General features: G+C 35.5%; 3 protein-coding genes across 3 annotated transcripts in view; 2 read left to right on the top strand and 1 right to left on the bottom strand.

The window, feature by feature from the left end:
• Positions 1-12,254: 12,254 nt before the first annotated feature.
• Positions 12,255-14,378, bottom strand: LOC111889284 (uncharacterized). Its single transcript, XM_023885419.1, has 5 exons — positions 14,228-14,378; positions 13,770-14,107; positions 13,224-13,664; positions 12,672-13,138; positions 12,255-12,600 (listed from the first exon to the last, which is right to left on the bottom strand). The coding sequence occupies exons 1-5, from the start codon at positions 14,376-14,378 to the stop codon at positions 12,255-12,257; spliced, it is 1,743 nt and encodes a 580-aa protein (XP_023741187.1).
• Positions 14,379-18,232: 3,854 nt separating this feature from the next.
• LOC111889296 (uncharacterized) lies at positions 18,233-26,256 on the top strand. Its single transcript, XM_023885433.3, has 7 exons — positions 18,233-18,640; positions 23,204-23,992; positions 24,145-24,267; positions 24,356-24,508; positions 24,611-24,724; positions 24,834-25,270; positions 25,347-26,256. Exons 1-7 carry the CDS (start codon positions 18,253-18,255, stop codon positions 25,995-25,997), a joined length of 2,655 nt encoding a protein of 884 aa, XP_023741201.2. The 5' UTR covers positions 18,233-18,252; the 3' UTR covers positions 25,998-26,256.
• Positions 26,257-71,658: 45,402 nt separating this feature from the next.
• Positions 71,659-72,089, top strand: part of LOC111889297 (uncharacterized) — a 9,824-nt gene continuing 9,393 nt past the window's right edge. The window contains exon 1 of the mRNA XM_023885434.3: positions 71,659-72,089. This exon is cut by the window's right edge and continues 6,201 nt beyond it. The gene's annotated coding sequence lies outside the window, so the exon portion shown is untranslated.

Below are 72,089 nucleotides of genomic sequence, written 5' to 3'. Positions count from 1 at the left end.
CAAGAACGCATGCAACTCAATTGGTTAAGGCTTTGGTTTTAAGAGGTGGAGATCATGAGTTCAAAACCTCCCCAGCCATATAACATATAACATCACTTCACTATGTATCTTAATAATATGTCCTCATCAATTCATATTGTAATACCCGCTATGTATCTTGTCTACATTCTCCCATTTACCTAGATGTCAATAACTTGCTAAAATTCTCAACTATTATGCTCAAGTACTCATATGGCATTCAACAACTATAATTTTGATTTACACTAATTATTCGATTCATAAAATATGAATTTACAACGGTCTATGTATTATAACTATTCTTTACATACAAAATGATGACCGCATATGTAGATATCAATCATCTAGAGAAGGAAAATAAGTATCATATATATAGATATCAATCATCTAGATAAGGATAAAGTTACTCACCTGAAATATAATACTAGTTGTATGAGATTCCTGATCGCATATGTAGATATCAATCATCTAGAGAAGGAAAATAAGTATCATATATGTAGATATCAATCATCTAGATAAGGATAAAGTTACTCACCTGAAATATACTAGTTGTATGAGATTCCAGGAAGACCGTGACAATCCTCATCCCATCCCATGTGCTGTCAAAAAAACACATAATTCTTGAATATTATAAATTAGGATATAACTATTTCATGTGTTTATCTGGATATTTCCATCTAAAACATAATACTCAATTGAATTATGTAGCTAAACTCATTAAACTTACCATTGTCTTCATAATAGCACCATATTATGAACTTTAATCACTAGATTAGGTTGTAGCAACCGGTCACAGTTACGCTACGTGAACACAATAACGTAAAAGGAGGAAAACGGATACTTCAATTTGTTAACAACTTAACTCTTGTACCATTGTATATCAACATTAATATTCACTTCCTCCCTCCATCATTCATCACGAGAAGCTACTGATCCATATTCGAAAGAAACCGAACAAATGACTCATTTTTTGAATGGTTGGTTTCTACGAAGGCACGTGGCGTCCCAATAGTGGACACATCACATCCATATGTGTACCTCAAGTATTTCTACGTATTTTATTCCTTTCCCACACATCAAAAAGCGAACCACATTAACGTGTCACGTCTATTATATAAACATGTCACGTCTCTTATATAAACGTGTTGCGTTTCCTATGTGTTACTTACATCAAGCCATGTGTACTCATCGTCGCGTAGTGACATTCATCCGAACATGTCATGTTTTCTAAGTATGTTTCTCTACCATATTTAGAGTATTTTAACAACTTAGTTATCCAATCTCTTTGCCAATGTATCAAATCATCTCACTTGTCTCATCAATATATCTCTCATGATAATATATGAAAAACAATGTCACAATTGAATATGTAAAAGGAACAAACTTATATATATATATATATATATATATATATATATATATATATATATATATATATATATATATATATATATATATATATATAATTCAAACATTTATACATACACCACTTAGCAGGAAAAAGAAAAAAAAAACATTTTTTACCAACATTTTAAAACTAAAGAAAACCTACAATAGTAAACCATTACAAAAAATAAAACTATAAATTAAATACTACTTAACATTGTAAACATTTTTTTCCATTAACATCTTTTACATTAACGACAAAGACTAAATACAATATACAAAGACTAAACGAAATGCTCTAACATATACAAAATACAACAATTATAATTAGGATGCACAAACAAACCGTCTTCTAACCTGTGAAAAAACCCGACTAGTTTTTACTATAACTGTTTATTCAATACCCGGTACAACAATAACCGAATTGACGGTTTTGGATGGTTTTTATAATTTTAGAAGACCATCGTTTTTTATTTTTTCTTTTGTGATCATTTAAGTTTGTACTAGCCGTCAACTTCATGAATGACACAACCAACACCCATAAGAGTTCATTTTCTCAAAGTACAAGTAATGGTACCACCTAACAACCATGTTCAAAATACCCGAAACTGAAAAACCAAACCTAAAAACCGATGAACCGTACGTACTAATTTTCAGGTTAACTGAAGCTACTATTTTGACCTTATTTTTTTATTATATTTTTTTCCGGTTTGGTTAACTGCCTGGTACGATTTTCGATTATCCGGTTTGGTTACGGTTCATGTTGTTTGACACGAACGGTTAACCGCAAAACCAAATTTTTATTTTTATATTTTAAGATTGTATTAGGTTTAAAGAATCAAGTGAATAATCTGTTTCATTTAACAATTGTCGATTATATATATATATATATATATATATATATATATATATATATATATATATATATATATATATATATATATATATATATATATATATATATATATATATATATTAGGTTTGAAGTTTCAAGTTAATAATGGATTTATTATTAGGAGTTATCAATTTTAATTAACTTATTTCGTTAATTTTTTTTTGAAACGACAAATCTAACCTACTCATAAACTACATATTAAATCCACCTATGTCGTTAATACATAATAGAGTAATAGAGTCTACATCTTCAATTCAATATGTTTTAACCCAAGTAAATGAATATTATGTTATTTTTATATATTTTAGAAAATAAAAATTTTCATCAATTATTATTATTATTTCCCAAACGCCATAGTTAATTGATAATTTATGCCGTTTCAGTATTAAAAAAAACAACTAGTAGACAATAAAAGAAACTGATTTCTTGTATTCATCTAAAATCCAATCAATTGTAGATAAATCATTCGAAAGACTAAAACCCCATCAAGAAATCTAAACTTCTATACAGCAGATATTATTTATTTTTGAAGTGGTATTTAAACTTCAAACTTTATATTTACAATTTTGGTGAAGATTATATCAAAAAATTATCATTATTTTGAAAATTAGTTTTAGAGTTTATTAATTCTAAAATGCATCTCTTCAATTACTAACGGTTAATTGGTCTACCAGAAAACCGAACCGAAAAAAATGGTTAACCACCCTATCAATTCGATCATCCATTCCAATGTGTGAATGCGTTCATCTTTCCATTTGACTGCACAAACAACCCAAATTCTTCCCGATGCAACACATACTTCCTAAACGATCGCTACATCGCCTTAAAATACGAAACACCAAAGTGTAGTGTGTAGGAAGCCCCTTTGTAAAATCATGTCTTCATAGTCTTAAACAAGTAATTATTCGGTTGGAGTAAAATTCACTACAAAAAAACTATTTAACGGTGACATTTATCTGCGCTAAAAATACCACGTGTCGTTGGTAAAAGTAAACAGTTTTAATTTTTTTGGGCTTCGGTTACAACATAACCGGCTTTGATCGAATTTTTGGGCTTCAAAAGCGAAAAAACCAGTCTAACGGTTAAACCTATATACATGTTTTTTTTTTCATACTCAACCCATGTAGCAATATCAATTTTTGCTTTTTAAATTCAATTGACTACACATTTGTCCCAGATCTATATCATTGCTTCTCTTTTTACACCAAATTTCACCTTCGAACACATGAATCACAGTTGAGATTTCCTTCCAAACCATATCGGAGTTAATCTATTTTAGTGGATTAATTTCTATTGAACCACAACTAATCCAATTTTGACTTTTTAGTTTGGGTAAATGGTATAAAAAACACTCTTTTTACATAGAAATTCGATTTTGACACCGTGTTTTTTTTTTGTGTCAGTTTTGAGACTGTGTTTTCTATTTTGTTACAATTCTAACAACTTGACCGGTTAACCAGGTTACATGCTGATGTGGCATGATGACGTGTCAGTTTTGATGACGTGGCATGCTGACATGATATGCTGACGTATCAAAATTGATTTTTTTTCCACAAAAAACACTAAGTTTTCACTTTTTTCGATTTTGACACTAAGTTTAATTTTTTATTTCAATTTTGACACTATGTTTTTTTGTTCCAATCAAACATCATTTATCAAATTTTGTTCAATTTTGTCTATTTTCCATTTGAAACTGTATAAATATATTTTTTTTATTACATTTTAAACCGTATAAACATATTTTTTTCATTTAAAAACCATATTTTTATTTAAATACAAGGTGTTTTTGTTCTTACATTCAAAGCATTAGTTATATCATGAGAATCAAACTAACCATAAGCTTCTAATAAGATGTAAAAATTTGATATGTTGCAAACTTGATATCCGAGTTTTGATCAACTACACACCTCTAAACCTCCAAACACAATTTAATGTTGCATATTTAATATAAAATACAATTTTTATATAACTAATACATATTTATACATAAAAATATTGTTTGAGTGTAAAAAAATGTATCTATACAAAACTATGGTTTTTAAATGAAAAAACATATTTATACGGTTTAAATGTATTAAAAAAAATATTTATACGGTTTCAAATAGAAAATTGTCAACATTGAACAAAATTGGAAAGAATGATGTTCGATTTGGAACAAAAAAACATAGTGTCAAAGTTGAAAGAAAAAATTAAACTTAGTGTCAAAATCGAAAAAAATGAAAACTTAGTGTTTTTTGTGAGAAAAAAAATTCAATTTCGACACGTCAGCATGCCACGTCATCAAAACTGACACGTCATCATGCAACCTGGTTAACCGGTCAAGTGGTCAGAATTGTAACAAATTGTAAAACACAGTGTCAAAATTGACAAAAAAAAACACGGTGTGAAAATCGAATTTCTGTGTAAAAAGAGTGTTTTTTGTGTCATTTACCCTTTTAGTTTCTCCATTCAAAACAACATCGACCCTAGTTTTCTTTAATCCAATTTCACCACTTCGTCTTCAAAACACATATTCATCACCGCCTAACATCAACTATTCAATTCATCAATTCGTCAATTAACACCGGATAACATCGATTCATCAATAATGAAGCACATAAACTCTATGGATACCAATTCAGATTGACTTTAATAAATTATCAAAACATGTGAACTTCACCAAGCACTTTGATTGCTAAAAAATTTCAAATTGCCGTTAGTGATGAGAAATTGCGATTTGAAACCGAACATTGAACTGGAGAGCTCAAATGAATAGAATCAGATGCAAATCAGAGCTCGGTTAAAACAATTTTAACGCTGAAGAACAACATGATTTAATGATGAAATTGAAAATTCAAAGAAATTGGGATTACAATTATGATGAACAAATAGAATAATCTGGATTAAATCAAGAATCGACAAATAATTTTGATAACAAATACGATTCACATGAGGAAAAGCCCTCACTGGAAATTGGAAATTCAAAGAAATTGGGATTACAATTATGATGAACAAATAGAATAATCTGGATTAAATCAAGAATCGACAAATAATTTTGATAACAAATACGATTCAGATGAGGAAAAGCCCTCATTGGTCGTCTTCTTCCGTCTCTAGCAACATGCAGGGCCGGTCCATAAGATTTTCATGCCCCGGACGAAAAAGCTTAATAGTGCCCCAAAATTACAACACCTATTATTATTTTAAATTTATGGTAAATGGCACAAAAAACACTTTGTTTACACAAAAATTCGATTTCGACACCGTGTTTTTTTGTGTCAATTTTGACACTGTGTAATTAATTTTTTGCTAAATGTAACCATATGACTGGTTGCCTTCAGGTAAACCGGTTTGAATTTTGCTGAGTGGGTCTTTTGCTTATGTGGCATACACGTAAGATCCTACATGGCAGTTGAGCCTTTATAAATGATTCCTAACAGCTTCAACCCTTTAGAACCCTAGATCGATCTTCACCTTTTCATCTCAGTTATTCACGAGGATTGTTCAATGGTGTCTTCGTCTCAATCAGGTGGATCAACGAGTGGGGTAAACAAGTCAAACAATGGTCCCTCCAGGACGTGCTACTGTGGAGTAATTGCCCCTTTGAAGATGTCAACGAGTGAGAAGAATCCTGGAAGAAGATACTTTGGGTGCAGGTAATGGCCCGATGAAGTTGAAAACTGTGGCTACTTTGAATGGTATGACGGTGAAGTAAGTCCATGGTATAAGGAACTTCTGTTTGAAGTTATGGCAAAGAAGAAAAAAAGCACTGGACAGGGAAAAGGGAATCCTCATCATGGTGAATTAAGTTTGATGGATCTTGTTAGGGCTATGATTGGTTTGCTTGTTATTTTAGTAGTCATGGTAGGGATTTTGATGTGGATGGTGTACAAGTGTTAAGTAGGAAGAGGTTGTGGTAGGTCTTTAAGTATGAATTAATGCCAATTAAGGTCCAATGTTGACCATTTTTGTGTCTGCATGTATTGATGTACTACTTGTAAGTTTGTATGTTCCAATGTTGACCAATATTGATATATACGGTGAAGTGTATATGTTTGTGATTGTGAATTGGAAGTTTGATGCTAGTGGACCAAACATGTCACACCCCGAAACCGATGGCGGAAATGTTCTGGGGCGGAGGACATCATGTATATCGCAACCAATGTACATAGTAAGCATAGTAAACACAAAACATTACATTACATAGGAAATTTACATTTGTTTGAAAGTAAAGTGTTACAAGTGTTATACATATAAGTATCATATGAACAAAAGCTAAGACGGGTCTTCTATACGCTCTGACTTCCAAAAGATCGTGGGGTACCTGTCTAATGTGGACCTGAGAATACAAGCAGTTTAAAAATCAGCATAAAGCTGGTGAGTTGATAAGCGGTTTGTTTTTCTGAAAATGAACGAGTTTCCTTTGGTTTTCTTTAAAAGTTATGAATCCAAGAAAATCCCATATTTTCTTAAAAGTAAAGTTTAGTTATCCATTAGTTACACGGTCTAGTTAAGAACAGTTCAGTTATCCCAGGAAAAACCCTTATTTTCCTAAAAGTTTGAGTTTGATTATCAAATCCAAATGTAATGTACAAGTATCTACCATACTTAAAATGTTTGTGTGAAGTTTCCTGAAAGCCTGGTTATCCTTGAAATGTATGATAGTTTTACCACGTATATAAAACTATTGAGCAGAAAGTAAACTAATTCTTAAGGTTATTAGCTTACTAAATTCATTATTACCAAAAAGTAAATCTCCGTTATCTAAATTGCGAGTTCCATAACCATACGATAGACTAAAAATGGCAATAAGTAGTCCATCATCAATTTATGACTTTCGTCACCCTTGAACCTTTCGGTTCGGCTGTAGCTAGCAGCCAGGTGCGGGGTAGTCAGCCCCGTATAGATCTATACACTCAGGTCACGCTCTCCCTCCAGGAGATTCTGGTTACGGGGGCGGTCCTCCACTCGCGTATCTCTGTGGAGTGTTACAGAGGATGTGTCTCCAATTATTAAGATTAACGAATTTACAAGTAATAATGCGGAACATCCTGTTTTAAATTCTAATTACAAAGGGCGGTCCTCCACTCGCGTATCTCTGTGGAGTGTTACCGAGGACAAAACAAATGTACTAAACTAATGCTTTTAACAGTAATAAAGTGGAAAATCATGTAAGAAACATATATTATAACAATATATAGTAAGATTTGAAAACTAATTCTGCAAGTCAAACAGTTGGTTAATACGGTTTTGATTGTTAAAAGCATGTGGAATATGAAACATTTCAAATGAAATGATAAGTTTGAGTACAAGATATCCTTGTACTTTTGCTTGTATTCCCCCCCCCCCCCCCCTGAAAACATTGAAAAACGTGGAAAAAGGTGTAGGGTATGAACTCACCAGTTGCAGAATGTGTCGGTTTGGATGCTAAACGTCAGTTCGAGGCTTGAACACATGTGAGGTTCCTATGTAATATGAAAAGATACACATTTGTATATAATGAGGCTTTGTACTACTAATTAGTTGAGGATATACACTTCTAGTCGCGAAAACACTTCATTACAAGTGTTTGGAGTGACCCGGGTGACATCTATGGACGTATATGGCTTGGATATGGAGTTTACTCTTCATAAGAGAGTTTACGGCCTTAATGACCCACTCCCCATGAGTTTACGGCCGTAAACTCATGGTGTGGTGTTCTAGGGTGCTAAATGGCCTTATAACATTTGAGGGTTAATGTTAGGCTTAGTTTTAAGGCATTGGAATGGGTTTTGAACATCATAGGGTCCATTTGAGGAGTTTACAGCCGTAAACTCTTATGTGCCCATTCAAAGTGTGCTTTGGTGTTCCTAGGTCAATCATAAGAGTTTCTAGTCCAATATACAAGTCATAGGATGAAGTTAAGGCATCATTTGACTAAGTTATAGGAGTTTACGGCCCAGGAACCCATCCTTGGGGGGTTTACGGCCGTAAGCTCCTATGGGGGTGGTTTTTATCAAGTTTAAGGCCCCTAACTCGTTCGTGGTTGCTTCTAGACTTTATTCCAAGGCTTATGAGGTGTTTAAGTGGCATTTTAACACCTTAAAATGAGTTTACTACCCAAGAAATGGTGTTTACGGTCCAAGAATGTTCTTGGGCCATAAAATCATGTTTAATCCCTAAATGTTGAGGTTTAGGTGTTCTAAGTCCAGTCCAATATGTCCTTTAGTCGATTTCAAGCTCCAAAAGTGATTTGGGAGGGCTTTTGGGCTCCAAAACCCATCTTATATGTATTCACAGCCCATGAGTGTTCCAGGGCCGTAAACACATGTTTATGGTCCTAAATCATAGATTAAACACGAATTTGAAGGTTGAAGAGATTATACAATGAGTTAGGGTAGTTACCTTGATGATTTTGAGCTTTAATTTGATGATTTTGGACCTAGAGCTTGGATTGGAGGAGAGAGAGTAGAGAGAGAGTGGAAAAGGCTTCAAATGAGGCTCATTCCACTTTATATATGGTTAAAGTTTGGGACACGGTATAATTCTACCCGATACTGATGTTTACCGAGGCTTTTGGTCGTACCCGATTAAATTGTCGTAACCCGATATGGTCGAAACTAAAAATTTTCTAAGTAATAATTTGGGATGTTTTCATGAGTTTCTAATGTTTTTTGATACCAATTAATTCATAATGGAAGTCTCAAAAATAATGACTCAATTTTAAAAACTTAGACGGAAATAATTCGAAAAAGATGAATTTTATGGACGGGAACGGGTTACGACGATGGAGCAAACTTCGGGTTGTCACTAAACTACCCTTTACTTATGTAACAAATCAGTGACCAAAAAATAAAGGACCTAAATACCCTTACCTTATGAAACAATTGGAAGTATGAAAAATTCCAACATTACACATATTTTGACCAAAATGCTATGAAAAATACCAAAAAATAACCAAGTGAATTGGAAGTATGATGCTATATGTTGCTAGTGGACCAAACTACCCTTTACTTATTGAATAAACCAGTAACCAAAAAAGAAAGGACCTAAATACCCTTACCTTATGAAACAATTGGGATTATAAAAGATAAAAATGATTGACCATAAACACTATACCAACATTACACATATTTTTAACCAAAATGCTATGAAAAATACCAAAAAATAACCAAGTGAATTGGAAGTATGACGCTATATGTTGCTAGTGGACCAAACTACCCTTTACTTATTGTACAAACCAGTAACCAAAAAAAGGACCTAAATACCCTTACCTTATGAAACAGTTGGGATTGTAAAATATAAAAATGATTGACCATAAACACTATACAAACACTACCCTTTGCTTATGTAACAAAAATTACCATAAACACCATACCAAGGATAACATTTACAAAAGATAATTGACCATTTTAGCAATATTTACCCACCCCATTTACAAAAAGGGGTAGTAATGTTTGGGTATACCATATACAAAAGATAATTATAGTCAACATGATTACTTAAGGGTCCATTACTTAATACAAAAAAGGATAACATAAACCATGCCCATCAACCCCTAACCTTCTGCACGCTAATCTACTCCAAAGAAACAGGGTCCAACCTACTTCGACCTGGTCCAGCAACCTTCTTTCCAACAACCTTCATTCCAGTATGAATTTTAGTAATTCTCTCTAAAGGCCTCCTTGTTCTCATCAACCTTTGGGATGGTGGCGTGTAACATCTGGATTTCCAGGTATTATATTTTATCATTTTATTTTTGAGAAAAAGAGAGGGACTCGACGAGTTGAGTCGTAGACTCGTCGAGTAGGACCACGACTACTGACTGGATTAATGAACGGACTCGACGAGTCGGAAAGAGTGGACTCGACGAGTCCGTGCCATGGATTGAAACCCTAATTCTCGGGGTCTGTGCCTTATTTAAAGACCTTTAAGAGCTTGAGCGAGTGGATAGAGAGATAAGGCCATATTGATCGATTTTGGTGTGTTCTAGCATATAAGAAGTGGTTCCAAGCAAGAGGAGGTCAAGGGAGCTGTGGATCCAGAGTTTCAAGCCCAGATCTACACTATTGAGGTACCAAATCGAATTCCCTTCTCTGTTTAGGGATTAATATCTATGATCTAGGGTTTTCCATACCCTTTTTTGAGGTTGTTATGTAGATTTCATGGTCCCTTGTGGTGTTGGACTTCAGATCTGGATCCATAGAGGTCCAGAGAGCTTTCCCGAATCCGCTTTATGTTGGTTTAAGGAAGAAAAGAGTCTAGATTGCTATTTTAGAAGCCTTTTGGCCAAAGATAGCCTTGTACACGTTGCATGCGGGTCAAGTTTCGACCTTTACGTGGTTTTTGGTTGTGGGGAAGCCATATCTATAGCTTAGGAAAGCGGATCTGACCTCGGGAGGTCATTTTAGTGTTGGCATGGGAGTAACTCGCCGAGTTCATAAGTGGAATCGACGAGTCAAGTCTGGTTGCCCTGTAATTCGCGACTTGTTATGACCCGTTGAGTGCAGGGTTGACTCAGCGAGTCGAGTGAGGACCAGGGGCAATGAGGACACGCATGTACTCGCCGAGTCACGTGAGTGCACTCGACGAGTCGGGTCAAAGTTTGACCGCTAACTTTTGTTGACTTTTAGGGTTTAGTCAGTGTTTGGACCTATGGGCCATTAGAGGGGTAGAATGGTCTTTTACCCTTCTTAGAGAACTTATAGAGAGGGGTTAGACTAGCCTTTAGAAGTTGTATTAATTAGAGTAATTATTTATGTGATTAGGCGGATGCTAGTGCAGTATTTTAGAGATCGAGGTTTACCGAGTTACCCGAGGTGAGTCTTCTCACTATACTTTACCTAGAGTGGTAATTAGAGTTATGTGACAGAGTATATTGTATGCTATGTGTTATCTATATGATTCTATGCTATATGTGATTCCGATTTTACAGAGTTAGGACCGGAGGGTCCACAAAGTTAGGGCCAGAGGGTCCATTGAGTTATGGGACTGGAGGGTCCCACTGAGACACTTTGACCAGAGGATCATAAAGAGTTATAGCCTCGAGTGGCTAATATGTGTTGTATGTGGTATTTTGGGGAACTCACTAAGCATTTATGCTTACAGTGTTTGGTGTTATGTGTTTCAGGTACCAGTAAGGATTACGGGAAGGCGCCGGCATGATCAGTACACACATGAGGAGTTTTTATACATTATGATCTTGGGTTGTGATATATGGATTGATATGTGAAACAATGAGATTTTATAATTTTTATGAATGAAAATATGTTTTTAAAATGTGAAAAATTGTTTGAAAAATTTTGGGTGTTACAAGTGTCTCAACATTGCCTTCATCCTCTGTTTCTGGTACAATGTCAACTTGAGACACATGTGGAACTTGTTCAACCTCTGGAACTTCTTCAACCTCTGGAACTTCATCATGTATAGTTTCAAGAATAGGTGTAACTTCAGCCAAAACTTCAACATCTAAATCTTGTTCATATAGTACATGATGCACCTCATCCTCTGAGTATCCTAATGCAAGCAACTCTGTAGCATGTACATCCCCCTTCAAATCCTGTACCAACATAACATCTTGCAGCCCTTCATCTTCAAAGTCCTTGCTACTACCTTCATGTATCCCTTTAATAGATTGGGATGCCTTTGCTTTACCCTATTAACAAAACAGTAATTGTGTTAACAATAGTAGACACTAAAGATTTGATAAAAATAGTAAAGCTTACCTTTTTTTGATTGTTACACCTTGCCTGTCCATCCATTTGTCCATCCATTTCCTGAGTGTGTTGACTATTTTGACTATTTTAACTTGTGGATGCTGTTGTTTTTTTCATTGCTACATCCCTAGTCACTGGCCTACCCTTTCTTTTCTTTTCCTTTGGAGGTTGGGGCTTAGTTGGATTCTTGCAGGTTCTTTTGTTATGCCCTTCCTCCCAACAGTTCTGGCATATCTTTGTACCTCCAACAAACTTTATCTTCCTGTACTCTCCATCCTTCTCTATGACATGTTTCCTTCTTCTGGTTTTAGGTCTTCCTGGCATCCTCTTTGCAGGTGGTGGCAGTGGCTTGGCATATGGTGTCCTGGCCCACATTTACTACCATTTAGAGGCCTGATATTGCCTTTATAAGTCTCTACAAACTTCTCTTTGGAAAACCATGAACTGATCAGTGTTTCAGGTTGTTGTTGTGTGTGGTTCATAGCTGCACATGCATGGATACATGGAATCCTAGATATTTCCCATAATCTACAAGTGCAAAATTGTTCTCCTAAGTCCACCTGAAAATACTCAAATCCTAGTCTCACTTCAAATACATTTGTGTCACTAGCTACAACACTCCACAACCTGTAATTCATGCAATACATATTAGTGAATAATCTTAATGAATACTGAATAATGTTAGTCAATAATGTTACCTCATATCTTTAAACAAGTCATCCAGCTTTGTCAATATTGTAGGGAATACATCTCCCCTCCATGTTAAGTGTATTGTAGACATCCTATAAAACCTCTCCATAACATACATTCTAAGCTCCTCCAACATAGTAAGAAGTGGGTTAGTCCTTGCCTCCAGAATTACTGAATTGAAGCTCTCTGATATACCATTTTCTACTGCTTCACATGCTCTACCTTCCTTATAAAATGCTCTGCTCCAACTCTCTGGGTTCCTTTCCATGAGGTGGTCGTAAGCACCCCCATTCATTTCTTTGAGTTCCTCCATTGTCTCAAGAAAAGATGACTCTGTGGTTGACATTGAAGCTGCCCAAAAATGTCTCTTGTAATCAATCCCATTGTACACCTTTTTAAAGTTGACATACACATGTCTGGCACACTGCCTATGCTCAACTAATGGCAACTTCTCCTTTAGAGCCTCTACTAAGCCCTACATTCATACAAAAAACTATAAAGATACAAAAAAAGACTAACCATATATAAAAGAGTAAACAAACAAAAAAGAGTAAACATACCTTATGCTGACCAGAAATAACTGTCAGCCCTTCACCTAACTCTAAGCCAAGGCCTTCCACAAGCAACTTAATAAACCACTCCCAATTGTCCTTGTTTTCAACATCAATCACAACCCAGGCTATTGGATATACCTGGTTGTTCCCATCCCTACCTATTGCAGTGAGTAACTCCCCTTTGCATTGCCCTTTTAGAAAACAACCATCTAGTCCAATGACTCTCTTGCAACCCCTAATCCACCCATCCTTTATAGCCTTAAAACATACATAGAATCTTTTGAAAACATTACTACCATCTTCTTTGATATCAACTCCAACCTTTGCTATAATACCAGGGTTTGATCTAATGATCTCTCCTCCATATTCCCATATACGAGCATAATGCTCTGATAACTTTCCAGTTAAAATCTCATGTGCTTTCTTCTTAGCCCTATAGCATTGTCTCTTAGACACAATGCATAAAAAATTATTCTTTCATCTCCCTGCTTTCATTTTTGGTCTAATACACAATTTTTTCAAGAACTATTTGGCTATCCAGTCAGGATTAACCAATGTGGCATGCTTGTACACCCGAACACAAGTATGCTTATTATTAAGTCCCTTAATTTGAAATGATTTCTCTTTGTTCATCCAAGATGCCCATAACTTGAAGTTACATCTCCTTGTACTAGAAGATTTGGTCACCTCAATTGGATAACCATTGTGAACTGCATAGTTAGTCAGGTAGAACCTTAACTCAGTTTGATTAGCATACTTTTCACCTAAATGTGGTTTCATTTTCTTCCAATGAACAGAAGGGTCATGAACACTATATTTGGTTGGTTTTTGATCAACCTCATCCTCGTCATCTTCACTTTCATTATCAGACTGACCTTCTTCTCTAATGACTTCATCATCAACATTTTCCCATTTATTTTAAACAGGAACATTGTAGAAATCATAAAGAAAGGCATCAAAAGGTACCTCCAACTATGGAAAAGTGGTGTGTTCATTTGCATCATAGTCACCCAATTCATCATCGACAACAAATGCCCTTTCTGATTCATTATATGATTCTGACTCTAATTCACTTTCTTCAAAATCAGAGTCGTAATATGGCCCCTTTTCCATTTCATCGGACAGTTGTGCTCTCCTTATCTTAGGTCGTGGGTTCCTCATGGTAAGATTTCACCTTTCTTCGTAGTTACAGACGATAGAAACCCTAGTTAATGAGGGTAGAAACTTTTTCTCCTTTTTTTTGTGTAGGATGATAAATGAGGGGGGTGACATGTTAAATTAGGGGAAAAGGGGTGACATGGACGATGCCACGAAGACGTATTTGATGGGTTTTATGCATAAGAAACATTCCTATGTGCTCATACAAACCCTAATGCTTGGATCTAGGTTTCACTATTGAACATGCTTTGATTCCAAAACTTACAAACCCTAATCTAGCATATAAACAACATAACTAACATATAGAATCAGATCTAGATGTTTACCTCTTCAATTGTTGGCTTAGATCTTGTATATCTTCTTTTGAGCCTAGAGTCACAAATGCAACTCCTCTAATGGTTCACAAACCCCACAAGCAAGAAGGCAATAAGAGAGAGGGAGAGGGAGGCTAGAATTCGGCCTAGGGTACTCTTGGAATCAAGTGGTAGCCGAATACAAAATAATTTCACATATATACATAATAACATCCTATTTATACCAAATACAAAAGTTTCACAATCATATATCACATTTACAACAAACATACATACATTCACATACACACAATAACATCCTACTTATAACAAATACATATAATTTCTACCAAATACTAATATACCACATATACATCAAACACACATACATTGGAATATATATATATACCAAATTCACATATATTCAAATAAATACGGAATATACAATCTAATTTTCACATATGACAATTTTCACATAATTTCACATATAAATACAACTTGAAGCTATAGAACTAATTGCAATTCAATAACCACAAACAAAAAATTGAATAACTTGCTTCTAATCCAAAACAACACCACCAAAAACAAGAATATGAACAATTTATTATCATTCAATCACTACATAAAGCTACAAATCGAAATTCATACAAAATAAAAATGAAATCATCAAAAAAACTTACCTTTCTTCAAGAAATAGAGGTAGAAATTGATTCCAAAGCTTTAACCACACCTAGAGACACTTGCTTGGAACAATGTGGGGAGAAATTTGCTTGGAAGAAGCAGATTGAAGAGGAAATCGACGAGATGGTGAAGGAAATTGGAAGCAAACAGAAAGGAAAATGAAGAAGGGAGGTTACCTGCGTGCGTTTTTTTTTATCTGCGACAGGCAATAGCGGCGACACCAGGGGCTTTACTGGCGACAATGAGTAATAGCGGCGACAAACTGGAGGGAAGGGTACCGCGTCATTTTTAGCGGACTATTAGTGGCGACTTTTTTTAACCTTTAGCGGCGACATCTGTGTCGCCGGTATTGGGTTAGACAGGATAAGACACCACACCTGTTGGATTGGATATCTCATCGAACGGTTGAGATGCAATAGAGGGGGAAAGTGCGGATTTGGGTGACAACCCTTTAGCGACGACACTATTACCGGCGACAAGGGGCTTTACCGGCGACTTTAGATAAAGTCGCCGGTAAAGCCTCTTGTCGCCGGTAATAGTGTCGTCGCTAAAGAGTATATTTCTTGTAGTGTATTTTGATTCCAAATGTTTAGTTTATACATGCTACCATTAGACAAACCATGTCCATAAACTATTTTGATTCCAAATGTTTAGTTTATACATGCTGCATTATAGGAAATAACTAACTATGATCAATGGATGCGATCATGACAGATTCTAGAAAAAGTTAGTTTTTTCTATACCAAATTAAATTAACTGTTTCCTTCAAATCTCCTAACAAAACTTAAAACGTTCACAAGTTCATCTAAAAATAGTAAAAGTATTTATAATTTCAGAAAGTGAGAAAACATATATCAGAAATCATAATATTTACCTCGGTAAAGCATCAAGATATTCAAGAATTTGCTTAACGTATGCTGACTTGCTGCTTACTACCGGCAAAACAATGATCGACAAATATTGTGTCTACAGTTGAGCAATACTACCAAAACTTATTTATAATACTAAATTCATAAGTGAAATCAAAAATAAAAAAGAAGAAGAATTCAGAACTTGAATAAAAAATAAGAGAACTCGGATTTTAAATCAAACCTCGATAATAAAGGAGGCTCCTCGATCAAGGTGGGTTGGAAGTCTGGAACGTTGCATTTACCAATAGATTCAATAATATCGCATGCTTATACATTGAAGCGACGTTGCATTTACCTATACATCGGCCCTCATAGATCACTATGGATTTATTTTCCCTACTGCATATAAAATTTTCCCAAATAAAATATGAACCTACAAAAGACCTAGAAAATCTGATGCCCCTCAGCCCACTGTTGCCCTGGCCATGGCCCAGCTCGCCCATCCCTTGGGCCGGCCCTGACACCACGTCACAACAAACCCACATCGGATGTCACGCATGGGTTAGCCTTCCATACCAGTTAGCCTTAAGGATCATTCATAACATTTATTTTTCATGAATCGTATAAAAAGTGAGCTAATATATAAATGATTAAATATCAATTAAGTCTAACAAATTATTCTTTCAAATTGGTTACTAATAAGCACTTTTTTGTTGCATAGTTGGTGATTCAAATTCGATAGTATCTTTACGTTTATGAAATTTTCAGGTAGAACTAATTTTGGTAACTAATAACTGTAATCTTCTTCTTTTTTTTTTTTTGAATTTTAATTTTTTTAATATTGTTTCATTTTTGCAAGTGTAAAACCCGTATATTACACGGGTTGATTAAAGAAAATAAAATATTAAAATTTAAATAATAAGTATTTTTTAAAAAAAAATTTTAAAATAAGAAATGAATAAACATATTAATTGCAATTTATTATAATAATTATTATATTTGATACTTTGTATATATAAGTATAAGATTATTTGGTTTTTTAATTTTAAAAATTAAAAAAACCATAAATTGATATGTGAATATTATTTATTTAAAAAATATTAAAAAATGACAAGTGTCAAAACTCATTAGAGATTGACATATGACAAAATTATCTTTATTTATTACTAGTTGTGAGACCCATATATTATACGGGTTGATTAAAACAAAATGTTAAGTACGAATGATTAAATAGAAATTTTATTTGAATTTGAAATTGAAATAAGTGAAAATTATGAGAAAAAAAAACATGCAAAAAATAAATAAATTAAAATTATGTGTTTAGTGTGTACTAAACGGGTTAATTATAACAAAATGTTAAACATAAAAGTTTAAACTGTAAATTTATTTGAAATTCAATTTGAAATTTAAAATTTGAAATTAATAGTCATTATGTAGGTTTAATTTATGAAAAGTAAATTAATGATATATTGAAAATGAAAATTAAAGTAATGACAAGTGGAAAATAAATATATCTCAAATTATGATAAAATGACATGTGACTAATTTTATGAGAGAATGACATGTGGCAAAGTCATTTTCATTTATTATGGTAGATAGTAAAAATTGTTTTGCTCATGATGTGTATAAATTGGTTAATTATTTTAACAAGGAGATTTTATTTGTATTACAATCATTATTGTTGTAAAATTTAAAATGAAATAACTCCCATATATATGCTTTTCATGCCACCGACATAAAACCCTCCCCATATTGATAAGATTCATAAAGCAAATTAGTGAAAAAAGATAAAGCAGAGAGTTTGCAAGTCACGTATCGAATACATTTATAATTATATAAACCATGAAGAGGCTAACTGGATCTACATCAAACATTGTTTATTCATTTTTAATGCCCTTAGCAAAAGCAAAGTGAATGCGATAAAGCGGAGACTAAACAAGGCAAGTATCGAATAAAAAAGATCAACCTGTTTACACTATATATAAACCATGAGGAAGTTAAATGTGTGTACATCATATTTTATAAATCCATATATACTTATTCTTCATTCAAATGGCAGACTCATCAATCCCTCCTTGTCCTCCACATGCTTTAGCGCAAACACAAGAAGACCTAAAGTACTTATATGCATCAAATACTAATGTTTCTAACTTTGTCTCTGTGAAGCTTTCCAGTGATCGCAATTATCATCTTTGGGAGACACAGATGTTTTGCCTCCTGGAGACTTACAATCTGCATGGCATTGTAGACGCCACATTTATCCATCCAAGAACTTTGAACCCGGAGATCGAGAAACAATATAACAGTCTTGTCAAAGGTTGGATCTTTGGTTCAATCAGTGAAGAGCTACTTGGCACTGTTGTCGATCTTGGTTCAGCAAAAGAGGTTTGGGAGAAGCTGAAATCGTTCTATGATCCAGTTTTGATAATTTCTCATCAAGGTACATATCTAACAAACTAGAATCGATACTTATGACTTTACATTTATAAATTATCTACAACAATTTTGAATATATTATAAATACTCTTAGCCTTATATACATAATGAGTCATTCTACATTCCTACTCATCCAAAGGGCCTGCACCTAACATCTATGGCATTATTACATATAAAAATTATTTACAACACAAGTTGCTCTCTCATGAACTACTATCTAAACGCTTTTAATTTCTTTTGTTTTGCTTCGCGGAAGCCTAATCCATGAACTAAGAAGAAATTGACTAGAAAGATGAAAAAAACAATTATATACTTCTTTATGGATAGAAAATTCTAGAGAACGTGGGAAACAAAAGAAGTGAGACTCTTTTTGCAACTCATCTCCCAGATGCGCATCTATATACTGTATGTGGTTAATTTAGAATCTTTTCCTTATTCATAGAAACAGTCCCTCAGCTTATGGTTAATACACCATTTAACTACACTATCCTCCTTGGCATTTAAACAAAGTCCAACCAGATGTCTAATACTAGAAATTCACACACAACTACACAAGTATAGCCAAAAAACACCTTGTCCTCCTCGAACTTGAAAACGTGGACAAGCAATCCTTACTAAATGCCTTTCAAGTTGGACTAGTGTTTTTCACACTCAAATGAATGTCAATAAGCCAACCCTAATCTTCCTTCATATCTACTACATACTAAATTTAGAATCTTTGTACTCTTGCTGTGACAAACGCTCCAACTGAACTATGGATTCACGAACTCGGTACACACATTCCTTCCTTCCATGATCCATAAACTATTTTTCTTCACTAAGATAACAAGGAAGACACTTTATTTTCACATCTAAAACCTTCATGTTACATCAAACAAACATGGTAAGAAACAACCAATAAAGAACAAAACCATTTCGTTCCACCTTGAGGTAAAGCCTCATAAATGAACCTGACCAATAAAGAACATCACACTACAATGAAATGAACCTGACCAATAAAGAACACAACCATTTCGTTCCACCTTGAGGCAAAGCCTCAGAAACTTCCCATGTTAAAAAAAGTACTGTTAGTATGTTCGCATATATGGTTTAGGCGCAAGGCCCTTAGGGTTTAGGTTAGGTCAAAGGAAACTTATGTATATTTATCTATATGAGGTTTAACTCTCACTATTAATCAAAAAATGTCATTATCTTACATGATATCAGAGCTCTAGGTGGAAACCCTACTGCAGACCACAACTCGCGATTGCTGCCCTCTACCTCCGACGACCTTCTCTATTAGTCGTCAAAGGTGCCTTGATTTGGTTCAAGTTTTTTTTTCCATTTCATCTTTCTCCTCCTAAATAGTAATACAACCATCGGCCCCAAACCAACTCCCCTTCCTTGGCTTCTCTTACTGCCTCCGATCCTTTTATCTCCTCGTCAGATGACCCTTACTTCTCTGCCTCATCCTGGGATGGCCCCTCTCCATGACTGTACTCTTCCGATGTTGTTGCTGCATCCCTCCTTTGACATCTTCTTTGTCGGGAAGCCTCTGATTTGCAGTCACCGATATTGCCGACATAGGTTCTGTCCACTGCAGCCCAAACTCTCTTTCTTTTTCGCTGCCTTTCTCCGGACTCATCGACCATCGGATACATGAACGTCGTCACCACCATCAACTATCTTCTTCTTCTACAACATAACCGCCTTTGGCCACCGATTTTACTCTGTTCTTCTTCGACGAGTAGCCGCTGTTAGCTGCCATCGTTAGAGCTCTGCCACCGTCACCTCCGTTTCCGCTGTCTACATCTATCCTTATTATGTTTTTTTCTTTTTTCTATTTCTCCGGTTTAATCATCTCCACCTGATCAAACTGTAGGGGATATTGGTATGTTAGCATCAAGGGTTTAGGCCCAAGGCCCTGCCCTTAGGCTTTAGGTTAGGATAAGGGCGCCATATGTATCCCTATTTATATGAGGTTTAACCCTCATTATTAATGAAGAAAGTCATTATCTTAAAAGAACAAATCTACCTTTCCCATGGTTAGGGAAAATACCATGATTTGGGACTAACTACCTTTCCAATGGCTACAAAAAAAGCCCACGGTTGGGGATCGGGTTTTCCATGATTGTGTAAAACTTCCCATGGTTTTCGGAATGGAAATGCCATGTTTCTTCTTTCATAGACATCTCAGGTGTGTAGGAAGAATACCTACAGTTGTTGGAATGTAATTCAGAACCCCATAAATAAAACTCATAGCTATGTGTCTTCCATCTTACTTCGTTCGTCTCATAGGCTGCTTATCATGCTCATAATAACTCACCTCTTGGACAAACACCGATGCTGATACCCTTTTATACCATCAACATATCCAAAAATGCCTCTTTCTTTGCTAGAGATTCCAACTTTTCTTCATTAGCATGGAAATAGGCAATACAATTAATAAATTTAAGACCTACATAATTGGTCGATTTCATGACCAAACCTCAAAGGGATTCTTACACTCGATAGTCTTCATCGATGACCAATCCCACAAAATAATAGATTGTGTTGACCACCCTAGTCCATAATGCTAACCAACCCGATGCTTAAGAGGAAACGCCTATCATTTTCAAAAGATATTAGGTCTATGCTCACAAAAACAAGTTTTATTTAAGAGTGTATTGACCATGTTTTGTCTTGTAATGTTGTTTTCCATATAAAGTTCTTCAAACTCATTTGAGTAAAATTCCATCATGTTTTCGATTAGTTGTAGCCACTTGGCTAACCTGTTTGATTTTCTACAAAAATCTTCCAACCTTCAAATTTCTCAAAGACTATATCCACAGTTTTCATCAAGAAAACCAACTATACTCTATAATAGAGAGAAATACCTTTCACATCCTAAATATGGCTTATGGGAGGGACTCCACTTGTCCAAATGTAAATTATAAGGGTTCCCCTAACCCGTGAAAGAATTTAGTGAAAACAAGCCTATTTTTCTAACAGTACACGTAATGTTCACAAACTCCAACTTCACTACTTTCTTGTTCTTCGGAACATGTCTTACCTATGTGAGTGTTCTTACAATTTCACCATGAATCTGGATGTTGATTGACTTGATGCTAGTCTTCTTACATTAATCTTTAGTTTCCATGAATACGTTACGTGCATAAATTCTTTTATATGTAACAAACCATGCCCGATTTAGTTATACATGAAAGGAACACCAAAAATTGAGTACTGATTTGAAGATTGTAATCCACAATCGTAAGATGATAATTGTTTCTTAAATTGAGGTCATCGGTTACCACATTCATATAGAACATAATTCCTTTATTCTTAGGACAATCCTATTTCCAATGCTCATTCCTGCTATACTTGTGACAACCATCTCGCGGTTGGACTTTTTATCAGGATATCTTGATCTACCCCTCATTTGCTTTTTTTTTCTGCTCCCAATTTTGACACATATACGATTTGAACTTCACCACATAAGACACAACTATTTGATCTATACCAAACAATGTTGGCGATTTTAGTGTTATCGGACATTTTATGTAATAGGAACTTACATGTGAGCTAAGAGGCTTATTGTTTGTACTCTATATTATATGTTTGGTGAATGCAGAATGCATGCTTATATAAGATCGAATTATAAATCGGTACGACCAAAAGATGGTGGTCTTAGGGAAATTTGAATTAGTTTCAGTATGGAAAAGCAAATTTTAGTGGGTGAATATGGTAATATTGAAAAATCTTGTCAGTTTTGTAAACCATTGATTATTCCATTAAATTTGAGATTCTCGTAACTAATTTGGAAGATAACAACCCTAATCTGTCATGTATATGTACGACCTCTCTTTTGAGCCGTAGATAGAATCCTTCTCCAGAATTATATGGCGATTTGGCTTGTGTTTCTTTGCCTACATACACAAGTGCCCTTTTAGATTATCCTGAACAGGATCTCCTATAACCAAAGCATAGTGTGAAGTTACACAATCCATCAGGAATCCGTTTCTCCACCATCACCCTAATATTCTAATATCCCCCAACAAACAACACCCAATTCCTTGTGCCTCAACTCTTGAGAACGTAAACATGGTCTCCCCTCATCTAATGTAACACTGTCTTGGTCAAATGCAAATAAGTTTACTAAGATCTCAAATGAAGGTGGCAATTAATGATAGTAGAAGGGTGATGTTCATGTCCCTGTCATTTTTGTAATTCATTTAAAATAAAAAAAAATCTATTATGATTAAATTAAGCTCATGTTCCTTTATTTTAAGAGAAAACAAGTATTGCTTATAAACTTGTTTGCCAAACATGCCTAATTCATATCTAAATGGACCTTTTCTTCTGTTTTGTAACCATACCAAAATGGTAGCGAGCAATAATATACAACATAAGACTCCAAGTGAGTAATCATGCGAAGGATATAGATTATATTTAAGGATCATAGATGTTTCTTTATATCATGTAATCCATTAGTTTAGTAAGTTTACTTTTTTACTCTTTATGTAACGTTTTTATAACGAATTTCTAAAAAAGGTTGTTAATTAATTATGTCATTTAACTGAAATTTCAAAATGGCATACACATTCAGCTAAAGACATAGATAGAGTTCCAACAGAAAGAGAAACAGGAGAAGCAGATATTGTTTCAGCAGAAACAGAAGCTCAAAACAAAGATAGGGTTCCAACAGAAACAACAAAAGATATAGATATGGATTCACTAGAAACAGAAACAGACGACAAAGACAATGTTCCAATTGAGACAAAAATAGAAGAAAAAGAAACACTTCGAACAGAAACAAAACCTCAAGACGACATAATTTTAACAGATATACAAATAAAAGTTGAAGACTCAAAAACCGAAGGCAAAAACAAGATCACACGCAACAAGGAGTTGCTTAAGGCTATTGTGCAAGGGAGATGGTGGGAAGTAGAATCAACACTAAAAGAAGATAAAGCCGCAGCCACAGAGGCAATAAACAGTGATGGCAACACCGTGCTTCATATAGCCGTTGGAATAGGTCGTAATTTTCTCGTCAGTGAAATATTATCTTTAATCAAACACGGAAAATTACTTAAAATGATAAATTTAGATGGAAGCACTGCCCTTCACATTGCAGCAATCGTTGGCAACACAGAAGCAGCAATGATCTTGATTAAAAATGACAGACGTTTGTTGGAAATTCCAGACCATAAAGGTGAAATACCTTTGGAGAAAGCGTATGAAAATATGCATCTTGACACCATCGAATATTTGTTGAAAGCTATGGATGATGATGGAAAACCCAAGAAACAATCTTCTACTTTAGAGGATTCTGTTAACCCTGGTGTGAAAGTAGGCGTTAACCTTCTTGTTAATGCTGTTTCTGCAAAGCAGTATGGTGCGTACCCAATATATATATATATATATATATATATATATATATATATATATATATATATATATATATATATATATATATATACACCAGAAATACGATGATCCAAAGACTTACATCTTTAAATGCTCACAGTTTTTCAAATATGCTTGCAGATTTAGCAACAAAGTTAGTCAAAAAGTTTCCAAAATTTGCTGTGGAAAATGATAATGTACTGCTGGCAATAGCTAAAACTTTTCCCATGGGGCTGGACTACTGGGAAACACTTATATATCCAAGTAAGTTTCTAATATACTAGAGATATATATTTAATATATAGTCTCTTTGTTATTATTTTTTTTTTATGGTTTTAGTTTCCTCTTTCAGTTAAGGATGATATCTTCGAAAGGATAGTAAGGAGAAGTTGGGAATTTGTTGAAAAATTAGAAGATTACTATGAAGCTGTAACGGAACTCATACATGATATACCTGATGACATAATTCTTATTATACCACTCGTACTACTTTTCATCTTTGGAGGTGAGCTATTTATAACCCGTAGATACAGTTTAAGAAATAATCATATATTTGAACTTGAAAAGTGTATCGTATGTTTCTAATAAAAGTTTTGTGATTGTACAGGTCCAGTATTGATGTTTATTTTGATCTATCGATTCATTTGCCTCCTCATATTGATAGTTTATTTCCCATTCTTTATGTTTTATTTCCTCTTGTGGAACGTTGCTACAAAAGTAGGTAAGAGAATATGGAGTTAATCCAATGCCAGTTGAGTTTTAGATATAAATCTAATATGTTTGTTTACTCGATATGCTTCTGAAATAAGTTTATATATATTAACTTGCAGTTGCACCCATTAAGCATATCCATAAGAAAAAGAAGGAATGGGAAGAAGGAAAAGAAGTTCTAAAATTAGTATGTGATGAAATAGACAAGTTTGAGTTACCTGATGCTCATCCTCGCTATTACACAAACCCGATTCTTGAGGCTGCACGTCAAAATGCTTATGAGGTTGTTGCTGAGATTTTAATGAGATCCCCTGAAGCAATTCGGTATAAAGATAAAAATGGGTATGACATCATACAGTTAGCAGTAATACACCGTTCAGAAAAAATCTACAACCTTATCGATATCCTTGGGGAGCGTAGGAGTGTTTATAGAATGATCGAAGATTCTTCTAAGAATAATATGTTGCACTTGGTTGGAAGATTAGCTCCTTCGCATAAACTAAAGCTGAGAACTGGTGCAGCATTACAACTACAAAGAGAGCTTCAATGGCGTGAGGTACATCCTTTAATGAATTGTAGGATTTTCTTTCTTGTTGTATGGTGCATAAACCAACTGAATTAATTCTACACAGGAAGTACAGAAGCTCGTGTTTCCATCATACATTACCAGAGAAAATATTTTTATGGAGACACCTGATATGGTGTTCACAAAGGAACATGCCAACTTGGTAAAGGAGGGGGAAAAGTGGATGAAAGCCGTAGCAGAATCATGCAGCATCACTGCAGCACTAATTACAACAATTGTATTTGCAGCAGCAATTACCGTACCAGGTGGAAACGATCAAACTATAGGCACACCGTTGTTTACAGGCAAGATTCCGTTCGCGATCTTTGCTTTATCAGACGCCATCTCACTATTTGCATCAAGTACATCATTATTAATGTTCTTGTCCATTCTCACTGGACGTTTTTCCGAGCAAGATTTTCTAGTCAGTTTGCCAAGACGATTGATTATTGGTCTTTGTACCTTGATGTTGTCTACAACTACTATGATGGTGGCCTTTGGTGCGACCTTGTATCTGGTATTTTGTCATGGAGAAGCATGGAATATTGCTTTAATATGTGTATTAGCTTCTGTTCCAGTTGCTTCGTTTGGTACTCTTCAAATTCCCCTCATAGTAGATCTGTTTCGGTCGACATACGTACGCACATTTGGAAAGCCAAGCAACCACAATAACATTAGATTTAATCCGGACCACATTCGTTTATTTTTTGGTAAGTGAAATGAATATGCATCTTCAAACCAACAAAGATATAGAGGGGGTTCAAGTGAAATCAAAGCATAATATCGTGTCGAACCTCACATAGGAGACCCAAGATGACTAAAGCCATTCCATTGATGAAATCCTCATAAGGATGAAAAATAAAGTTGTGAAACATGTAAATTTCGATTTGTAACTCTATTATGTTGGTACTTTGGGGTTCATAATAGTTGTAACTTAATTAAGCGGAGGGTGCAATGTATTTAAATGTTTAAAGAAACTAAGTGTGTGTCTGGTAATGAGAAATAGAATTGAAGTAGAGTATGAAAATGGCGAGAGATAATACGGTAGAGAAAGGGAATTGATTTGAGTCTTTGGTACAACTAAGAATTAACCATAAGAATGTACATGAAGATCAATTCTCTTGTTTGATTGGAGTATTCAATGAAATAAAAATGAATTTTTACCATGTTTATATTTCTCAAAAACAATCTATAATATATGTGTTATAATGTATGCATATGTATATTTCTATATATTGTGTATTTGTTTATATATGTATATGTATGATGCATATATATGTTTATTTATATGCACAAAAGAATGTATGTGTGTATAATGTTATGATTTAATTAGGCAAGCCTCAAAATTACAATGCTATGTTTATAAAAAACAAGAATGTATGTGTGTGTAATGTTATGACTTAATTTGGATTCCTAATTTAAATAGAAATCTTTATTCCTAGGTAATGTGTATTTGTAACAGAAAGTGTATCTATATATGTTATAATTTTTCAGGAAATGATGTCAATATGGTTTTTGTTTTTGTACACCATAGTTGTTGTTATGGGTTGTGGACATAAGGGTGATGGAGCTAAGGACACTACTAGAAAAACAACCTTTTACGACGCTCATTGCGCGTCGTAAAACGCTCAGACGACGCGCAAATGCGCGTCAAGGAAGGCCCTGTCATAAAGAGAGACGACGCGCATTTACGACGCGCGTTTACGACGCGTATTTACGACGCGCGGTTATGACACACATTGCGTATCAAGGAATGCCCTGTCATAAAGGAAGACGACACGCATTTGCGTGTCGTAACCTTACGACGCGCGTGTTTATGATACACAATGCGTATCAAGGAAGCCCTGCCAAGAAAAGCCATGTCATAAATGAAGACGACACACATTTTTGCTTATCGTAATTTTAATTTTTTTTTAAAAAAAAATTATTTATAGATTTACTGATTTTCAAATTAAATTTGCATTTTATGTCTCATAATAGAGAATAAAATATCATATACAAAAGATACTATACATTGCACAAAAGTTAATGTAATACAAATAATCATTCCAATAGTAGACAAATGTAACATTTCAACATTTTTTATATAATTAACTAAATTATTAGCCAAATTTCCTAAAATACCAACATACTTTTCTATGAAGAGCATTAACACTATTTTTTCCATCAAAAACTTCAAAACCTGCATAATTAAATTAATGTGTAATCAGCTACAAAAATTTGTGTGAGCATATGGATAATTCTCTATAAACACCACATAGAGGTATATAAGTGAAGTCAGAAGTCAGAACTGTAAGTAAGGCTAAAGATGCAGCAACTCACCTTGAAAAAGTTGACTGATAACACTCTGGAACCGTTCTTGCATCATTAGAAGAGGAGCAGGGGAAAAATAGGAATTGAGGACAAAATGATGTCGTTCCTGTTTCAGGGAAAATACCACCAGTTGGACTGATAAGGTAACAGAAGGTCCGTAAATATGAATTTTTAAAACAAAAAATGATTAGTTTTTAACATTTTTTATAGAAGTCCACACGTGTCGATTTTGTCTCCAATCACCATGTAATAATTGCTACTTATATGGTGCATTAAGATACAAAAATTGATTTCTTTTCTATAGGACTTTAGAAATGTTATAGAAAAGTTGTATTCAACTACAAATCATTCTAAAAGTTCGTATCACAAGAATGATTAGAAACAAATGTGTCATATTGTGAGATATTTTTATCCAATTTTGTTATGTTTTCTGGTTAATAATTTAGTGTGTCAAATCTTTCAGGTATTTATACATATATGCATTAAGAAGACCGAAAGAAACATAAAAAAATCTTAATGTTATAATGTATTACCCACCATATACTACACCATGTACCATTGATTGAAATTTACTTGTAAGAAACTACCCTGAAGCAGCAATCTGCAAATACAAACATTTAATAACATAAATAGAATAGAGATTCTTCATTTTACTAAATTTATAAAATATATATTCTTTGTACATCTCCTTCGAGTTTACAATATTAGCACAAAGCTCTCCCATCAACATACAAGCAAAATTACCATGAAACCAATCAGTTATTTCGTTTGTTACTAACATACAACAAACTAGTGATAATAAAATAAGTAAACAAACAAAATAAGATATAACTACAAAGATGGTACTAGTTATATGAAAATGCCAAAACTACCCTTAATCAATCAAGGGTGAAAAGGTAATTTTACCTCCTCATCTCTTTCACCCATCAACTACAGTACATCAGAGCGCCTTTGTCTTAATGCTTCTAGTTCTGCTTTTAGGCCAGACAACATACACTTTTGACCATAATTTTTCACACTGCACCAAAATAAGCATATGAGATGAAAGGGTAATATAGACATTTATCATCCAAAATGTATAACATAATGAAAAAAAAGGAAACTCTACCTCCTCTGTCAATTTAACCAACGCCTCAGCAAGAGAGTCGTGAATGGATTCCATGGATGCCTGAATGCTATAAATTAATACAAAACCCTTGATTTCATTGTTGTCCTTATTTTTCACCAATCTTACCTGTATGCATGAAAAGAGAATTTGTAAAAAACTCTAATGAAACTTATTACCCAACAATATTGACTAGGATCAAAATCAGTAGTATGAAGAACGAAAAATTATTTTGATCAACCGCAAACCAAACAAGAGGATTCAGTGCAAAGATTTCATTTAATGAGATGAGAAAATTTATTAAATGAAAAGAATATCATATTGAAGGGTATCACAAACTTGCTCGTTATAAATCTCAATTATTTGAACAGGGACATCATATTGAAGGGTATCCTTCCTTTGTTCAGCAATAAAAAACAGAGACATTATAAATATTTTGCATGAGATACAATCTTGTATAATTTATGAAATGAGAAAGCTAGTTCAAATAAAAATCTGACCTGATAAGCTAGTTCTCTGCAACAAATCTCACCCAAGACACAAAGAGTAAGACATGGGTGAAAATTAACATTTTCAAATTGTTGGAGGGTTACAAATGAAAATCTGACATGATAAGCTAGTTCTCTGGTGTGGCAAAGGACAAGTGCATCAACTTGACCTGCTACAGGATCGATTTATTGTAGTGTAGAGAGAACGAAAACATCAGTTTTCCCCATTCCAGACTTGGCTTGATAGATGACATCCATTCCTAAGATAGCATGTGGTATGCACATGAATGGCCGCCTTGACACAAAAACATGTAATCAATATGGTTATAATTTTTTTTATATAATCTATATAGATACAAGCTTACCTTTATGATGGTTATTAGGACATGAATTGCCACCTTGACACAAAGAAATAGCTTTCAAGTCCCTCCACAAACTGTAATCTAGTTAACAGAGAATCATTGATGCATCCTGGTGCACCTGATACACATATGATATACCTAAACATTAGCTTGCTCAAAAGTATTTAATATCTACTACTCCCTCATGTGAAAAAATTAAAAGATGTAAATATGAGACAGATGCAAAAAACACACATACTTGGTTTCAGGGATAATCTATTCTTGGGTTTCTTAACCACACATAAAAATATTCTTTAACATCATTTATGCAAAACAACAGTTAATAAAAATGGTTCATGCCTTGGAAAGGGGTTGCGATGGTTATCCACTTATTCACATACTTTCCAGGAGAAACAACATGATTGTGAGTCCTAATTTGCCTCAAATTAAAGAGAAACAAAGAGACAATAAGTACCTCTTCAGCACCATTGGTTATTTTTGATCCAACAACAAGTGATAACATCTGCAAGCCCCTAAAATGAAACCTAAATCATAACGATCCTCTGTAAAAAAAGATAGAAAGAGATATAGTAGATATATAATTGAAACCCTCCCCGACTAGAAAAATTACCTCTCCATGCCCTAAAATGATTGAAAATGATAGTGAAGCGAGTACTCTATGACTACATTCAAAATCATCACGGAAGATTGAGGTATCCATAAAATATGAAACGGAAAGGTCATTTTTTACAGAAAACTCGCAAATCAGATGACGAATCTAACAAACACAGGAAGGAGAAGTGTGGTGAACCAGAGAGAAGACGAAGGGTGGTGGGTGCCTGGGTGGTTGTCGAGCAGTATGGGGTAGAGAGAGAGAGAGAGAGAGAGAGACTTGTAGATTAAGACCATGGCGGATGAGGTATTTTATCAAACACGTTGCGTGCATCATCGATTCTTCCCCAGTTACTGTATAAGTCGGTTTCCCGATTTCTATTTCTCTTTCTCCCATTCCAGTCTTCGACTTTCTGTTGCTGTGATAGAGAGTTTCCTTCCGTCGCTGGGATTTGAGTACAGTAGTATTGGCATAGGTAGGCGATGTTAGAGGTGGGAGAGGATGGTGGTGGGCAACATGCGAACTGTTTAGAGTTAAAGAGGAAGTGATAGTATGTCCAAAGAGCAGCGGAGAAGGGAAAGTCATCCGTGTTGGTGAAGGATTTTTTGGAAACCGATGAGATGTGAAAAAGAGAGGATTCAGCGGAGGGTGAAGAAGCAGCCGACTGAGGTGGTGGCTCATACGGTGATGGGCTGAGGACGCAAAGTCGGCATCGGATGATGGCTGTCGAGTCAATAGGTGAAGATAATGATTGATCATTATTACGATTTAAGTGAGATATGCAAAGCCTTGGGAGATCTCTGTGAAATCACAGGTTGGGTTTTAGGTTAGAGAGAGAGAAAGGAAGACGAAGACCTAGGTTTCTTTCTTGTTGATTGGAAGCGGAGGGAGTTTTAATTTTTTACATAGGGGGGTTTTTAATTTTTGGGGATTTCATTTCCCGCTCAAAACGCGTGTTTCATTAAAAAATATAAAGCGACATCCTTACATGACACACATTTTACAATAGGCGCCCTCCGTATTTCTTTTTTTTTCTTTTCTAACACTAATTTCAGGGCACGCACAAATACGCGTCCTCTATCTTTCAAATTTGATAAGAGATGACATTTATTTTAGGATGCGTGTTTTTGCGTATCGTAAATCACTGCGCGTCATTAAAGGCTGTTTTTCTAGTAGTGGGACCCACCTTCCCGAGGTGGTAGAGGTGTTGGTCATCATGAGCAGGACCGCAAGTTTTATTATAAAATTTTTATTTACTATTTTTATTCAATTGTTATAAATTAAATACCATTTCTAATAATTTTTAGTTATATTTGTAACTGAGCAATGCAGGAAAGTCCGTGGAAAAGCCAAAAATATTAAGCTTGAAAGAACGCTCTTACAGAATAAGGGTAAATGATTTACATGAATTATGATAGGGATATGACATATGATCCCGTAGGAGAGCCGAAATACATGTTTGCACGAGAAGTTGATGTGGCTAATGGTCGCTTTTGGTAAATGGACTTGGAAAAAAGTTTCCACTATGCTAAAGGAAACAGTAAAACAACATTTAGGGGTAAATTATTTTTATAACAATATTTTATATGGTTAATTATGTCTATATTTTAATTTGTTTGTTTGTTTTTTTTGGAGACAAAGTTTGATTTGGGGTGGATGTCCCGAGATCCAGACATTGCTATGTTGTTAGAGAGTTTTGAGGCAACATTGTTAAAAGGTTATCGAGAGTGTAAAGCTGATACAAAAGAATATTTTTTTGGAAGTCGGAGAGTTTGAGGATATCCTGAGAACATTAGTCACGACCCCCCATAAGATACATATTTTGATAATTGGAGGAAAACAGTTGAGTATTTCCAAACGGACGAACACAAAGCTACTTCAGAAAGGAACAAGAAAGTTTGTGCAATGCAAACAACCGTGAATCGTGGGGGGTCGAGCTCATATAGCAGTAATTGCTATAAGATGGTAACGTATGGTACATGTGATTATTTATTTAAAATCTAATCTAATTTTTAATGTTAAACAAACCTTAAGAGAGTGAAAACGTTTCGCGAGGCTCATACTGATAGGAATGGTGTATTTGTTAGTGTCGAGGCTGAACAACAATACACATGTATTTACATGGATTATGATAGGGATATGACATATGTTCTCGTAGGAATGCCGAAAGACATGTTCGCACGAGAAGTTGATGTGGCGGATGGTCCCTTTTGATAAACGGACTTGGAAAAAGTTTCCACTGTGCTAAAGGAAACAGTAAAACAACATTTAGGGTTATTTAATTATAATTTTATCATCTAATTAAGTGTTTATTTATACTTAATTGTTAATCAATTTTGGGAAATACAAAATCGGTTAGTGGAAGAGCTCTTAGAACAAACGCAAGGGCCAGAAGGTGAAACAGAGTTAACACCCGCTCATGTAACATCCCAATTTCAAGACCAAAATTTACATTTTTAATATACCAATTTAGAAAACATTTATAAGAAAACATCATTAAGTCATATCATTTCATAAAAGCCTAATCTCTTGTCTTAGAATCATATCATAAAAATAGTAACAATGTCAGAGTACAATCCCAAGAAATCTTGTAGTGCGGAAATCCTGCGTGTGTGTGATGTGCTGCTATTGCGTCGGCTCCTTCCCCTTCACTGAAGAGGTACCTGAAACAAAACTGAAAACTGTAAGCACGAAGCTTAGTGAGTTCCCCCATCATACCACATACCATATAATCACATAACATACATATTGTCGGGCAATTCTGGGGTACCCGACCTACCCAGTCTGGTCATTCTGGGGTGCCGACCTACCCATGTCAAGCCATTCTGGGGTGCTCACCTACCCGTGTTAAGCCGTTTTGGGGTGCTGACCTACCCTTCGATCCTAATAGCCGAACCCCGGGGAGTATTTCACCCCGCACCACTACTATCGTATATATCATAACATAAACATACTGTCAGGCATATCTGGGGTGCCTGACCTACCCTTCGGTCCTAACAAATGAACTTGGGGACTAGTTCCCTCATACTACCACTATCACATATAACACAACATGGTAACACATACACATATCATGTAGTAGCAAACCAGACAATTATCACAAAGGCAATCATGTCAACCATAATCAACTACTAGTGGGCCGGCCTTGGTGCCTTAGACCCACTTCTACTAGAAGGTAACTCACCTTAATGTCGTGTAGTGTCTGTACTGTCCTCGGTGTGCAAATCGTTTCTCCTCGACTCCTTAATCCCTACACGACATCTCTCCTAAGTTATCAATTCGTACTTGTAACCCTTACAAGGTTCACTAAAATCCAAGTCAAAGTCAAAGTCCAAACCCTGGTCAAAGTCAACATCTGGTTGACCAGACTCGCCGAGTTGGTCTACCAACTCGTTGAGTCTCCACGTCCGCAGAATGCTACAATCCCGTCCCTATTCGTCGATTCTAGAAAGAGCTCGACGAGTTCACCTTCAACATCACATTGGGCTATCTTCATCCGACTCGCCGAGTTCATCCTTGAACCCGTCGAGTTCATCTTCATCCGTATGAAGGTATTCAGTCGATGACTCGCCAAGTTCTCCTTGAACTCGTCGAGTCTGTCTTCATGTGGTTGGGATATTGCCTTGAACTCGTTGAGTCTGTTCATACACTCGCCGAGTTCCATGATTTCCAGCTCCCTAATGAGCCTAAACAACTAGGGACCTCAAATCTTATCATCTGGTCCATAAATAGAGAGGGTTTGGTGGAAAATATACCCCGAATCGCCAAGTCCCAAGAACGACTCGCCGAGTCCATCTTTGTTCATAAATAAAGAGGGTATGATGGGTCTTAACGCATTAAAATGTAACGCTCTGATTCTCAGGTATTGATTTATATAAGAATATTCTTGATTTCAAGGTCTACTCGACGAGTTAGTTGCCCTACTCGTCGAGTAGCAGCGGATTGGTCCGCTTGTTTTAAGTGACCTACTCGCCGAGTCCAAGAAGGGACTCGACGAGTAGGAGCTGGAGGATGAAACCCTAATTTATGGGGTTTGCACGTTATCAAAGGATCACTTATTCCCCCTAGCCTCTTTTACTTCCTCCCTTGAATTTAGAAACCCTAGTTTGTGCTTTCCCTCTATTTTTGTTTGCTTCTTATCTTGAAAGAAGATTCTTGGAGTAAAGAGCTTGGAGTTCAAGAAGTTTGAAGCAAGGGGTTGTTGTAGATCCGAATTCTTCTCTATCTTGGCATCGTTTTGAAGGTAACAAGTTGTTACCTTGACTCTCCTTTGGTTGGATCTCTTCATTTATGGGTTTAGAGCCCTTTTTGGGGGTTTTGTGGTGGTTCTTCGATTTGGGTCAAGATCTGAGGTTGCAACCTCAGATCTGGACTCCTTTAGCCTCTCTTTTTCATTAAGTTTCAATCTTTGTCAAGCTATGACCTTTCCCTTACCTTAAGCCACTCCTTTAGCTTGTTTTGGATCATTATCATCTTGCATGCACGAGTTTGCAACTTTACGTGATAATCATGCCCTAGGAGCTTAGATCTGTAATATGGAGCCATTACATGGCTTTGAAAGCACCTGTATGTATGAAGGATTGAAGGGACTCGGCGAGTCGCATGGTCGAATCGGCGAGTCTTATGAAGATGGTTCTGGACTCGACGGGTTGGATGTGTTGGGATTTGAGCATTCTACCACTCTTAAGTGTACATGCAACCCTAAATACCTTGGATCTATGTTTTCTCTATTATACATGCAAATATGATATTTCCAACGTATTAATCTTACAACTAGCATGCATTTAACATAAAAATATAAAATACTAGTTAGCACGACATACCTTTTGACGGAGATTGAATTCTTGGTGTATTTGGCCTTAAAGAGCTTAGCCCCAATAGTGTGGAAGCCTCAAATGGAATCACAACACACCATGGACAAAGGATGAACTTGAGAGAGAATTTCATGCACACAAAAGACACCATGAACTCTAAAAAGATACAAGTGGCGATTTTGGGCAATGAAGTATCTATTTATATGTGGGATTTCTAAGGTCATGGATATAACCCAAATCCATACCCATGGGTTTTATGATCCATGGTTCATGTGGCCCAACTCTTTATGTATCCATACATAAACTTGGTCCAACATGGATCATAAGCCCAACACATATAAATGTAACTAATTATCATCATTAGTCCCCATAGATTTAATTAGTCTCTTTCGACCACTAAATTAATTCCAAATTAATTCTTGATCAATACTAATTAAAACATATGATTTCATATTAATATATTATTACTTATAATATATTAATAAACCATAAATAACCTTCTCTCAAAAGTCCATCCTAACAAATTGTCCTGATGATATGCAACCCAAATGGACCATGCTACTCTCGAGTCGAATACATACCAATAATAGTTATGGGCTTAGACACCTAATCCAACAGTCTCCCACTTGGATAAGTCTAAAACTATTATTCAAGTATGACTCCAAGATCCCGACTAGCAATCGTAGCTCTTAAAGCCGCTGTCAAACTCTGAACAAATCAAATGACGTGTCCATTAGATAAGGGATTATATATTCCTCCATTCTAGAAATCATATAGACTGAGACATGGATTATAATCATTCTCTCAGTCCATTTGTTGTTTCCTGATTTCCGATTTATGACGACTGACTAATTGAACAAATCAAATCAGTCCAGGCCCGGCCGAGCACTTATGTTTGTCATCACCAAATCATCGAGGGCCCACAGATATCGCTTTTATCCCGAAGATAAAAGGAATGGATAAACTTCAACTCATATGGGTTGTTCTACTACTTGTTGAATCATACACAAATGCACGTTTTATAACATCGAGTTACCGAATGTGTTTTCGTGCAATCAATGTACAACGAACTCATAGTAACAACTCATATCTCTAGGTTTGAAGAATATAAGATATTATCGCCTCATGATAACTCGTGATAAAATCCATGAAGTGATTCCAATGAGCACGGGTTGAATCCAATACTCAGAACTTATGAGCACTCATGAGTGTTGTAGCCCTTTTTCCAACATCTTAGACCTCTACAAGCCAACCCATGACAATCTTGATTCATATCTACTTCCAACATATGGCCCACTGTGGATGGTTTGAATAACTTAGTCATTCCGGAAGAACAACCTAGTTATTCTGGAAGTCAAAACATGCAAAATGAAACACAAGAATAATTGAATCTAATATGGTATCAAAACCTATGAACATAAATAAAACACCTTTTATTTATCACCATATGATTACACATTATTCATTGTATACTGTTTCAGCTATCAACTTTATTCTTGAATTAAACACTAGTTGTCCCATGCTCCGAGCATGTACATTATGTTTTCTAAACACAAGTCATGACACACGCCAAGTATGCATACTATGTTTGTCTATGATCTTTACTTTGTGAATTAGATCAATTGAACGTAACTCCAATGATCCTCTTTTCACAGCCCCAAATCCTTACTGCAAATGCGAGAATTCCAAATTCATGCCATTTACTAAAATCTGTTAGATTCTGAACTTATATGCATTGATCCTCTTGTAATGATTATGCACACAGTCACAAAGACTTGACAACAAACATTACAGAGCATTCCAAAGGAGATCAACTCCTTGGAAACATCCTTCTTGCATTAAGTTTCCTAATCTTACACAGATTGAATAATTTCTAACTTTAAAACATTTCCATATTCCATTTTGACTATCACTTCTGAACAAGAGTTGCCTCCTTACAGATTATGTCAATATGGTCCTTCCAGAATTATCACTATACTTCCAACTGTCCTTGAGCAACCAATCTTTGGTAAACCTTAGATTGTCCTCGACAATTGTTTAATCCTTTTAGTCATATCCAATTCTAGACCTTTTCCCTTGTTAATGCCCCAGTCATTTGGAAAATTTTAGAAAGGATGAATATAGCACATGTAATCGATCCTATATCCGAAGCATACGGGATACGATTTATGATGTCTCACATAAAGACTAAACCAGTCTTTTGCTATAATATTTCTATTTCAATTTGCCAAGTTCTCATAATTTCAGATTATGAAAAGGGATGCCGTAATCATAATCGAATTTGAGAACGCAAATAATAGACCCATATACATAATTTCCTTATGTTGAGCCATTCCAACATGAAATTCATATATATATATATATATATATATATATATATATATATATATATATATATATATTTATATATCCTTGACTAAATACGATTAAAACCTCAATCTAAGCTTTTAGATTTGAGATGAAGTATAATTTCCTTTCCTTTAGTTATAGCAAAACAACTTTTTCCCAATTGAAACCTTTTGTTTTCTATAATTAACATTGCTAACTTGCAATACTTATCATAATTATCATGCTCCCACTAACATGATGATTATTAGCATAACACTTATGCTCCCACTAGCTTTGACATGTACTCAGAAATTAGCTGGACTTCTAGAAATCAATACTTTATTGACTTTCTTACCAAAGTTCAGATTTCTGATACTAGATTGCTTTGATAAAACTTTATCAATATCATACACCTTATCTTAGATAGCTTACAGGTGTGTCTAAACAATTTTAAGAACTATGAAAAGGGATGCCGTAATCATAGTCTCGATTGTTTAGACCTTTGCCACTTCTCACAAGTCCATGTTAGTGTGCCAGTTAACCACACACGCTCCACTAACGACTTTCAGAATGCAAATATCACAATTGCTATCTAGCTAAAATCTACTTAGTGAAAGGGTTTCCTCACCATCATTTTCATGAATCGGAGAGAAACCTTATGACACTTAGATTTAATGGTGTATGTGTTCTTATCCATGTGAATTGTAAAAACCATAGTCACAATACAGGGATAATGAAAAATCCAAACTCATATGGACTGAACTTCAATCTTAATTTCTTGCCATCTGGCAGTTCAAGGGCCTGCCATTGCTTCCAAGTTTTTATGCAACCAATTGAGAACTCTAAGAACTCATATGCAAAGCCAACTTTAACTAGAATGGGCACATAAATATGTCAACACGATAGGTGATAAACCTCAAGTCTTGTGCTAGTGAAGAAGTTCAGGTATTATTCTTGATTAGTTCTTGAGACTTTCAAGACCTTTAAGACTCCCACTATCCTCTTGACATATAAGACTTTCTTTTCAAATATTCAAGAGATAGTGTGGATTCTAATCAAGACAAACACTTCAAACAATTGGCCTTAGTTGGTCTTTGTTTTATCCAAAACATCACAACTTACCAATTTCAAATGTACAAGAGTAGAAAACTTTTACTCTTACATTTGACAAGTGTTTTAAACCTTCTTTAAGACATGTCACTCAGGTTACAATCTTGGAGTATGACTCTAAGACTTGTATTGGAACGAAGTAGGACTCATCTTCTTGATTTAACCATTCCAACAATTCAAGATTCCTCTTCTTAGTCATAAGAATTCACTAAGGTTTCCTTAGAGAACTAATTGTGATATGGTTTCTTAATCATTAAGATGATCACAAAAACTGATACTAAAGTACTCTCCCATCTTTCCAGATTTGAGAAACTTTTATCCTTCTGCCTAATTTGATTCTTCTTATTCGCTCTGCCATACATTGGTTCTTTTCCAATGTTTCAGAATTTATACTTCAGCTTGTAAGTATAACCATGTTTACTAAACCTTAGTAAATAGTGACGAATAATCTTATCGATCTTTTGTGATGGACTTAACCAGTGCACAAGAATGTGTACTCGATCCCTTAGTCCTTCACTTGACGCACACATCCATGTGAACAAGTAGTTAGTCTTAATTTGTTTCAATGCTTGAAAGTTCTCATTCATCATGCTATACAACTTGCATGATTCCAAGTTTCGGTCCATTTAAAACTTGGGTGATGAGGATCTTTCCTTATTTGGTAAATTTAGACATTACCACAAATGAGAGAATCAAATTCACTTTCCAATATTGCTATCAGTGGAATCTTATAAGCAACAATTTTCCACAAATGCCATTATAAGGATACATAAAATAAATAAAATCAAAATTTCCTTTTATTTTAAAACTTTGTGGAAAAACTTATCTTTACAATCCATATGAAAACTTGTTGTTATCTATTCCTAAGCAATATCTCATAACTCCTAAGAAGTAGCTCAAGAATCCAATCTTCAAACTATGCGATAGAAATCCATCTACACGATCAGATTCAACATATTCTTTTTTTAAGTTCCTTCACTTTTCTTAGATTCTTAAAACATCACCATGTGACCCAGTCACATCATGTATCAAGAATCTCATAATAGAAACTTAGCAAAGTTAGATAGTGGACTTTACCTAAAGTAGAGTCAAACTTATTGACTTTACCATCCTTAGGTAAGTTTGGCAGCTTCGTAACCAAAGCCCCTTCCTTTGGCAATAGAAACATATAGACCCTTAGGTAATAGTACATTATCTCAGACTTAGCCTTTCTCTTTACCATTTGGTCAACCAAATTGACTATGGCCAATCCCTTTTCCATTGGGAAGAGAATGCTTTTCTGGATTTCCTATGTCACTATTGTCCCTGTCCATAAAGTTTTGGGAAGTTGATCTCCTAATAAAATTTCCTTTACTAGTACACCAAATCATTTCTGATTTAGCAGCACCAAGCAAATAGATAAGATCATTAAGGGTCTTGTCGTAGTCTATTTCATAGGAGTCCCAAAGGAATTCACTATGTGACTTAGAAAGTGATTGAACATCCACTTCCTCTAGACTTTGACACCCAACTCTCCCGGTTTGTCAATACGTGACTTCATATCCAAGATGTGATCGCACATAGAACTTGCTTGCCAATAGGGATTGATTGACCTTAAACTTTTCAAGAACTTGTGGGTTAGGGAGAATAATTGGAGGAGGTGAAAGACGTAAAGTTCCAAGAGATTTGGGAAGATCATAGATGTCTGAACTTAGACATCTTTTGGGAGATATTAAAGATAGTTGATCTAAATTCCTTAATATGACACCCAATATGAAATATTAAGGTTAGGACCCAAGAAATTATTTTATAACTTAGAAAAGGGATGCCGTAATCCAAGCTATAAAATATTTGAAGGTAGGTGAATGATGATTCATTGATTTCCACCAAGATAAACGAAATGTATTATTAGGTTTTAATTGGATTTGAAACTCCTAGATTTTTTGAGATTCATTGAAATTTTCAATGGCATGTTTCAATCTCGAGTGTGCCCTTCAGGTTTTGTGACTGAGATGCCGAGGATCACAAAACAAGGTGTGAAGTAACCATGCAAATTACTTGGTACCCTTAAGTGTTTACCCCTCAATCGATGTGTCGGTTAACCACACACGCTCCATCGATACTATAATAAACATTAAGTTATCCTTTGCCTACCTTGTTAAATACGAGTTAGTGTGCCGGTTAACCACACACGCTCCACTAACCGACTTAAACAAGGTGCAAAGTGTAATTTCATGGATTAGAACCTTATTCACATTTTCCTAAGTAACTAAGATTGGGTATTTATAAGAGTTTAGTTACTTAGTAGTTATCATTAATACTTTTAATGAAGGGAGAATTCTAGTTCTTGTCCTACCCGTTCGGCTAACGACCCTCCACCGGTCAAGGAAGCGGTGGGTGAGAGTGGACACCCATTAAACTGCCATTTTATAGGCAGTAACCTTATACCCCCTTATAGACCGGCTTCGTGAATGAGGCCTACTAACGGTAAGACTGACTTTACTCTTATACATACATATATATATATATATATATATATATATATATATATTATTAACTTATAATATTATAAAGTATAAGGATTGAATTTTAACTTTTAAAATTCTAAGGGCTTAACTTGGAATTAAAGTATTCATGGGGAAAACTTTACAAATTCCAAAACTTGAGGGCAAGTTTTGAAACTATTCAAAACTCTTGGATTTTCATAACTTATGAGTTTAATTAAAGTTTTAAAAACTTTAATGAAAAGACTCTTGAACATCCATAACTTGAGGACAAGTTATGAGTTGGTTCCCGGTTATTTTGCATATTATCTAATGTCTTCCTGTTGTATATTCAGTATGGTGGTTACTAGGCGTTTCGTGACTGAATCTGGATCGAGATCAGGGCAGGTTGATCAGGATGCCCTAGTGATGCTGATTATCGGCCAGGGAGAGCCAGTGTTGGCAGAGGATCGGAGAGGGAGATCATCTGTGAAGAGGTGGTAGAGATTGTATGGGGTCAGATTTCGGAGCTGTTTGGGACTATTAAGTCCGCTATGATGGAGCACTTTGATGAAAGATACGCAGCCCTTGCAGAGACGGATGTCGTTGCAGCTGCATCAGCTGTAGCAGCGTCAGGAGGAGGAGTAGGAGCTAGTCGGGGCTTCCAGTACAGGGACTTCGATAACATGAAGCCCCCTACTTTTGATGGGACTGAGGACCCCATCAAGGCCATGAGGTGCGTATATGATGTGGAGGGGTGCTTCTGTTGGATTAATGTCTAAGTCCATAACTATAATTGGTAAGACTTGACCCGACCCGGCATGGTCCATTTGGGTTGCATGGAATCATGCATTTGCATAGACTAAAATGAGAGAAATAACACTTAAGGTTTATTAATATATTATAAGTTCTAATATATTAATAAGATTATTTAAATAGTATTGATCAAGAATTAACCTAGAATTGATTAAGTGATCAAAAGAAGACTAATTAAATATATGGGTTGATGGTGTAAATCATCCATACTTATATAGTGGGCTAATGCTCCATGGATTATCAAGTTGGGCTAAAACCCATAGGATGCTCCATGGATGTTCCATGGGGTATTTGAACCCATGGATCCAAGGAAATGGAAAGCCATGACAATTAGGGTTTACCCTAATTGTGACTAACTATATAATGATCTTATGATTGAAGAAATCGGCCACTAAGTGAAGGAGTGAGGGCAAGCCGATTTTGAAGTGTTCTATTTTCTCTCTAAATTATTCCAAATGCATTTGATGTTGTGTGAACCATTTGAGGATTCACACTTGGGGCACTAGGATCTCAAGCTACATTGAATCAAGCACCAAGAAAGAGGTATGTCAATCTACTAGATTTTATATTATTTATACTTCATAATATGCTAGTTAGGATAAATACCTTGGATATCCATATTTGCATGTATAATAGAGAAAACATAGATCTAAGGTATTTAGGGTTTGTGTGTACACTTAGGAGTGTTAGAATGCTCAAAACCCAACAGTGGTATCAGAGCCTAGGCTTGTTTTCAATTATACTTGATGCAAATTGGCTGAAAATCGAATTTTGGTGTTGTCTGCACAACAGACTCGCCGAGTCCATGAAGGGACTCGACGACTCCAAGTGTAAACTCATCCAACTCGCCGAATTTTTTCATGCACTCGACCAGTTGGACCCCCAAAAAGCATATGTTCGAGTTTTGGTGTTGGAATTGGTCTAGAATCATTACCTTTAACTGTTTTGGACTTATAAAACCTATTTTTTAAATGGTAATGATTATGATAAACAAATTTCAATGCTATAATCAAAGTTTCAAGTTTTATATGTGTTTATGTAATTCTTTAAAAATGTTGATTATGAATGTTCATGCTTATGAGTTTTGGTAGATCATAGGAATTATGTACGAATTGTTTGTTAGTATAATTCTTAATCTCAATGAAATTGTATGAAGTCCATAACTTGTCGTCAAATTATGGATTACCAATAGTTTTATGTTTCTTTGATTTATGAGTTAGTTTAGATTAATGAAAAAAAATTGTGTTTTCGTTGTTTTCAATCCAAATTAATCTAGAGTTAGTTCATAAAATATGTTTTTGTAACTTGTCTTCAAGTTATATGAAAGGTCATATTTATGAATCGTAAAACTCATAAAAGTGTCATAGGTTACATAAAAATGAAGAGTCTTTTTCATTAAATCGTATTATTACTCCATAACTTGTCCTCAAGTTATGGATGTTAAAGAGTCACTTCTTTAAAAGATGTCATTAAAGAATAAGGAGTTACATAAAATGAAGAGTCTTCATTTTAATGCACATTAAACTTATAAGTTATGAATATGAAAGGTTTTGAATAGTTTCAAAACTTGCCCTCAAGTTTTGGAATTTGTAAAGTCACCCCATGTACACTTTAATTCCAAACCCTAGAATTTTAAAAGGTTAAAATTCAAACTTTATGGACTTCATTAAATTAATTAAAGTGTTTAATTAAAAGAGTTAATAATTCCATAAAAGGCATGTCTTAAGTTTAATTAAATTAATAGTATAGTTTAATTAATAGATTAAACCACCAAGTATTTTAAGTGTTTTAAATACACCCTTATACTATTATTATAATTTGTATTATATAGATATGTATAAAATAAAGTCAATCTTACCATTAGTAGGCCTCATTCACGAAGCCGGTTTATAAGGGGGGTATAAGGTTATTGCATATAAAATGGCAGTTTAATGGGTGTCCACTCTCACCCACCGCTTCCTTGACTGGTGGAGAGTCGTTAGCCGAATGGGTAGGAAAGGACTATAATTCTCCCTTCATTAAAAATATAATGATAAATACTAAGTAACTAAACACTTATAAATTCCCAATCTTAGTTACTTAGGAAAATGTGAAAAAGGTGCTAACCCATGGAATTACACTTTGTACCTTACCAAGTCGTTAGTGGAGCGTGTGTGGTTAACCGGCACACAAATAAGAACTACTAAGAGTGGCAAAGGGTAAATTGACTTTATTATAGATCGGTGGAGCGTGTGTGGTTAACCGACACATCGATTAGGTGATAAAGTTAAGGGTACCAAGTCAATTTGCATGGTTATTCACACCTTGTTTGTGATCCTCGGCATCCCAATCACAAACTTGAGAGGGCACAATCGAGATTCAAACATGCCATTGAAAGTTCAATGTATCTCAAAAGATCTAGGAGTTTCAAATCCAATTAAAACTTAATTATATTTCGTTTTTCATGGTGGAAATTGGTAAATCGTCATTTACCTACCTTCAACTATTTTATAACTCAGATTACGACATCCCTTTTCCAGTTATAAACAGGTTGTTTGGTCCTAGCCTTAATATTTCATATTGGGTGTTATATTAAGGACTTTAAATCAACTAACTTGAATTTCTCCCTTATAGATGTCTAGTTTAGACAACTATGGTCTTCCCAAATCTTTAGGAACAAGCTTCCTAATGAAGATGATATCCCAAAAGGCAATCAAGGTGAAAGACTAATCCCTTTATTGAGCACTAATGGGACTAGAAATCATACTTCATTTCCTCCACCTCCTTTAATAATTCTCCTTATCCCACAAGTTTCAAGACTAGAATAGTTCTAAGTCACTCAATTCCTATTGGCAATGAAAGTCTATATGTGCTTACATCTTGGAGATTAAGTCACATATTGACAAGCCGGGAGAGTCGGGTGTCGAAGTCTCAAGGTAGCTGGCTGTTGACTTGGTCCTTATGTCACTCCCTGATGACAGATCACGACATGACCCTTACTGATCTTACATGTTTGCTTGATGATGCTGAATCAACAATGATTTGGAGCATTGGTAAAGCTTATTAGATTGGAAGATCTACTTCCCAAACCCATTTGGACATTGACATTGGTTACATTGGAAGTCCAGAAAAACTTACTCTTCCTAATTGAAAGGGGTCGACCATGGTCAAGTCGTTTGACCTAATGGTAAAGAGAAAGGCTAAGTCTGTGATAGTCTCGTGTACCATTTCCAAAGAGTCCATATGTTTCTTTTTGCCAATAGGAGGGGCATTGGTTGCGAAGCTGCCAAATTTACCTGAAACCTCATAAGGATGGTAAAGTCAAAAGTTTGACTCTACTTCAGGTAAAGTCCGTTATCTAACTCTATTAAGTCTCTTTTGGAGATTCTTAATACATGATGTAATGTAATTACATTTTGATGTTTTTGAAGAATCAAAGGAAGCTTAAAGAAAAGGTGTGCTGATTCTGATCGCATGGTTCGATGACCAGAATTTTGAGCCACTGCATGAGAGTTATGAGATATTGCTTAGGAATAGATAACAACAAAGTTTTCATATGAATTTATATTGTAAGGATAAGTTTTTCCGTAGGTTTTAAAATAAAAAAAAGTTTTGTGCTAAATATATTTTAAGTATCCTTACAAAGGCATTTGTGAAAAATTGTTGTTTATCAAATAAGGAAAGATTCTCATCACCCAAGTTTCAGTTGGATAGAAACTTGGAATCATGCAAGTTGTATTGTGTGATGAATGAGAATTTTCATCTTTGGTAAATTAAGACTAATTCCTTGTTCACTTTCGCATGTGAGTCAAGCGAAGGACTAAAGGATCGAGTACATTAGGTTGTGCACTAGTCAGGTCCACCACAAAGGTTGATAAGATTATTGTTATGATTTACTAAAGTTTAGTAAATATGATTATGCTTGCAAGTTTAAGTGTAATTCTGAAACATTGGAAAAGTTTCAATGTATGGAAGAATGAACAAGAAGAATCAAATAAGGTAGGAAGATAAAAGTTTCTCCAATCTGAAGAGATAGGAGAGTACTTGTGTATCTTGTTTTTGTTAGGTTTTGACCATTCTAACACTCCTATGGTGTACATGCCACCCTATAAACCTTCAATCTATGTTTTATCTATCATACATGTAAATAAGAACTTTCCAAGGCTTTAATCCTATCCAGCATATTATGAAGCTCTTATAATAAAAAGTACTAGTTAGATGACATACCTTTTGATGTAGCTTGATGTCTTCAAGTTTTAAGAGCTTAGTCCCAATAGTGTGGAAGCCTCAAGTGGAATCACAAATTACCAAAACACCTTGGAATAACCTTGAGAATAAGGATACTTTGTTTCTCTCTAGTGAAATCGGCTAGCCCTCTTAGTGTACCCACACTAGTGCTAATTTCACCAACCAAGGACATCTTTATATAGTGTGGAGACTAGGGTTAAACACATGAACTTTCATTTCATATGATCCATGGGTTAAAAACTCCATGGAATATTAATGAAAGTTTAGCCCAACCTAAATGAACTTGGCCCATCACACACACATATCTAAGAGTCCATATTTAATTAGTTCATTTTGATCACTTAATTAATTCTAAATTAATTCTTGATCAATAATAATAAAAATAATATGATTCCATATTAATATATTAGAACTTATAATATATTAATATAATCATAAATATACTATTCTCAAAAGATTATTTGTATAAATTGTGCCGGTGAAGTGCAACCCAAATGGACCATGCCGGGTCGGGTCAAGTACATACCAAATATAGTTATAGACTTAGACATTTATCCAACAGTCTCCCACTTGGATAAGTCTAAAACTATTATTGAGTATGACTTCAAAACCTAACTGGCAATCGTAGCTCATAAAGACGCTGTCGAACTCTGATCTTGTCAACGGACTCTAACCTTTGTCAATGACTTGTCCATTAGATAAGGGATCATATATTCCTCCATTCTAGATATCATACGGACTGAGACATGGATTATGATCATTCTCTCTATCCATTTGTTGTTTCCCAATTTCCGATTTATGATGACTGACTGATTGAGCAAATCAAATCAGTCCTGGCTTGGCCAAACACTCACATGTGTCATCGCTAAATCATCGAGGGGCCCACAAATATCGCTTTTATCCCGAAGGTAAAATGAATGGATAAACTTCGACTCATATGGCTTGTTCTACTACTTGTTGAATCATACACAAAGGAACGTTTTATAACATCGAGTTACCGAATGCGATTTCGTGCAATCAATGTACAACAAACTCATAGTAACAACTCATATCCCTAGGTTTGAAGAATATAAGATATTACCGTCTCATGATCACTCGTGATAAAATTCATGAAGTGATTCAAATGAGCGCGGGTTGAATCCAATACTCAGAACTTATGAGCACTCATTAGTGTTGTAGCACAACTTTGTCCACCAACTTGGACCTCTACAAGCCAACCCATGACAGTCTTGATTCATATCTACTTCTAACATATGACCGACTAAGGATGGTTTGAATAACTTAGTCATCCCGGAAGAATAACCAAGTTATTATGGAAGTCAAAACATGCAAAGTGAAACACAAGAATAAATGAATCTGATATGGTATCAAAACCTATGAATATAAATAAAACACTTTCTATTTATCACCATACTGATTACTCATTATTCATTTTTTTCGGTTTTATCAACTTTATACTTGAATTAAAACACTAGGTGTCCCATGCTCCAAGCATGTACACTATGTTTTCTAAACCATAGCTTTGCCATACGCCAAGTATGAACTCTATGTTTGTCTATGATCCTTACTTTGTGAAATAGATGAATTGAACATAATTTCAATGATTCTTATGTCACACTCATAAATCCTTATTGTAAATGTAAGAATTCCAAATCCCTATCACTTATCAAAATCTGTTTAAATTTTAAACGTATATGCACAGACCCTCTTGTAATGAATATGAACAAAGTCACAAAGACTTGTCAACAGTCATTACACGATATTTCAATGAAGATCAACTTCACAGAAATTAAGTCTCATATTCAAAGTATATTGCTTTGAACATGCTTCTTGCATTAAGGTTTTTTAATCTTACACATATTTATTGACCAACTTCCACCTTCCCATATTCCCATTTTGACTATCACTTAGGAACAAGAGTTGCCTCTTTTCAGACTATGTCAATATGGTCCTTCCAATATTAACAGTATACCTCCAACTGCCCTTGAGAAACCAATCTTTGGAAAACCTTAGATTGTCCTCGACAATTGTTTAATCACTTTAGTCATATCAAATTCTAGACATTTTCCTCTTAATGCCCCAAGGCATTTGGAAAATTCAGAAAGGATGAATATTATAGCACATGTAATCGATCTTGTACCCAAAGTAAATGGGACACGATTCATGATGTTTCACATAAAGACATGGTTCTAGACAAGTCTTTTGCCATAATAATTTTTTTGTTTGCCATATTTACAAAATTTGACTATGAAAAGGGATGCCGTAATCATAATCGAATTTTAAGAACGCAATATATAGACTTTTCTTAAGTTGAACCAATCCAACATGAAATTCATATATATATTCTTGACTAAAGGTGATTAAAATCTCAATATAAGCTCTTTAGAATGATTATAAACTCAATCTAAGCTTTTTAGAATTGAAATGAAGTATAATTTCTTCTCCCTTAATTATAGCAAAACAACTTTTTCAACACCTGCAACCTCACGAATTGAAACTTTTGTTTTCTATAATTAACATTGCTAACTTGCAATTCTTATCATAATTATCATGCTCCCACTAACATGATTATTATTAGCATAACACTTATGGTCCCACTAGCTTTGACATGTATCCAAAAAACAGTTGGACCTCTAGAAGTCAATACTTTATTGACATTCTTACCAAAGTTCAGATTTCTGATACTAGATTGCTTTGATAAGGCTTTATCAAAATTATACACCTTATCTTAGATAGCTCACAGGTGTGTCTAAACAATTTCAGAACTATGAAAAGGGATTCCGTAATCATAGTCTCAATTGTTTAGACCTTTTGCCATTTCTCATAAGTTAATGTTAGTGTGTCGGTTAACCACGCACGCTCCACTAACGACTTTGAGAACTGCAAATATCACAATTGCTATCTACTTAAAATCTACTTAGTGAAAGAATTTCCTCACCATCATTTTCATGAATCGGAGAGAAACCTTATGACACTTAGATTTTATGGTGTATGTGTTCTTATCCATGTGAATTTTTCAAACCATAATCACAAGACTAGGTTAGTGACAAATCTTAACTCATATGGATTGAACTTATGCAATATTAACTTCTTGCCACCTGGCAACTCAAGGGCCTGCCATTGCTTCCAAATAGCTATGCAAACAATTGAGAACATGTAGAACTCAAATGTATAGCCAAATTAACTGGAATGGGCACAGAAATGTCAGCACGACAGGTTATAAACCTCTAGTTGTGTGCTAGTGATGAAATCCAGGTTTTATTCTTGATTACCTCTTGAAACCCTTTCAGGATCTTTTAGACTCCCACTGTCCTCTTGATATATAAGACTATCTTTCCAAATATTCAAGAGATAGCGCGGATTCTTTATCAAGACAAACGCTTCACACAATTGGCCTAAGTTGGTCTTTGTTTTATCCAAAACATCACAGCTTGCCAATTTCAAATGTACAAGAGTAGAAAACTTTCACTCTTACATTTGCCAAGTGTTTTAAACCTTCTTTAAGACATGTCACTCAAGTTACAATCTTAAAGTATAACTCTAAGAAGTGCTTTTGGAACGAAGTATGAATCATCTTCTTGATTTAACCACTTCAACAATTCATAACTCCTCTTCTTAACTATTAGAACGCACTTAGAGGATGAATTGTGATAAGGTCTCAAAATCATTAAGATGATCTTAAAACATGATATAAAAGTACTCTCCCATATTTTTTAGATTTGAGAAACTTTTATCCTTCTGCCTAGTTTGATTCTTCTTTTTCGTTCTGTCATACATTGAAAATTTTCCAATGTCTCAGAATTATACTTAAGCTTGTAAGTATAACCACATTTACTAAACTTTAGTAACTTATGACGAATAGTATTATCGTTCTTTTGTGGTGGACTTGACCAGTGCACAAGAATGTGTACTCGATCCCTTAGTCCTTCACTTGACTCGCATATACATGTGAACATGGAACTAGTCTTAATTTTCCAAAGCGGAAAATTCTCACACATCACACTAAACACCTTGTATGATTCCAAGTTTCTGTCCAATTGAAACTTGGGTGATGCAAATCTTTCCTTATTTGGTTAATTTAGACAGTAGCACAAATGAAAGAATCAAATTCATATTTCCAATATTGCTATAAACATACAAACATCAAGTTTTAATGAATGCCATTGTAAGGAGATAAAAATAAAGTAAAACGCACTTTTATTTATTTTAAAATGAGGAAAAAACATTTTCCTTACAATGTAACTTGAAATGAAAACTATGCTATTACATGTTTCCTAGTAATCTATCATAACTCCTAAGAGCAGCTCAACAATCCGATCTTCAATCAAGCGATAGAAATCCATCTTCGCTGTCAGATTCAACATACTCTTTCTTTAAGTTTCCTTCACTTTTCCTATGATTCTTAAAGCATCAATATATGACCCAGTCACATCATGTAATAAGAATCTCAGAATAGAAACTTAACCGAGTTAGATAGTGGACTTTACCTGAAGTACAGTCAAACTTATTGACTTTACCAGCCTTATGATCTATCAGGTAAATTTGGCAGCTTTGCGACCAATGCCCTTTCCTTTTGTCAATAGAACCATATGTAACCTTTGGGAATGGTACATGGGACAATCTCAGTCTTAGCCTTTCTAGTTACCATTTGGTCAACCGAGTTGACTATGGCCAATCCCTTTCCATTGGGAAGAGAAGGCTTTTACTGGGTATCCAATGCAACCATTATCAATGTCCATTGAAGGTTTGGAAGGTTGATCTACTAATCAAATTTTCTTTACCAAAGCACCAAATCATTTTTGATTCAGCGGTACCAAGCAAAAAGATCATTAAGGGTCATGTCATAGTCTATTTCATAGTAGTCCCAAAGGTAACTCACTATGTGACTTAGAAAGTGATTGAACATCCAACTTTCTTAAGACTTTGACACCCAACTCTCCCGGCTTGTCAATATATGACTTCATCTCCAAGATGTGAGCATACATAGACCTTTCCTGCCAATAGGGCTAGAGTGACCTTGAACTTGTGGGATAGGGAGAATAATTGGAGGAGGTGGAGGAAGTGAAGTTCCAAGAGATTTGGGAAGATCATAGATGTCTGAACTTGACATCTTTTTGGGAGATATTCAAGATAGTTGATTTAAAGTCCTTAATATAACACCCAATATTATATATTAAGGCTAGGACCCAACACAATATTTTATAACTTGGAAGAGGGATGCTGTAATCCAAGCTATAGAATATTTGAAGGTAGGTGAATGACGATTCACCAATCTCCACCATGAAAAATGAAATAAATTATTGGGTTTTTTAATTGGATTTGAAACACCTAGATCTTTTGAGATTCATTGAACTATTCAATGGCATGTTTCAATCTCGAGTGTGCCCTTCAGGTTTTGTGACTGGGATGCCGAGGATCACAAAACAAGGTGTGAAGTAACCATGCAAATCACTTGGTACCCTTAATATTTACCCCTCAATCGATGTTCCTGTTAATCACACACGCTCCACTAATACTATGATAAACATTAAGTTACCCTTTGTCTACCTTGTTAAATCAAGCTAGTATGTCGGTTAACCACACACGCTCCACTAACTGACTTAAGCAAAGTGCAAAGTGTAATTTCATGGTTTAGCACCAAATTCACATTTTCCTAAGTAACTAAGATTGGGTATTAATAAGTGTTTAGTTACTACCCATTCGGCTAACGACCCTCCATTGGTCAAGTAAGCGGTGGGTGAGAGTGGACACCCATTAAACTGCCTTTTTATAGGCAGTAACCTTATACCGCCTTTATAGACCGGCTTCGTGAATGAGACCTGCTAATGGTAAGACGACTTGCTCTTATATATATATATATATATATATATATATATATATATATTATTATTAACTTATAATATTATAAAGTATAAGGGTTAAATTTTAACTTTTAAAATTCTAAGGGCTAAACTTGGAATTAAAGTATTCATAAGAGAAAACCTTTTCAAATTCCAAAACTTGAGGGCAAGTTTTGAAAATATTCAAAACTAATTAATTCCATAACTTATGTGTTTAAAGTAGTTTTAATCCAAAAACTCTTCAAGTTCCATAACTTGAGGACAAGTTATGGAAGACTATAAACTATTAAAAGAATGTGATTCTTCCTTATTCATTACTTATCGAAATCTTTATGAGTTTTATGATTCTTAAATGTGAATTTTCATATAACTTGAGGACAAGTTACAAAAAAACATTTTAGAATCAACTCTTAGATTAATTTGGATTGAAAACAACAATTTCACATAACTTCCTATTAATCTAAGAAATTCATAAGAACAAGATAATTCAAATCAAACTTTTTCATGTAATTAGCATAAACTTTAAACTAATACAAAACATGAATCTATTGACAGTTATCTTTGAAATTGGATTAGCATGAACATTACCACATCAAAAATAGGTTTATAAGTTGAAAAACAGCTTACGATAATGTTCCTAGTCCAATTCTAGCCAAAAAACACGAAGATATGCTGTCTGGAGGCCAAACTCGTCGAGTTCTTCATGGAACTCTTCGAGTTTTCTTCCAGAACTCATCGAGTTTTAGGTCCTGACAGATTCTTGACTTCGAAAAATCTATTTGCATCAAGTATAAGAGAAAGCAAGCCTAGGCTCTGATACCACTGGTGGGTTTTGAGCATTCTAACACTCCTATGGTGTACATGCAACCCTATAAACCTTGGATCCGTGTTTTCTCTATCATACATGCAAATACGAACTTTCCAAGGCTTTAATCCTAACTAGCATATTATGAAGCTCTTATACTACAAATTACTAGTTAGATGGCATACCTTTTGATGTAGCTTGATGTCTTCAAGCTTTAAGAGCTTAGCCCCAATAGTGTGGAAGCATCAAGTGGAATCATAAGTCACCAAAACACCTTGGAATAACCTTGAGAATAAGGATACTTTGGTTCTCTCTAGTGAAATCCGCTAGCCCTCTTAGTGTACCCACACTAGTGTCAATTTCACCAACCAAGGACATCTTTATATAGTGTGGAGAACAGGGTTAAACCCATGACCTTTCATTTCATATGATCCATGGGCTAAACACTCCATGGACTATCCATGAAAGCTTAGCCCAACCTAAATGAACTTGGCCCATCACACACATATATCTAAGAGTCCATATTTAATTAGTTCATTTTGATCACTTAATTAATTCTAAATTAATTCTTGATCAATACTAATTAAATAATATGATTCCATATTAATATATTAGAACTTATAATATATTAATATAATCATAAATATACTATTCTCACAAGATTATCTATATAAACTGTGCCGGTGAAGTGCAACCCAAATGGACCATGCCGGGTCGGGTTAAGTACATAAAAAATATAGTTATGGACTTAGACATTAATCCAACAGTTTTACGATTATCTTAGTGATTATGGAACCATATCACATCTAATCCTCTAAGGACACCTTAGTATATTTGTTGGCTAAGGAGAGGAATCGTGAATTATGGAAATGGTTAAGTCAAAAGATAAACCATTCTTCGTTCCAAAATCAAATCTTAGAGTCATACTCCAAGGTTGAGCCTTTAGTGACTTAATATTTAGAAAGTTCATAACACTTGTCAAATGGAGAGTAAGATGTTTCCTATTCTTGTACATTTGAGATTGGTAAGTTGTGATGTTTTGGATAAAACAAAGACCAACTAAGACCAATTGTGAGAAGTGTTTAACTTGATAAGAATCCGCACTAACTCTTGAATATTTGTTTTGTCAAGGAATGGTTCTTGACAAAGAGAATCTTATATGTCCAGAGGACAGTGGGAGTATTGAGATAGTTTCAAGAACTAATCAAGAGTTTTGTTAATCGCTAGCCCATGACTTGAGGTCTGTAACCTATAGTGTTGAAATATTCTTATTTCTGTGTCTATTCCAGTAAAAGTTGACTATGCTTGTGAGTTCTATGAGTTCTCAATTGTTTGCATAACAACCCGGAAGCAATGGTGGTCATTGTGCTACCAGGTGGCAAGAAATTAAGATTGAACAAGTTCAGTCCATTTGAATTTGGTTTTTTTCACTAACCTTGTCTTGTGATTATGGTTCTGATCACAAATTCACATGGATAGGAACACTTACACCATAAAAATCTACGTGTCATAAGGTTTCTCTCCGAATCTTGAAAATGATGGTGAGGAAACTCTTTCACTAAGTAGATTTTGAGTAGATAACTATTGTGAGAATGACAAAAGGTCTAAACATTATGATTACGTCATCCCTCTTCATAATGGCTTAGACATACAAGTGAGCTGTCTAAGGAAATGTGTATGATTTTGATAAAGTTTCATCAAAGCAATCTTATATTAGAAATCCAAACTTTGGTAAGAAAGTCAATAAAGTATTGATTTCTAGAAGTCCAGTTGATCTCTGGATACATGTCAAAGCTAGTGGGAGCATAAGTGTTATGCTAGTAAGATAGTAATCATTATGCTAATGGGAGCATGATTATTATGTTAAGTGTTGCAACTTACCAATATTAATTATAGAAAACAAAAAGTTTCTATTCGCCTTGAAAAAGTTGTTTTTCTATAATTAAGGGAGAGGATTTTATACTTCATTCTAATTCTACAAGCTTAGATTGAGATTTTAATCTACTTTAGTCAAGGATATATAAGAATGTTATGTTGGAATGGTTCAACATAAGGAAATTCTATATATGTTGCGTTCTCAAAATTCGATTATGATTACGACATACCTCTTCACAGTTCGAATTCTGAGAACATGGCAAATAAAAATTTTATAACATGAATCATGTCCTATATGCTTTGGGTATAGGTTTGGTTACATGTGCTATAATGTTTATCCATTCTAAATTTTCCAAATGCCTAGGACATTAGGAGGGAAAAAGGAATAGAGCTAGACATGACTAAAATGATTAAGCAATTGTCGAGAACAATCTAAGGTTTACCAAAGATTGGTTGCTCAGGGACAGTTGGAAGAATAATGTGAATTTTGGAAGGACCATATTGACATATTCTGAAGGTCGCAACTCTTATTCAGAAATGATAGTCAAAATGGCAATATGGAATTGTTTCCATAGGTGGAAGTTATTCTTTGAATCTGTGCAAGATTAAAGAACTTAATGCAAAGGAGGATGTTCAAAGAAATGTACTTTAAATTTGAGACTTCATTTCCATGGAATTTCTTTCCATTGGAATACTTTGTAATGTATGTTGCCAAGTATTTGTGACTTTTGTGCATGGTCATTATAGGAGAATCAATGCATATAAGTTTAGAATCTAACAGATTACAGTAAATGGCAACAATTTGGTATTCTTACATTTACAAAAGGGATTGGGATTGTGAAATGAGCATCATTGGAGTGATGTTCAATTGATCTATTTCACAAAACAAAGGACCATATGTAAACATAGTGTGCATGCTTGGTGCATGGCATGACTATTGTTTCAATTCAAGTATTAAGTTGATTAATCGAAACATTAATAATGAGTAATCAATATGGTGCTTAGATAAAAGGGTTTTTATTTACACTTAAAGTGTTGAGGCCATACAAGATTAGTATTATTTATATGTTTCACTTTGCATGTTTTGACTTCTAGAATAATTAGAGCATTCTTCCCGAATGATTAAGTTATTCAAACCATCCACAGTCAGTCATATGTTGGAAGTAGATATGAATCAAGACTGTCATGAATTTGGCTTGTATGATTTGTCTAATGTGCATTAGACATAGCAAGAGTTGCTACAACATTCATGAGTGCTCATAAGTTCTGAGTATTGGATTCAACCCACGCTCATTTGAATCACTTCATGGATTTGATTACGAGTGAATCATGAGACGATAATATCTTATATTCTTCAAACCTAGAGATATAAGTTGTTGACTACGAGTTGGTTATACATTGATTGCACGAAAGCGCGTTGGTAACTCGATGTTATAAAACGTGCCTTTGTGTATGATTCAACAAGTAGTCAGTACAAGCATATGAGTCGAAGTTTATCCTTTCCTTTTAGCCACAAAGGGATAAAAGCGATATCTATGGGCCCCTCGATGATTTAGTGATGACAAAATGTAAGTGCTCGACCGGGCCTGGACTGATTTGATTTGTTCAAATTAGTCATAAATCGGAAATCGGAAAACAACAAATGGATAGATAGAATGATTATAATCCATGTCTCAGTCCATATGATATCAAGAATAGAGGAATATATGATCACTTATCTAATGGAAGCGTCATTGATTTGTTCAGAGTTCGACAGCGGCTTTTGAGAGCTACGAATGCTAGTCGGGTTATGAAGTCGTACTTGTAATAATAGTTTTAGACTTATCCAAGTGGGAGACTGCTGGATTAATGTCTAAGTCCATAACTATAATTGGTAAGACTTGACCCGACCCGACATGGTCCATTTGGGTTGCATGGAATCATGCATCTGGATAGACTAAAATGAGAGAAATAACACTTTAGGTTTATTAATATATTATAAGTTCTAATATATTAATAAGATTATTTAATTAGTATTGATCAAGAATTAACCTAGAATTAATTAAGTGATCAAAAGAAGACTAATTAAATATATAGGTTGATTGTGTAAATCATCTATACTTATATAGTGGGCTAATGCTCCATGGATTATCAAGTTGGGCTAAAACCCATAGGATGCTCCATGGGGTATTTGAACCCATGGATCCAAGGAAATGGAAAGCCATGACAATTAGGGTTTACCCTAATTGTGACTAACTATATAATGATCTTATGATTGAAGAAATCGGCCACTAAGTGAAGGAGTGAGGGCAAGCCGATTTTGAAGTGTTCTATTTTCTCTCTAAGTTATTCCAAATGCATTTGATGTTGTGTGAACCATTTGAGGTGTCACACTTGGGGCACTAGGCTCTCAAGCTACATGGAATCAAGAACCAACAAAGAGGTATGTCATTCTACTAGATTTTATATTATTTATACTTCATAATATGCTAGTTAGGATAAATACCTTGGATATTCATATTTACATGTATAATAGAGAAAACATAGATCCATGTTATTTAGGGTTGCATGCACACTTAGGATTGTTAGAATGCTCAAAACCAAACACCTTCTTCACTTGTTCATGCCTTACTGACCAGAAGGTCAAGTGTGCCCTGAACCTGTTGAGGTCTGGGGCCAAGGACTGGTGGAGATTGATAAATGTGCCGTACACTGATGATCAGAGAGCTACTATTACTTGGGAGCAGTTCAGGGATATGTTCCGCACTCGTTATGTTCCACGGGTTGAGCGGGAACGATTGGCTCAGGAGTTTTTGAGTTTGAGATAGGATGGGGAATCGATGATGAAGATCACCCCTATGTTTACCAAGAGGGTGATGTTCTGCCCAGAGTTTGCCTCCGAGCAGGCTCAGATGACTCGTTATCTGAGCATGCTCAAGGCCGATATCAGACAATTTGTGTCTACCCAACGATGTGGTACTCTTCTGGAGTAACATGAGGCCGCGAGGCGGCGTGAGTTGGAGATCGAACTGCAGTTGAAGGAGCAACAACAGGCCCCAGAATAGTCGCAGCCGGCGTTGAAGCGGTCCAAGACCGCCGATACCAGGATTGGGGGATTGCCAGGCCGCACCTGTGGAAAGTGCGGAAAGGCTCATTCAGGGACGTGTCGATCAGGGAGTGGGTGCCACCGATGTGGAAAGTAGGGCCATTTGGCCAGGGATTGCAGACAGTAGACTCCGGCTTCTGGAATCAGGCTTTGTTATCATTGTGAGCAGGTGGGCCATATGAAGGCCCAATGTCCTTTATTAGCCGCCAAGCCGGCGCAAACTCCGACGCCGACCACTTTGAGGATTGCAGATGGGAGGCCAGTTAAGGTAGAGCCTCCGAAGGCTTAGGGGCGTGCATTTCAGCTTACGGCCGAGGAAGCTAAGGCAGCACCAGATGTGGTTGCTGGTATGTTTCAATCCTTTGCCTCATTTATTATATCTGTGTTATGATTATCTTTTGAACCTGTGTTTTGGTACGTTTTTAGTGAATTCATTGCCCGCTTTGTTTCTTTTTTACTCGGCGACGAGTCGGTCCTTCGTATCTCAAACATTTAGTACGGAGTTCAGTGCGCCAGTAGACGAGCTAGAGTGTTCATTGCGAGTCTTTATCGCTAACGAACACGGGGTTTCTGCTTCTTCGGTCTACCGAGGATGCAAAATGGAGATCTTCGGAGTGTCCTTTCCGATAGATTTGATTTCGATTCCCATGAGGGAAGTATGTGTGATTGTGGGGATGGACTGGCTTAGTCGATTTGGTGCGTTGATAGATTGCGAGGGCCAGAGAGTGGTAGTTCAAAAACCAAGTGGGGGAGAACATACTATATATGGCGAGGGCACCCGAGTGGGATTAGGGTTCTGTTCAGCTGCCAGGGCTCGACAATATATTCAGCATGGGTGTGCGGGTTTTCTGGCGTATGTGGTGGATACGTGAGCCAGGGATCAGATTTCAGTTTCAGAGGTTCTTGTAGTCAGGGAGTTTACAGACGTGTTTTCGGAGGAGTTGCTTGGGATACCTCCGTAGAGGCAGGTCTAGTTTCAGATCGACCTAGTGCCTGGTGCGGTCCCTATTGCCAAGGCGCCATACCGGTTGGCACCCCCAGAGATACAGGAGCTTTCGTCACACCTGCAGGAAATGCTTCGCAAGCAATTCATTCGACCTAGCAGTTATCCATGGGGAGCATCGATCCTCATCGTCAGGAAGAAGGACGGTTCGCACCGGATGTGCATTGATTCTAAGGAGTTGAACAAGTTGACGGTGAAGAACCGTTATCCTCTCCTGAGGATAGATGACCTCTTTGATCAGTTGTTGGGTGCACTTGGTTCTCTAAGATTGATTTGAGGTTGGGATATCATCAGGTCAGGGTCAGAGAGGAGGACATGGAGAAGACCGCGTTTCAGACTCGTTATGGTCATTACGAGTTTGTGGAAATGCTGTTTGGGCTCACCAATGTGCCGGCAGTATTTATGGACCTGACGAATTGGGTCTGCAGACCGATGCTTGATCGCTCAGTCATCGTGTTTATTGATGATATCTTGGTATATTCCAAGACCCAAGAGCAGCACGAGGAACACCTCAGGGAGTTATTGGAGGTTCTGAGATGAGAACGGTTGTATGCTAAGTTCTTGAAGTGTGAGTTTTGGTTACGAGAGGTCTAGTTCCTAGGACATCTCGTAAATTAGGAGGGGATTTTCGTCGACCCAGCCAAGATCAAGGCAATCATGCAGTGGGAGGTGCCGAGATCTCCCTTATATATCAAGAGTTTTCTAGGTTTAGTCGGGTACTACCGAAAATTTATTCGAGATTTCTCCAAGATTGAGGTACCCCTCACTCGTCTGACGAGGAAGGGGGTGGATTCCGGTGGGGCCTTGAGTAGCAGAGGGCATTTGAGATCCTCAGTCAGCGTTTATGCGAGGCTCCAGTCTTGACACTCCCATAGGGATTTGAGGATTTTATGGTATTCTATGATGCATCCATCACAGGTTTGGGGGCGGTCCTCATGCATAGAGGTCGAGTGATAGCTTATGCCTCGCGGCAGCTGAAGCCGCACGAGACAAGATATCCTACTCATGATTTAGAGCTGGGAATGGTGGTGTTTGCTCCTAATATATGGACGCATTATCAATATGGGGTTCGTTGTACCATATACACGGATCACAAGAGCTTGAGACACATCATGGATCAGCCGAACCTGAACATGAGGCAGTGCAGGTGGCTGAATGTAGTCAAAGACTACGATTGTGAGATCCTTTACCACCCTGGTAAAGCGAATGTGTTTGAGGATGCTTTGAGCCGCAAGTCAGCTGGGTCTTTCATCCCAGCGACATGTATGAGGATAGCGGTGGATTCCCTGCTCATGAGTTTGATCAGAGATGCCCAGGTGGAGGGAATGTGACCGGAGAACTGGAAGTTGGAAAGTATCAAGGGCGAGAGCGCCCGATTTGTCCGAGATAGTCGGGGATTATTGACCCGATGCGGTCGGGTTTGGGTTCCGATGTCTGGAGGGGTCAGATAGATAGTCATGGAGGAGGCTCATAAGTCTCACTTCTCTATTCACCTGGGGGCCACCAAGATGTACCGAGACCTGAGTTTGAGTTACTAGTGGCCATATATGAAGCGATAAATCGCTTGGTATGTCGAGCGGGCTTGACCTGTAGGATGGTCAAGGCCGAGCATCAGAGGCCGCATGGTATGCTATAGCCTCTAGAGATTCCCAAGTGGAAATGGGAGCAGGTTACGATGGACTTCATTATCAAGCTGCCGAGGACGGCGAAAGGGTTTGATGCCATATGGGTCATCGTAAATCGATTAACCAAGAGTGCCTATTTCTTAGATATATGGGAGAGTTCTTCGGCCGAAAAGTTGGCCGACTTGTATATCCGCGAGGTCGTCGCTCGCCATGGGGTTCCAGTCTCCATTATTTCAGACCGAGATGTTAGATTTACCTCCCGTTTCTGGAAGAAGTTCCACGAGGAACTGGGCACACGGTTACATTTTAGTATAACATTTCATCCGTAGACCGACGGTCAGAGCGAGCGGACCATCCAGACCCTCGAGGATATGTTGAGGGCGTGCGTCATTGACTTCGGTGGGAGCTGGGATTCCCATATACCCCTTTCGGAGTTCGCCTACAACAATAACTATCATTCCAGCATCCGCGCCCCGCCTTTTGAGCTATTGTATGGACGAAGATGTCGCACCCCAGTTTGTTGGGGTGAGGTCGGACACAGGGTGATGGGGCGGATGGAGGTAGTATTGTAAACTACCGAAAAGATCCAGCAGATCAGGCAGAGATTGCAGACCGCCTAAAGCCGGTATAAGAGTTACGTCGACAGATGCCGATCTGAGTTAGAGTTTCAAGTGGGTGATATGGTACTCCAAAAGGTCTCACCCTGGAAGGGTGTGATCCGCTTCAGGAAGACGGGGAAACTGGGTCCCCGTTACATTGGACCATTCATGATCATTGACAGGGTCAGCAAGGTGGCATACAAGTTAGAGCTACCGAAAGAGCTTAGTCGGGTACATAGCACTTTCCATGTTTCGTAGTTGCGAAAGTGCATCATGGACCAACAGGCACTAGTGTCATTGGATGATATCCAGGTTGATGAGCGCCTGAATTACGTGGAGAGGCAGGTGGCCATACTGGAAAGGAAGCTGAAAATTCTGTGGAACAAGGAGATACCTTTGGTGAAGGTGCAGTGGGAGCATCAGAGGGGATCTGAATGGACGTGGGAGCCGCAGGATGAGATGCGGGAGCATTACTCGGAGTTGTTTACCTCAACGGACTTCGAGGACGAAGTCTAGTTCAAGTGGGGGAGAATTGTAACGCCCCGATTCTCAAGTATCGATTTATATAATAATATTCTTGATTTCAAGGTCCACTCGACAAGTTGGTTGCCCTACTCATCGAGTAGCAGCGGGTTGGTCTGCATGTTGTAAGTGACCTACTCGTCGAGTCCAAGAAGGGACTCGATGAGTAGGAGCTGGAGGATGAAACCCTAATTTTTGGGGTTTGCACCCTATTTAAGGATCACTTATTCCCCCCTTAGCCTCTCTTACTACATCCCTCAAATTCAGAAACCCTAACTTGTGCTTTCCCTCTATTTTTGTGTGCTTCTTATCTTGAAGGAAGATTCTTGGAGTAAAGAGCTTGGAGTTCAAGAAGTTTGAAGCAAGGGGTTGTTGTAGATTCGGATTCTTCTCTATCTTAGCATTGTTTTGAAGGTAACAAGTTGTTGCCTTGACTCTCCTTTGGCTAGATCTCTTCATTTATGGGTTTAGATCCCTTTTTGGGGTTTTGTGGTGGTTCTCCGATTTGGGTCAAGATCTGAGGTTGCAACCTCAGATCTAGACTCCTTTAGCCCCTCTTTGTCATAAAGTTTCAGACCTTGTCAAGCTATGACCTTTCCCTTACCTCAAGCCACTCCTTTAGCTTGTTTTGGGTCATTATCATCTTTCATGCATGTAATGTTTGCAACTTTACCTGATAATCATGCCCTAGGAGCTTAGATCCACAATATGGAGCCTTTGTATGGCTTTGAAAGCACCTCTATGGATGAAGGATTGAAGGGACTCGGCGAGTCGCATGGTCGACTAAGCGAGTCATATGAAGATGGTCCTAGACTTGACGGGTTGGATGAACAACTTGACGAGTCCAATGATGATTGTCGTAGACTCGGCGAGTCAGTAGAGTAACTCGGCGAGAGGGCCAGTTATGCAAGGAACTTGGCGAGTGTCTAGTTGCACTCGATGAGTTCAGGTCAACATGGACAGTTGACCTTGGCAGTTGACTTTGACTTCGACCATGGGTTGACTTTTGGGAACTTAAGAACATGGTTTTATGGCGATTATAGGTGGTGGAGTTTTTTGGCAGTGATCCGGGAGTGCGAGCTTATCTCTTGAGTCGACATTTGCAAGGTGAGTTATCCTCACTATACTCAAGGGTCTAAGGTACCAAGGCCAACCCTTTGGATTTTTATCTGGTTATGTTATGCTAGTATGATATGTTAGATCGGTATCCTAAAGGGTAGGATGATATTATATGATATGTTTTATGAGTTGTTAGATCGGTATCCTGGTAGATATGATGGTATTGTGCTATGTGGTATGATCTGCTAGATCAGTGTTGTCTATAGACTATTATGAAATTATCTGTTATATGTGCACATGTTTGTTTAGCGGTTGAGGTTTATCTGCTTTGTGCAGAGGCCAATAGACCGGGGCATTCCAACCTGTTGGTTGAGGGCCTGGGGTATTCCATCCTGAGCATGATTGGACCCATTGTATGTTTGCATTCCAACCTGTTGGTTGAGGGCATGAGGTATTCCAACCTGATGGTTGACTGGACCCATTGTATTCTGTGTTTATGATTATATGTATATTTGTGAGTATGGGTATTTTGGGGGAAACTCACTAAGCTTTCGAGCTTACAGTTTCAGTTTATTGTTACAGGTTCTTCAGGTGATCATGGCAAGGCAAAGGCGTGATCCTACAGCTCCTCATATTTTGCTGTGGATTTCTGGAAAAACTCGGATATAGACTATTTTGGAAACAAGTTTATAATAACTATTGGTTTTTAAATGTTTTTGAAAAGTTTAAATTTGGCTTAAATTTTATGGGTGTTACATAAAACCATAGATCTGGCCTTCTAAGGTCCATTTTATACGTAAAACTACAAACTTGATGTACATGCATGGGGCCTTTGTCTCAAAAGCCATAAAAGAAGGTCTACAAGATGTATGGGGTGTTTATGGCAACAAAGTTGGCACCTTTTTGCCATAAAGACCTCCAATAGTTCCAGATCCGAAGTGCAACTTCAAGCATACCCACAAAATCCGGTTTTAGCTTATCTATACTCATAAAAAGGGGAGAAATAGCTCCAACTCAAAATCTAAGAGATGAATGGTCAAGGTTTCAGCTTTTTACCTTGAATGATCTGAGAATAGAGTAAAACTTATGGATCTCCTTGCTTCTACTTGAACTTCCAAGCTTCCTTCTTCTCCCTCCACTTCAATCACACACAAAAAGGGCACTAAAGGCTTAAGAACACTCAATAGGGGTTTAGGGTTTCAAGCTAGGGTTTCTCTAAGTTGGGAGAGTAATGGAGGCTGGTTTGCGACGAGATAATCAGATAAAGTGTAACATACATGTTTTGAATTCCTGTTTTGCAATAAATAATATTATGAAATATTATGTTATATTGAGTATTGAGTTCTAACAGACGATTTTTACTAGTAACGAAGTAAAACTATGTTTAGAATCACTCAGAAAATATTGGAAGTCTTATGAGATTTCAATCAAAAGGTAAATATTGAAAATTTAACGAAAATATAAAATTTGAAATAAGTAAAATTTTATCATTGAAAGTTGTAAAGAATCTCGTTAGAAACATTTAGGCGAAAACCTCATCGAAATCTGAGTTATAACGAAGAAGTTATGGCCAATCGAAGATTCGCGACAGAACCGACACGACACCGAATGATGTAAAAAGTGAGTTTTTGATAAACTACTTATTAGCTTTGGTGATCTAAATTAGAGTCGTAGTACTCGTTAAACCGAGATTTTTGATAAAAAGAACACCAAAATCTGACTTCGTATGAGGAAGTTATGATTTTTCTAAATTTCAGTATAACAATAGACATCTAAAAACTTGAAATAAAGATCGAGTGAATTTTAGCCGATACAACTTAAACGAGAATCGAAGGTCTCGTCAATAGTAGTACAACGGTAAAAAGACTAAAGAAAATGGACGTCGGATGAAGAAGTTATGAATTTTTAACGGTCTTATCCTGTTCCGGCCTGTTAAATATATAATAATAAAAATAAAGTCAAAATTAGCCGACGGAGTCTAAACCAAAGTTGTAGAGCATAATTTCACCTATGCGTGGATATAAAGAACGTCAAAAACGGAGTTCGTACGCAAAAGATATGAATTTTCGAAGTTTTTATATAAAAATAAATGAAAATTCGAAGCCTTATCCGAGGAAGTACGCCCAGCGTACTTCGGACGCCCAACATTTGCATGTGAGGTCGGAAATTAGCCACGTCCTTCTCTCTTTGCACGAAGCACACGTATCGGATAAGATTGCCATGTCTGAGACCCGGGTTCCGATTAGAGGACACGCCTCGCATGTACGCCCCACGTATGAAGGATACGCCCTGCGTAGATGGCCACCTCGGAGTATGCCCAACGTATCGAGAACTACGCCCAACGTAGTCAGCAACTTCGGTCCCTTATATAAGGATGAGAAGTCAGTCGGTTTTATGTTACATCCTCTCATATTTCACACCCCTTTTCACCCTTTTTATCCACTTTTAACCCCCCCGAAGCCCCGATATCATTCCCGACATGTGAAGCAAGTCCCGGCACTCCGAAGTTCCCGATGAAATTATATTTTCAAGTCGAAACTCTGCCCGCGCAAGGTCCGGTTTTCGATAAAAATCCCTGGTTTCATCACAAAAAGTCGTTTTTAAAGCCGAAGTGCTGCCCAAATTAATATTTTAACCCTAGTTATTTCACGGTGAGTTCAATATATATGAACAATTGTATATTATGTGTTATATGTGCTATGTGCTTTTCCGTGGTTATTATTTTCCGCTATTTTGATAGCAAAGTTATACCTTTGACCATGTGGTTAGTGAAAGGACTTAGATTCACGGTGGTACTGGTATGTAGCCTCTGGCTATGTCGAGCATATCTCGTAAGAGAATGACTTCTATTCTATGGTATTGGCAGAAGGTTAGACAGGGCGTGAAAACTTGAAATCTAACAAAATGTTAATCAGAAAGTAAAAGTATTATGTGCCATTTGGGCTGAAACTTTATTGATGTATATCAAGTATTGAAATTGTTATGTCTCTTTGGTTGAATATCTTTGAATCAAGTTATTGATTGACATGGAAAGCTTATCACATGATTCACATATGTCATTGTTGTTCCTCTTTGCTTCTGTCATATTGAAGTATATATATGACATAACATTATATTGTATCTATTATTGAACTCACTAAGCGTCATCGCTTACGACTCTCAATGTTTAACAATTGCAGGAGACAAATAAGCAGTATAGTTATATACTGTCGGAAGATTTAGAATAGTTTGTAATATTACTTTTGTACTTAGGTTTATGTTTGTATAAAATTACAATATTCTGGGTAGTTATGTAAAATATTAAAACTTAGTCGGTTTGTATCCACTCTTTGTAATCAAACTATCAATGTAAAATATTGTTTTATGAATATGTATGTAGCATGTTTTGGAGTAACAATTGTTTTCAATTATGAAAGTTGGGGTATTCCATAAAGTGTTTAAATAGGGTGCAAACCCTAAACATTAGGGTTTTGTCTAGAAAGCACGTACTCGCCGATTTAGTCTTCCGACTCATCGAGTGGGTCACTTAAACCCTAGATCAAAAGTCGAGTCTACTCGACAAGTTGGGCCTCCAACTCGCCGAGTCCTAGAGTAAATTACAACATTACTTGAATTTAAATACGTACCAGGAACCGGGTGTTACAGCTCAAGAAAGAGCTACTTTTGAGAAAGTATTAGGAGAACGACGTGGCCATATCAGAGGCATCTCGAAAACCTTCTTCTATCCCATCGATTTCACAGCCATCGCAACCACCACCACAACCTTCACAGCCATCATAGGTAAGACAAGACTATTTAATTTCAATAAATGCATCTTGATTTGGTAATTTTTGTTTGTGGTGATTATTTTCTAAAAGCTTTGGTAATTGGTTTTTTGTCCTAAGTGCAACAAATAACAATGTACTTTTTTTTTTTGTCTTAGTTTAAAAATAGCAATGCAATTTGGCATCAATAAATGCATGTTGATCTGGTAATTGTGCTTTTGTCCTAAGTGAAAGATATAACAATGTATTTTTCGTATTTCTTGTATTTTAAGTGCAAGAAATAGCAATGTACTTTGGTATTTCTTGTATTTAAGGTTTTTTAGCACAAATACAGTAAATTATTTAAGTTCAAAGGTTTATGTATCTATATAATGAGCAATAAATGCATGTTGATTTGGTAATTATGTTCGTAATTATGTTTATATTTTAAGTGCAACAGATAGAAATGGACTTTGGTTTTTTGTCTCTAGTTTAAAAATAACAATGTACTTTCGAATCATAAAATACATGTTGATTTGGTAATTTTGGTTTATGGTGAATATTTGCTAACAACTTTGGTAATTGGATTTTTGTCTCAATTGCAAGAAATAGCAATGTACTTTGGTTTCTTGTCTTAGTTTAAAAATAACAACGTACTTTGGCAACTATAAATGCATGTTGATTTGGTAATTGTGATTTTATCCCAAGTGTAAGAAATAACAATATACTTTTGGTATATCATGTATTTAAGTGCAAGAAATAGTAATGTACTTCGGTAGTTTTTGTTTATGTTTGATAATTAACTTATAGGTTTATATATGTTGTTATTTATTATGTAGTTAGAAAATCTACGGGCAATGCTCAACGACCCGACATGTAGGGAGGAGCTTTATATGGTTTTTCAATCGGGGAAAGATCAATAAGGAAATGATGGGAACAAAGATGGTTTGTTAGATAATTAAGTTGTCTTTTGTATGCTACTTGTTAGAATTGTAAAACTATGATTATTTATTTTGGTATCTAATCAGATGTTATTATGTATTTTTTTTTTTTTTTTTTTTTTTTGCATTTAATGTCGTTATGTATCGATTTTTTTTACACAAAAAATCGTTGATTAAAAAAATTAAAAAAAATGAAAAATGTTATTACCGCCGACATTAAGTATTATCGGCGACAAGAGAATTAACGGTGACATTAAGTATTACCAGCGACAATAGCATAGGTGACAATTGTCATTACTAGCGACATTTTGATCGATGGTGACAGAGCAGTAGCGGAGGTTTTTTACTGGATACATGTCACCACTATTACTTTTACCAGCAACATTTTTACTCTTTAGCGACAACTTTTGTCGCTGCTAATTCCTTTTTTCTTGTAGTGTTAAGGTTGAGTTTAGAGGGAGAGAGATGGCGAGCTTACGACTTTCGGTCTATGGCTTCAGGTCTAGATGGGAATAGATGTGTTGGGGGTTTGACTTTGGAAATCTTTGGGGCACTAGTTTTTTTTTTTTTTTTTTTAAATAATATCTTTAATAATTTTATGAAATAATCTTTAACTTTATATATATATATATATATATATATATATATATATATATATATATATATATATATATATATATATATATATATATATATATATATATATATATATATAATCTGGTAAGGGTATAATAGTCATTCCATGTCTATCGGGGATGAAAATCGCAACAAAAAGAAATCATAAGGACGGTCCGAATACAAAAAAAAGGAGACTATACGACAATTTGACTAAACCATAGAGACGATTTTAGTAATTTGTTAAAGTTGTAAAAGTTATAGTTGTAAGTCCACGAAGGGGTTTAATATGCATATGGAATCACAGGCGACTAGCTAATTCACTTTGTACGTCGACGGTCCACCACCCCATTTCTACAAATGGATTCTAAAATGCTGTATTTCAGCAAACTAAATCCAAAACAAGCTCATATTTGTAAAAATAACTCAACGTTTTTCACATGATTTTCTGTAATTAAAGCCATCGCACGAATATCTCTAGCAAGAAGAAAGAGTGATAGAGAGAAAAAAGATAAAGCGGAGAGAACCTAATGCAAGTATGGAATGCGTCAAACATATCTTGGTGTGAAAAATGGCATGTCCCTCTACTTTTGTACTTTTAGTTGTTCTATATTGATGCTGATTAGTGATTACTTTGCGCCACAATAAACATCGCTAACTATTATAATGGTATGTGTCATCTCTTCACCACTTCCAACCACTAAACATATGGAATACTTACCACTATTATTTTTTGATTATTTAAATAATAAAATATATATTTCTTAATTAATTAAAATATAGAGAGAGATAAAGAGAGAAAAAAGATGCTTTTGTATGGTGGTTAATTCTCCCGACCACAAATGGCCACTAAACATCTCTACCACTAACCACATCTAACATATAGGATGATGTTCACAATTGTGGTTCATGGCCACATACGCCACACGAGTCCATTCATGAAGAGAATTCAGCAGTGGCGGACCTATGTAGAGCCTAGCCACGAACAACTATTTCAATTCAGCCCTATAGTGTAATTTTTTTTTCTGTTAATTAGGTGCAACATCTTCGAAATATGAATGTCACTATTTTTTTTTGGTGCCACCACTATTCAAACTGCCATTTCCGATGGCCTTACATGTGGTCGTGTTGTTTAGTATGCTTATCTTACGGGGGTAAAACTTTGAACTCTGTCTCCAATTCCTAGCAGTGGATCTATATATGCTGTGCCGTTGAAAAAACGTAAACAAATCTTATTCATTAGCATATGCACTCAACTGTGTATGTAGGAATATGTCTAGCAAAAAGAAAGTGAAAGTAAAAAAGATAAAGCCGAGACTAATTAATGCACGTATCGAATATAAAATTAAGCCCTATATGCATTATATATATACCATGAAAAAACTCTTCAACATGCAAACCCACACTGCCACACATACCTCTTCTCCATGCATATGGAACGCCCATCAAACCCTCCTCCTCCTCCTCCTTCTTCTTCTTCTTCTTCTTCTTCTTCTTCTTCTTCTTCTTCTTCTTCTTCTTCTTCTTCTTCTTCACCAGACCAGGAGTTCTTATATGCATTAAATGCAAATGTTTCTAACTTCGTTTCTGTGAAGCTTTCCAGTGAAGGCAACTACCATCTATGGGAGAAGCAGATGGAGTGCCTCCTGAAGGCTTACAATCTGCATGGCATTGTATGTGAACCAATTACCCCAGACCTCAATACCCGATTTGACAGTCTTGTCAAAGGTTGGATTTTGGGTTCGATTAGTGAAGAGATACTTGACACTGTTTTCGATCTTGAATCAGCTAAAGAGGTTTGGAACAAACTAAAATCCATCTACTATCCAACTACAATGATTCCTCAAAAAGGTAAACTCGCTGGTTATTCTAAACTCAATATTGAAACATTTTAACAATCAACACTGTTTAATATGAGCTTATAGTTTGATATATAGACTTTTGATAATACAATTTCCACATCATGAACAATTTGCTGCGAATAAACACACTACTAATTCTAAAGCACACTCAAGTAAAACACGTCCATAATTAATGTGCATAACTTTTGATTTTGTAATGCATATCCCTCTTTATTATTAACTACACTCAATTCTATTTTAACTAATTTGTATTAGTTAATTTTTAGATATAAAAATACGTTTCTCCACAAACTCTATTCCTCTTTCTTTTTATTTGTTTGTTTTTTATTTCTCTAATAATTACATGATCATTATTTACATATTTTAAAAAAATAACTAATTGTTATTTTTATTTTTATTAAGTTATTTAAAAATAAACTTAGTATCAAATATGGCCTTTTTAAAAAAAAAATAAGTTAAATGGTATAATTATTAACAAGTGCACAAACAAAAATTTTTAAAAAATAAAGATATTTATCCTATTAAAAATTGTTTTTTTTTTAAAACACTTGTCCAATTTTTTTTGTCGTACAACAATTTATACTCTTTAAAAAAGTTATGTGTGAGGTTAAAGTGAAGGATTTCGATGCATGAAATAGTATTAAAAAAACGTGTTGCAATAAATTTGGATTTAAAATAAATAAATCAAATTTTCTATATAATAATAACGAAGGCGAGAGAGAATAAGAGAAACTGAGAGATTTTTTTTATTGATAATAATAATTTTTTATATTATGGAACTGGCTGTGAGACTCATGTATTAAATGTGTTTATTTAAAAAAAATTAAATATGAAATTTTAACAATTTGAGAAGTTTGAATTTATAAGAAAAATGAGAAAAATTTTGAATTATTAAAATTAATGAGGCTTTAATACATTGAATACATTACATATATAAACTCTTCTAATAAATACCTTACATATATATTATCTTACATATTAAATGTATAATTTTTAATAAATAAATTGAAAAATACAATAAAATAACAAGTGAAAAATAAAAAATTCAAAAATTTTAGAAAATGTCATGTATCCAAATGAAGAAGAGAAGTACATGTGTCAAAAAGATCTTGATTTATTAGGGAGGAAAAAATGAGTAAATTACACGAATGGTACTTATGGTTTATGGTAATTTGTGTGTTTGATCCATAACTTATTTTTTTAACTTGGAGGTCTCTACTGTTCGTTTTTGTTACACGTTTGGTCCTTGTCTTACTTAAAAAGACTATTTTGTTATTAGTTATTTAATTTATTTAAATAAACACACCCCAAGCCATCATCCCACCTTACCTTACCTACCCCACCATTTTTTCATATTTAAAGAATAAATTTTTTTAGTAACACAGAGACCAAGCGAATAATAAAAACAAACAATAGGGACCAAACGCGTAACAAAAACAAAAAACATTGATATTCCGAGTTAAAAAAATAAGTTAGGAACCTAGCGCGCAAATTACCCCAAACTATAGGGACCATTCGTGTAATTTACTTTAGGAAAAAATTAGTTGATAATTATGATGTATATAATTTTACTTTTTGAATCACATACACCTAGGTATAGAACCATCAAAAACTACATAGTTTTAACAAAATGCAACCAAATTTCTCTACAATCTTTCTTGTATTCTCTATTCGACTAGATGATAGACTTTGTATATATTTCTATGGAGTTTTAAATATTTAATTTTGCACCACAAACCATGTATAAAAATACATTATCAAGTACCTATAAATCTTCATTTTCAAATTTAATGTAGAAAACTATAGTGAAAGATTGAAATAGTTCATTAAAAACCCAATAAACATCTTCCCGTAACACATCAAAAAGAACCATGCAAGTATATATATGGTTGGTGCCAAAGAAAGTTATGAAGCCTACTAGAGGTCTAATATAAACAACACATTCAAAATACATAGATGTTGGAGATTAATTATGAAATCAAAAATAATATGAGCTCAAAAGCAATAAGAAGAAGCTAACAATGAAAAAATTGTGTTTTTTTAATCGAAATGAAGTCAATTTTGATGGTTTTATACCGAATATTACATACATGACAGCCACATATTCACTTTTCCCTATATATATATATATATATATATATATATATATATATATATATATACTATATATATAGAGAGAGAGAGAGAGATAGATAGAGAGAGAAATTTGTTCAAATGTATTTCTTCAAAACCTCAAATTCGACTTTCCTAATTCATTTTTATACATCAGATTTAAGGTTACACCAATTACTCGAAGTGAGTTACCATGCAATCATATTTCAGGATCTTACATGTTATTTTATTTATTTCTTATAATTTATGAGGATTGATTTCCTTGCCTCTAAAATAGAGTTACAAAGAATATAAATACATGTATAGATAATGGTATGGGCCTGGACTATATAATGCATAATGAGCTAACAATAAATATAAGGTGGGCTATAAAACAATATAAACTAATATCCCCAAAATTTTTATCGGGATTGTGAACATGTACATTTAAACTGAATCAAAAATCTATAAATAGAGATGTAGAAAGCGCTTTCATGAATATGTTAGCATATTAAGCAGAAGAGGGCA

Source organism: Lactuca sativa, chromosome 7 (genome assembly GCF_002870075.4).
Source record: "Lactuca sativa cultivar Salinas chromosome 7, Lsat_Salinas_v11, whole genome shotgun sequence".
NCBI classification, from domain to species: domain Eukaryota; kingdom Viridiplantae; phylum Streptophyta; class Magnoliopsida; order Asterales; family Asteraceae; genus Lactuca; species Lactuca sativa.
Note: the sequence above shows the minus strand (reverse complement) of the source record. Positions and strands in the feature narration are given on the sequence as shown.

What these genes read in the sequence shown, in the direction of transcription:
- LOC111889296 (XM_023885433.3), top strand. Translation starts at nt 18,253, where the DNA reads ATGGCAGACTCATCAATCCCTCCTTGTCCTCCACATGCTTTAGCGCAA. An exon ending in TTTGATAATTTCTCATCAAG is followed by an intron (nt 18,641 to 23,203) that starts GTACATATCTAA and finishes ATACACATTCAG; the next exon opens with CTAAAGACATAGATAGAGTT. An exon ending in TGTTTCTGCAAAGCAGTATG is followed by an intron (nt 23,993 to 24,144) that starts GTGCGTACCCAA and finishes ATATGCTTGCAG; the next exon opens with ATTTAGCAACAAAGTTAGTC.
- LOC111889284 (XM_023885419.1), bottom strand. Translation starts at nt 14,378, where the DNA reads ATGAGGAACCCACGACCTAAGATAAGGAGAGCACAACTGTCCGATGAA. An exon ending in TGTTGTCGATGATGAATTGG is followed by an intron (nt 14,108 to 14,227) that starts GTGACTATGATG and finishes TTGATGATGAAG; the next exon opens with TCATTAGAGAAGAAGGTCAG. An exon ending in TGTACAAGCATGCCACATTG is followed by an intron (nt 13,665 to 13,769) that starts GTTAATCCTGAC and finishes ATTGTGTCTAAG; the next exon opens with AGACAATGCTATAGGGCTAA.